The sequence below is a fragment of the Ranitomeya imitator genome, chromosome 4, assembly GCF_032444005.1.
Source record: "Ranitomeya imitator isolate aRanImi1 chromosome 4, aRanImi1.pri, whole genome shotgun sequence".
In the NCBI taxonomy this organism is placed as follows: Eukaryota; Metazoa; Chordata; class Amphibia; order Anura; family Dendrobatidae; genus Ranitomeya; species Ranitomeya imitator.
In genome coordinates, this window is record NC_091285.1 from 366472827 (window position 1) to 366544915 (window position 72089).

Below are 72089 nucleotides of genomic sequence, written 5' to 3' on the forward strand. Positions count from 1 at the left end.
GCATTTTTCCTGCTATTATATGCATTTGGAAAAAACGCAAAAAAACGCATAAAAAACGCAAAAAAAATGCAAAAAAAAAAACGCATGCGGATTTCTGGCAGAAATGTCCGGTTTTTGTCAGGAAAATTTCTGCCAGAAATCGTGACGTGTGCACATACCCTTATACTTTCTTTTAGGTGTTCCATAATTTTCTGGATGTCTGTAGCTCAATAGCTTTACCCTTTTCAGGCTTCTTAGAATCAGAGAAACTTAAACTAAAGCAGATTTCCTCTCAACATCATATCTTATCTCAGGTCCTTCACAATTAGCTCACAGTGTATACTGTACTCATTACTCTCTACACAGCTCATTACTGTGTTCAGAAGGACCTGAGATGATGTCATGGCCTTATCTCTCCCTTCAAAAATCACATGACATCCTCATGTGGCATTATCCACACCCTGGCCCCTCCACCAGAATTACTGAGTGCAAATTAAGTAACTTGAGACACAAACACTACTGAGAACATGATAAAAAATACATGGGGGTCTAAAAGGCCCTCAATCCGTACAGATGTGTTTTTCACCAAAAAAGCATTGTTACACCAAAATGCCTATGAAAAAAATTACATGAACAACTGGATATTACCAACAACTACATATTTGAGGATTTCCTGGAGTTTCAAAATTCTAACTTAAGTAATTTTGCAGATAATAGCAAAAAGTAAGCATGGGGTCCTAAAAGGCCCCAAATACGCATGCTAGGGTTAATACGCTCAGCACCGAAGGAAACCAAATTAATTTAAAATAGGACATGAATCACACCATCTCTAAATAAGTCCTGTGATTCATTGCCCGATGTGCCGTCTGTCTCCAAGTCTTCCAGGGGGACATGAAACCCTCGTGACACTCACCTGTGGGAGTACTGTTTCTTTAAACCTCTGTGGGTATTCTACAACCCCACCTGTGGGAGTACTATGCTTTTAATCTTCTGTGTGTACTCTACACCCTTGCCTGTGGGAGTACTGCTCCAAAAATACTCTGTATACAATGCAGCCGTCTTTTTGCAAGTAGTGTGTCTAAAAAATAATTCAACTCTACCTCTCTGTCTGTGTGAGTAGTGTGCCAAAAAATGATTCTCTTCTGCTGTGGTTTCGGGCTCTTCCTGCTGCTGACAATCACCAGAGAAAGGATGTGACAGCAGCACCACCATACCACCTGCGTCATCGAGCATCTCCTCACCATTACAAATGAAGGGTTCGAGAGAGAGAGAGAAAGAGAGAGAGGGAGAGGAGATATCCCTCTACCCACCCACGAGCCATGCTTATGAATGACAGTATTACTAAATTACTGGCCTTTAAAATGCTGCCTTTCCAGCTGATGTGATGAACAGCTTTAAAAACTGATGGTGGTGGCTGTCCCGCAGTATGTTGTTCCAAGTCAACAGTAATTTTCCAGGCTTGCCATTCCTGTTCTGCACAAACATGATGCAGACCAAATCAGGTGTGCACTATGCAACGCCATCAGTAGCAAGAATCACATAACCACTGATATGTAGACCAGTAAGCATGGCCACGTACGTTACATCTTCCTATCTGGCCACTGGGTAAATGTAGTGGTGGCTCAGATACAGGCAGAAGGCATTCTAGCCAATGCCACACCACCATTGAAGAATGTTGGATGTTAATCTATCCATTTTGCCTCCTCCTCCTACTCTGCTTCCTCCACCACCTGCTCATCTGGTCACAATATTACCTACACCACCAACTTCAGCACAGTCAGAGAGAGACAACAGCAAAACCTATCTGTTTTGGGGACAGTTACCACAATGCATAGGAGCCACAGCTGTGGACAGGGATCAAACAGCGGACAGATCAGTAGTTAGTGCTGTTGAGCCTGAAGTCTGGACTGGTGGTGTGTGATAACAGCAGTTCTCAGCCTCGTCAGTTTGACGCACATCCCTTGCCTGGTGCATATGCTGAACTTAGTGGTGCGATCAGCCTGTGGCACTAATGAGGTGTTATGGATCCCTGGTTGCTTTGATAGAAGCCTTCTGCTCATCTGCATTGTTGGGTCTGGTGTCTCTCATCTTCCTCTTGACAATACTCCAAAGATTCTCTATGAGGTTAAGGTCAGGTGAGTTTGCTGGCCAATCAAGCACAGTGATACTGTATTACGACCTGAGACTACGGAGCCCCCAAAGGCGAGCGGACCAGATGGAGCCACCCCCTATACAGTGTTAGGGTTGGCGGAACGCACCAAATATATATATTTATTAGGAGAAGTTGGTGCGTTCGCAACCCGGGATCCATCGTGCAGGAAAGCACCTGCAGCTAGATATGGCGGTACAATATAATGGTATAAACAGCTCACAGAGGAACACAGCTACTTAGTAGAGCAGATGGTGGTCATGCAATCAAATGCAAACATAAAACTCCTCGCAGGAGGTGCCAGCATTCTAGAGGCTTATTTCAGCCGGGTCCCTGAATACACACACACCAAACTCCTCGCCGGAGGTGCCAGCATTCTAGGGGCTTATTTCAGCCGGGTCCCTGAATACACACACAAACATGACCACACTGACGCTGAGCTCGTACACAAATTGATACTAGTGCATGGCCTTGCGGTCATGAGAACCTTTTATAGTTGTAGCACCTACAGGACCTTCCAAGAAGAACCAATGGAAGTTGCTGCAGTACCTGAGCATGTGACCCTAGATCTCCATTGAGAGATCTTGCCCTGGGCATGCTCAGTGTGTGCAAAGCAGGATTTAGTCCTTGCACCTACAGGACCTTCCAAGAAGGACCAATGGAAGTTGCTGCAGTACCTGAGCATGTGACCCTAGATCTCCATTGAGAGATCTTGCCCTGGGCATGCCCAGTGTGTGCAAAGCAGGACTTAGTCCCAGAAAAGCCTGCTCGCTGCAGAACAGTGCAGGGTACAATAGTAAAGCCTGGAGAGGCAGCAGTAAAGGTACCGTCACACTAAGCGACGCTGCAGCGATACCGACAACGATCCGGATCGCTGCAGCATCGCTGTTTGGTTGCTGGAGAGCTGTCACACAGACAGCTCTCCAGCGACCAACGATGCCGGTAACCCGGGTAAACATCGGGTTACTAAGCGCAGGGCCGCGCTTAGTAACCCGATGTTTACCCTGGTTACCATCGTTAAAGTAAAAAAAACAACCACTACATACTTACCTACCGCTGTCTGTCCTCGGCGCTGTGCTTCTCTGCACTGACTGTGAGCACAGCGGCCGGAAAGCAGAGCGGTGACGTCACCGCTCTGCTTTCCGGCTGCCCGGCGCTCACAGCCAGAGCAGAGAAGCACAGCGCCGGGGACAGACAGCGGTGTGTAAGTATGTAGTGGTTGTTTTTTTACTTTAATGATGGTAACCAGGGTAAACATCGGGATACTAAGCGCGGCCCTGCGCTTAGTAACCCGATGTTTACGCTGGTTACCAGCGAAGACATCGCTGAATCGGCATCACACACGCCGATTCAGCGATGTCAGCGGGAGAGCCAGCGACGAAATAAAGTCCTGGCCTTTCTGCCCCGACCAGCGATATCACAGCAGGGGCATGATCGCTGCTGCATGTCACACTGGACAATATCGCTAGCCAGGACGCTGCAACGTCACGGATCGCTAGCGATATTGTCCAGTGTGACGGTACCTTAACCCTTCGCACAGTATCAGATCCAGTGAGACGCTGGGACCGACGTCTCCGCTGAGCAGGCTCCACTGCGGCAGGAGAAGAATGGGAGACCGCAGCGGAGATGGCTCGAGATTCCCCCTGTGCAGAGGCGGTAACTCGACCCCTAACATTACCTCCTTGGACCTCGCCACGCTCGAAGGCAGCAATGAGCTGCGGAGCCTGAATATTCTCAGCAGGCTCCCAGGACCTGTCCTCAGGACCATAACCCTTCCAGTCCACCAAATAAAAATTTTTGCCACGTACCACCTTGTACCCGAAAATAGCATTCACCTCATAATCATCCGTAGACGAACCCGATGTCCCAGCAGATGACTCGGAAAACCGGGACATGTATACGGGCTTCAAGAGGGACACATGAAAGGTGTCGGTGATACCCAGACGTGGCAGAAGGGCCAGACAGTAGACCACTGGGTTAACCTGTTCGAGGACCTTGAAAGGACCCAAGCAGCGAGGAGCAAACTTAGTGGACTCAACTCGCAGCCTGATGTTACGGGCAGAGAGCCACACTAAGTCCCCAGGAGCAAAGGTCGGAGCGGGGCGTCGATGTGCATTGGCGGAGGACCTCATTCTCTCTTTGGAGGCCCAAATGGCATCCTGAGTGTGGTCCCAAATGTCCCGCGCCTCCACAGCCCAGTCTGCCACCCTGGAGTCAGCGGAAGACACGGGCATAGGCACAGGTACCCACGGATGCTGACCATAGTTTAGGAGGAATGGGGTCTGTCCGGTGGAGTTGGCTACAGCGTTATTCAGTGCAAACTCCGCCCATGGTAGCAAGGATGCCCAGTCATCCTGCCTGGCTGAGACAAAATGTCGAAGATATGTGACCAAGGTCTGGTTGGCCCTCTTTACCAACCCATTCGTCTCGGGATGAAAAGCTGAAGAGAGATTCAACTCAATGCTAAGTAGGCAACAAACCTCTCCCCAGAACCAAGACGCAAACTGGGGACCCCGGTCACTGACAATTTTGTCCGGCATACCATGTAGGCGAAATACAGTTAGGGCCAGAAATATTTGGACAGTGACACAATTTTCGCGAGTTGGGCTCTGCATGCCACCACATTGGATTTGAAATGAAACCTCTACAACAGAATTCAAGTGCAGATTGTAACGTTTAATTTGAAGGGTTGAACAAAAATATCTGATAGAAAATGTAGGAATTGTACACATTTCTTTACAAACACTCCACATTTTAGGAGGTCAAAAGTAATTGGACAAATAAACATAACCCAAACAAAATATTTTTATTTTCAATATTTTGTTGCAAATCCTTTGGAGGCAATCACTGCCTTAAGTCTGGAACCCATGGACATCACCAAACGCTGGGTTTCCTCCTTCTTAATGCTTTGCCAGGCCTTTACAGCCGCAGCCTTCAGGTCTTGCTTGTTTGTGGGTCTTTCCGTCTTAAGTCTGGATTTGAGCAAGTGAAATGCATGCTCAATTGGGTTTAGATCTGGAGATTGACTTGGCCATTGCAGAATGTTCCACTTTTTGGCACTCATGAACTCCTGGGTAGCTTTGGCTGTATGCTTGGGGTCATTGTCCATCTGTACTATGAAGCGCCGTCCAATCAACTTTGCAGCATTTGGCTGAATCTGGGCTGAAAGTATATCCCGGTACACTTCAGAATTCATCCGGCTACTCTTGTCTGCTCTTATGTCATCAATAAACACAAGTGACCCAGTGCCATTGAAAGCCATGCATGCCCATGCCATCACGTTGCCTCCACCATGTTTTACAGAGGATGTGGTGTGCCTTGGATCATGTGCCGTTCCCTTTCTTCTCCAAACTTTTTTCTTCCCATCATTCTCGTACAGGTTGATCTTTGTCTCATCTGTCCATAGAATACTTTTCCAGAACTGAGCTGGCTTCTTGAGGTGTTTTTCTGCAAATTTAACTCTGGCCTGTCTATTTTTGGTATTGATGAATGGTTTGCATCTAGATGTGAACCCTTTGTATTTACTGTCATGGAGTCTTCTCTTTACTGTTGACTTAGAGACAGATACACCTACTTCACTGAGAGTGTTCTGGACTTCAGTTGATGTTGTGAACGGATTCTTCTTCACCAAATTAAGTATGCGGCGATCATCCACCACTGTTGTCATCCGTGGACGCCCAGGCCTTTTTGAGTTCCCAAGCTCACCAGTCAATTCCATTTTTCTCAGAATGTACCCAACTGTTGATTTTGCTACTCCAAGCATGTCTGCTATCTCTCTGATGGATTTTTTCTTTTTTTTCAGCCTCAGGATGTTCTGCTTCACCTCAATTGAGAGTTCCTTTGACCGCATGTTGTCTGCTCACAGCAACAGCTTCCAAATGCAAAACCACACACCTGGAATCCACCCCTGACCTTTTAACTACTTCATTGATTACAGGTTAACGAGGGAGACACCTTCAGAGTTAATTGTAGCCCTTAGAGTCCATTGTCCAATTACTTTTGGTCCCTTGAAAAAGAGGACGCTATGCATTACAGAGCTATGATTCCTAAACCCTTTCTCCGATTTGGATGTGGAAACTATCATATTGCAGCTGGGAGTGTGCACTTACAATTATATATATAATATGGGCTGAATTTCTGAACATGTTTTTGTAAACAGCTAAAATAACAAAACTTGTGTCACTGTCCAAATATTTCTGGCCTTAACTGTATGTGTTTGATAAATAACACCACCAGAGCCCATGCAGAAGGTAGCCGTGGAAGAGGCACCAAGTGCACCATTTTGGAAAAATGGTCGGTGGTAACCCAAATAATGGTGCAGCTACGAGACTTGGGTAAGCCCACCACAAAATCCATCCCGACCATCTCCCAGGGTCTGTCTGCCACCAGCAGGGGATGAAGCAACCCAGCTGGCTGTTGATGAGGAGACTTGTTCCTGGCGCTGGAGACACATGTCCAAACATAGTCTGCGACATTACGGGCCATATGCGGCCACCAATATGTCCACGCCAGGAGCTCAGATTTCCTTTTGGTCCCAAAATGTCCACCCACCCTAGACGAGTGAGCCCAAGAGAGAACCTCCGAATGCAATCTGGATGGTACAAAAGTCTTGCCCGGAGGCACAGACTCTAGTGAAACCGGGGCCATGGTTCTCAGGCTCTCGGAAGGGACAATAAGCCGAGGCTCCTCTTCCTCCTCCTCAGATGATACAACGGAGCGAGAGAGAGCGTCGGCACGAATGTTCTTCTCCCCGGAAAGAAAATGGAGGGTGAAATGGAACCAAGAGAAGAACAAGGACCATCTGGCCTGGCGAGAATTTAGCCGCTGGGCGGTCTGTAAATAAACCAAATTCTTGTGGTCTGTGTATACTTGAAAGGGAAAACGAGCCCCTTCCAGGAGATGTCTCCACTCTGAAAAGGCTAACTTCATTGCTAGCAACTCCCTGTCCCCGATGGAATGATTCCTCTCTGCTGGTGTGAAGGTGTTGGAAGAGGACTGCTCCAGCACCAACAGAAGAGGCATCCACCTCCATAATAAACGGCTTATCTACATCAGGGCGATGTAGAATGGGAGCGCTAGCAAAATGAGATTTAATAGAAGTGAAAGCCTTGGAGACCTCCACAGACCACAATTTGGGATTTGCTCCCTTCTTGGTGAGGGCTACCAAGGGAGCTACCAAAGTTGAGAAATGAGGAATGAACTGGCGATAATATTTAATAAACCCCATAAAGCGCTGCACCGCTTTAAGTGAATGGGGTTCCTGCCAGTCCATCACAGCCTGTAGTTTGGCAGGATCCATAGCCAATCCTTGGGCGGAGATGATATAGCCCAGGAAATGTAAAGACTCCTGCTCAAACACACATTTCTCCAACTTGGCGTAGAGGGAGTTAGTTCGTAAGAGGTCGAAGACTCTGCAAACATCTCTCCGATGGGAGTCAATATCTGGAGAGTAGATGAGAATATCATCCAGATAGACTACGACCGAGGTGGAGAGCATATCCCGGAAGATATCGTTTACAAAGTCTTGGAAAACGGCTGGGGCATTACAGAACCCAAAGGGCATCACAAGATACTCATAGTGCCCATCCCTGGTGTTAAAAGCCGTCTTCCATTCGTCCCCCTCACGGATGCGAATCAGGTTCAAGCACCCCGTAGATCTAGTTTAGTAAACACCCTTGCTCCCTGAAGCCTATCAAAAAGCTCAGATATCAGGGGCAGAGGATATTTATTCTTAACGGTGATGGCATTAAGACCCCTGTAGTCTATGCATGGACGTAGTTCTCCACTCTTCTTCTGCACGAAGTAGAACCCAGCCCCTGCAGGTGACACTGACTTTCTAATGAATCCTCTTTCCTGGATGTACTGAGACATTGCCTCCATCTCCAAAAGAGATAACGGATAGACTCGACCCCGGGAAGGCTCAGCACCATGCAAGAGGTCAATAGGACAGTCATAGGGGCGGTGAGGCGGAAGGGTCTCCGCAGCCCTTTTGGAGAACACGTCAGCATAGGACCAATACTGCTTGGGCAGAGAGGAAAGATCTGCGGGTACCTCTGTTGTAGCAACCTGAACGCTCTCCCTCTGACATCTACCCCCACAAGATTCACCCCATCCCAAAATTCTGCCTGTGGACCACTCGATATGAGGAGAGTGGTACCGTAGCCAAGGCATCCCTAACAGGACCTCATCAATTCCTTCTGGAATGACGAGCAGAGATATAATCTCCTGATAAGACGGCGACAAGAACAGAGAGAAAGGGATGGTCTGGTGTGTAATCTGTGAGGGCAGTGTCGACCCATTTACCACACGTACGGTTACTGGTTGAGCTAACATCACCAGGAGAATTGTGTGACGTTGGGCGAAGGCAGAAGACATAAAATTGCCCTCTGCCCCAGAATCCACGCAGAGCTCTACCGACTGGGTAAATGAGCCTATAGTAATTGTCCGCTTAAAGGACAATTTGGAGGCAAACGTCGCCATGTCTAGTGTACCTCCACCTACTACCACTAGACGCTGATGTTCCCTCGACCGCTGAGAACATCTGGTGGCAAGATGTCCTGACTGCTGGCAAACATGACAAGCCTGGAGTACACGTGGTCAGCCAGCCCCCTCCAAAATATCGGAATAAGGGCTTTATCCGCCCACTCCAGCTCAGATGCTAGGGTGTGAAAGTGGACGGCAAAATGGCTGACCAACGACGAGCCCTGAGTCAATGCCAACAGCTGGAGCGCAGTATCATGAGTGACACAAGGTCCTAAAAAGACCTGTTTCAGAATGCTCAGGAACAACGGAGCACTCTGCACCACATGATCGCCACGCTCCCACAGCGGCGTAGCCCACTCCAACTCCCTGTCCAACAGGAGAGACACAATAAATCCCACCTTAGCCCGCTCTGTGGGTAAACGTGCAGCCAGAAGCTCGAGATGTATAGAGCACTGGCTCACGAAACCCCTACAAGATTTACTATCACCAGAAAAATTTTCTGGCAGCGGCAGGCGAGAAAGAGTCAGAACAGGAGTAGCAGTGGACAGAGTTGCTGCAGCCACGCTAGCAGCCTGAACAGCAACTGCGGTTACGTCCACAGCTGAGGTTGTGCGCTCGAGAGCCGCCAACCTACCCTCCAGCTGCTGGATGTATCGCAAGGATTGCTGTATGTCCGCCATAACTAGCCAGATCCTGGCGCTAGTATACTGTTAGGGTTGGCGGAACGCACCAAATATATATATTTATTAGGAGAAGTTGGTGCGTTCACAACCCAGGATCCACCGTGCAGGAAAGCACCAGCAGCTAAATATGGCGGTACAATATAATAGTATAAACAGCTCACAGAGGAACACAGCTACTTAGTAGAGCAGATGGTGGTCATGCAATCAAATGCAAATGTGGCACCCCTAGGGGTATTTGCCACAAAAATAGTTACTGACAGTAAGTACAAATACTAAAATAGCAAGACTGCACTACCACCTCCGGCCAGAAGGGGGAGCTCCAGAGACTCCCCTTGATCCATTCTGGTCTGAGAGAAGAAATGGCAGTTGGGCCAAGGAGCTGATAGTGAGAGGTCATACAGTTGAATCTCTTACAGCCCTGTGACTGTTACCAGGCCTAAATCACCGGCCTGAGGAGAAGAGGGATAGAGAAAAAGGACATTGTGAGAACCGGGTAGCATTAATCACTACCCAGAACAGGCGCAAAGACGGATACCGGATCCGTGGCTGTATTCATTATATATAATACAGCAACCGGAAAAACGTGAGGTGATATCAGCTTCACTAGGGTCGGATGCATCAACAGACACAGAGTTCAGCGGTACTCCCAGAGGGGGTAAACCGATAAAAGGACTCGGGTTGCCCGTCGAACCAGGACCCGGAGGGGACAGATTGGGCCGGCAGCCAGTTCACATACAGCAGCAGGGCCACACAGAAATTGCGCACAATAAGAGGCGAAGACCCCGGCAGGGTCAAAGTAACTCAGAGTTCCCATACAGACTCCGGTGACAGGACTGGTTGTAAATCCTTTTATGTTAAAGTAAACTGGTTAAACGTTTCAGTGCCTCAGTCTTTCATTTGGACAATAGCCATCTATCCAGGATCGAGATCGTCACCGCTGGGAGAACCTGCTGCTGATCAAGTAAGTGCCTGTCCCCTCACGATACCCCTTACACTGTGCATTGCCTGAGGCCACAGCACCGGGTCAAGCCACCCGTGACATCCCCCTCAAGAGACAGACTCCATTGGTCCGGTGCTGGGTATCCCGGTCTCCTGGGCGTCACAATTGGCGTCACGAACAGGATCTAGCCAGCCCGTATACCGGGTATTGTGTGCCGTGATTGGAGCCCAAAACTGTGAAAACTGGGATGAAAAATCTTGAAAATTGACTTTATTAAAGAAAAATCCATTCCCCATTGAAAACTATTGAAAGTGACTTTTCCCCATTGGTTATAATGGAGTAAAGATGGCCGCCATCCCCTGAGGTAATCACTTCATAACCGTTAGGCACGAGACTGTTAATTGAGCTACGCCATCACCTGAGCCCCAGTCTAACTGAAAAACTTCAGAATCCGCCATTACAGAGCGCGGTGGGTGGGAGCAGCAAGGGGCGTGTCATTGTGGGCGGCACCAAGCTGAGCGCTCTGACATCAGAGCAAGGGGAAAATCGATCCTGCTGCACAGCGGAACGAATCTACACTATCCCGACGGAAGCGGAGGACCGAAAGGGTCCGGATTAACTAAGGGGGCACAGTATGTCGCAGCACGGAGACGCCGCAGCACCCGGCGACGCTAATGCAGCTGAAAGACAGAGTGTCGATAGAGAGTCCGGTAGCGCAGCGGTGCAAGGAGTGGCGCCCATCATGCCGGTGCTGATGCCATATACCCCGGGTGGCCCATGGCTTCCAATGTATGAAGGTGAGCCTAATACCCTTGACGATTTCAGAGAAAAGATGCTGGCCCATTTTGACATGTTCCCTGTGGGTGAAGTTCAGCGTGTTAGTCTCCTGATGATGCAGTTAAGTGGCCATGCTAAGCGAGAAGTCACAGCATGGGCAGCTGATCTAAAAGGCACTGTTGAACGCATATTTGCTGGATTAAAAGCTACATTTGAAACCACGGCCAGCAGCAAAGCTAAAATACGATTCTTTAGTTGCAAACAAAAAGCTAATGAGGGCGTGAGAGACTTTGCCTTAAACCTGCAGGAAGCCCTTAAATCACTTACACTGGCTGAACCCATTTTTAACACCGGAGCGGATAAACTGCTAAGAGATCAATTTATTGAGGGACTCTACACCCCTTCTCACCGGGGGCATGTGAGCATGCTTGTTTTTAAGAACCCTGAATTGACATTTGCCCAATTAAAGGAGAGCGCTATACGTCTCCAGCTGGCAGAGGCACCTCGGGATCAGGATCCTGCGCAACCCATGGCAGAGGCACCTCAACAACAGGGAGTGCCAGTGACATCAGCTATGTCTGGGGCCATTGCTAAGCCCCTGGGGCCCAGTACTAATGAGGCTCTTCAACAAAAGCTTGACTCTTTAGCTGATGTTGTTGCTTCAATGGCTAAAACCATGCAGGAGATGAGAGGACACAAAATGGAGTTGGCAAACTGTAGAGAGGATGTTCCATGGATGAGACCCCGGAGATACCCGACATGGAGAGGATGACCCCGCAACCGCTACCAACCGGATGGACAGCCCATTTGCCGCCGTTGCCAGCAGCCGGGCCACTTTGCACGAGATTGTGATTTAAACGGGAATCCCCTGGGAATGCGGGCCGCTTCGCAGGAATGAACTTTCAAGGCCCAACACCCTGGCACGACAGGTACATCGGAGGACGACCCATTATCCCTATCGTGCTGGACGGAATTCCCCTCAACGCTTTGCTGGACACAGGTTCCCAGATTTCATCTATACCGCATATCCTTTATAAGAGGTACTGGGCTGATGCAGATATTGATAAAGGGCCCTCTGATGTTGAACTAGATATATGGGCCAGTAATGGTAAGTTGGTACCGAAACTAGGATTCAGGGAGATGACCATAAAGATTGGTAAAGTAGAACTGAAGAAACAGGGTATAATTGTTGTTGATGTTGACCGGTGGAACTGTGAACCAACTGTATTGATAGGAATGAATGTGTTAGAGAACTGCTTTTCCGAAGTCATTTCTGTCTTACAGCAAATTGCTGAAACTGCCCAATCCTGCCAGCAGAGAGTTCTCCGGAGGGAAATAAAAGTATTGATGTTAAGGCAACAGGTAGAAGTTGCAGGTGGAGAAATCGGCAGTGTGAGGGTAAGTGATCCAACGTCTATTGTAATCCCACCAAAAACAGAAATGCTGGTATGGTGTAGAGCAGCCATTGGTACTAAGGGACGAGATTATCAAGCCTTAATAGAACCAGTGTACACCGACAGCAGGCCCACTATACTCACAGCACGAGGGATAGTCGAGGTACACCGGGGACGAGTGCCGGTACGACTTTTGAACTGTGGAGAGGAAGAGGTCACTTTGCCAAGGTATGCTACAATGGCAAAGCTATATACTGTTGACAACAATGCCATCACAACCATTGAGCCCTTAGAACCAACCTGTCAGGTGGAAGGCAATGGCTCAGATGGAGAAATGGAGGATTGGTGCCAACAGCTACACGTGGGCATAAATTCAACACCTACCCATCAAAAACAAGGGGTGTATAGGCTAGTGACGGAATATGAACAAGTCTTCAGTAAACACCCATTGGACTTCGGACGGATAGAAGGGGTAGAACACACAATCCCCACAGGTGACCATCCCCCAATAAAAGAAAGATATAGACCCATACCGCCCGCTCACTATCAATGTGCAAAAGATATGCTGAGGGAAATGAAACAAGCCGGGGTAATAAGAGACAGCTGTAGCCCCTGGGCGGCCCCTCTAGTGATTGTCAAAAAAAAGGACGGAACCATGAGAATGTGCGTAGACTACCGGAAGATTAATAACATCACCCATAAAGACGCCTACCCCTTGCCTAGGATAGAAGAGTCCTTAACTGCTTTGAAATCTGCTAATTATTTTTCCACCTTAGACTTAACAAGCGGGTATTGGCAAGTCCCTGTGGCTGAGAGAGATAAGGAAAAGACGGCATTCACCACACCAATGGGTCTATGTGAATTTAATCGCATGCCGTTCGGACTCTGCAACGCATCCGGTACCTTCCAGCGGCTGATGGAATGCTGCCTCGGACACAAGAACTTCGAGACCGTCCTCCTGTACCTAGATGATGTGATCGTCTACTCAAAGACTTACGAACAACACTTAATAGACCTGGCAGAAGTGTTCGAAGCCTTATCCAGGTATGGCATGAAAGTCAAGCCATCCAAATGTCACCTTCTCAAGCCAAAGGTACAGTACCTGGGACACATCGTGAGTTCGGAGGGAGTAGCACCAGATCCCGAGAAAATAAGCGCCATAAGGGATTGGCCAAGACCTACCAGCGCAAAAGAAGTGAGACAATTCCTGGGATTGGTGGGTTACTATCGCAGATTTATAAAAGGATTTACCAAGTTGGCAGCACCCTTGCAAGACACCTTGGTAGGGCAGACGAAGAAACCTTCAAACCGAAACCCTCCTTTTCAGTGGAACGACGAAAGGGAAGACTCCTTTGAACAACTAAAGAAGGCACTAACCGGAGAAGAGGTTCTGGCGTACCCAGATTACCATAATCCTTTCATCCTCTACACCGATGCCAGTAATGTGGGACTAGGAGCGGTGCTGTCACAAAAGCAAGAAGGTCGGGAGAAAGTCATCGCCTATGCAAGTAGAAAGCTCCGGCCTACTGAAAGAAATTCAGAAAATTACAGCTCCTTCAAATTGGAACTACTAGCAGTAGTTTGGGCTGTGACGGAGCGTTTCAAACACTATCTGGCCGCTGCAGAATTTATTGTCTATACTGACAACAATCCGTTGACCCACCTGGACACAGCCAAATTAGGTGCGTTAGAACAGCGATGGATAGCCCGGTTATCTAATTACAACTTCATAATCAAGTATCGAGCAGGTCGCAAGAATGGAAATGCCGATGCCCTATCCCGGATGCCACACTTGAGAGATGTAGAAGAGGAAACGGGGGAGCTTGAAGAAATTGAACTACCAGCCTTCCATCGTCCCAAGGCAAAACATTATCAGTCAAGTACCTATCAGAAACAACAAGAGGTGAATTTTAATCCGTTAGCACACCATAGATGGGCTGACACCCAAGACAGCAATCCGGCTGTGAAGTTGGTGAAGGAACTGTTGACTGAGCAAAGTGCATATCCCTATGAGGATGCCCCAGAAGAGACGCATCAACTCTGGAAAGAGAGAGGCAAAATGTTCCTGTATCAAGGGAAGCTCTGTAGAAGATACACCAATCCGAAAACACATGAATTGGTTTGGCAGATTATTGTGCCTAAACAAGATGTGAAGATGGTCCTCGAAGCTTACCATAATGGTGCTGGTCACTTCGGTTGGAAAAAGTTAGAAGTACTTCTAAGAGAAAGATTTTATTGGGTCGGGATGAGAAAATCAATCGAACAGTGGTGCAGAAATTGTGGCCCGTGTAACCTCAGAAGAAACGATCAAAAGAACCAAAGAGCACCACTGCAGCCCATAATCACCAAACAACCACTTGAACTTGTAGCCATGGACCACGTGAAGTTGACACCAAGCCGGTCCGGCTATGTCTATGCCTTGACCATCGTGGACCATTATTCACGTTTCTTGGTAGTAGTACCCGTAAAAGATCTGACAGCAAAAACAGCAGCCAAAGCGTTCCAAACGTACTTTTGTAGACCCCATGGATATCCGGAACAGGTTCTCACCGACCAAGGTACAGCCTTTGAATCAGAGATCTTCAGAGAATTCTGTAATATGTATGGTTGCAAAAAGATCCGGACGACGGCCTATCATCCACAAACAAACGGCTTATGCGAGAAGATGAACCATATTGTAATAGACCTACTAAAGACTTTACCTGAGACAGAAAGGAATCAATGGCCAGAGAAATTGCCTGACTTGGTGGATCTGTATAATCATGTCCCGGTGAGCTCCACCAACTGCACCCCAGCTTACCTTATGCGTGCAAGACCCGGCCAATTACCAATCGATCTAGAAATGGGAATTCTGAAACCAGACGCAGAAGTTCAAGACTCCAATTGGGATATCATACGGCAAAAGCAGTATCGCCAAGTGCAAGAGAGTGTGGAAAGAAGCCTTCAGCAAACTAGAGAAAGACAAGAGCGAACTTTCAACCAGAATGCTCTAGCGACCCCATTAAGACCGGGTGACCAAGTGCTCAAGAGAAATCGTCGAACCAATAAACTGGACAATCAATGGGAAGCCGTACCCTACACAGTTTTACCAACAAGAGTGGATAATCCTAAAATGTGTCTCATTAGCAAAAACGGAGGCTTAACATCTGTACTAGTGTCAAGAGACAATCTTAAATTGTGTCCGGAAGCATTGAAAGAGCCAGACGTTGTCCAGCCAGAACCAGAAGTTATTCAACCCATACAGGTTCAACCAGTAAAGGAAAAAGAAGAGGAAGTGTATCACACCTGTATAGGAGACTTTCCCAAAACCCTACTAACATACCATGGTGCAGTAGTGGTTCCCATGGTGGCCTTTTACCCAACACCGAGCCCAATACCAGAAGTCCCAAGACAGGAAGAGGCTGACCCCGTACTACAGGAGGTTCCAGGCCAGGAAGAACAGATTCCTGGTCAGAGTAATCCCATTCACGGTGGACTTGCCAACTCCATAGTCGTGGAATTATCTTTAGCAGAGCGGGCAGATACTACATCCGCAGTAGACAGTAGTACACCACATGAAGAGACACCGCTATTACGTAGATCACAGCGTAGTACCCAGGGTCAATTACCGGCCAGGTATGCAGATTACCAACTATAAAGCTCATAATGTGAATTGTATATATGTTATGCCGTATATAGTTAAACAGAAAATGTAGTATAGTCATTGCTATCAGTCTGCAACGTTTAAGCCCAGTGCCTACAGAGACTTGTCTGTATGAACTTATTGCATATTCTTGAACTTTTTATCAGCCCGGAGGCACTAAATCAAAGCTCCGGAAAGACTGCTTTTTGAACTTTGCTTTTTGCTCTTTTTGAACTTTCTTTAGACTTTATATTGATAACTCCGTTGGATAAATGGAACTAAATTCCTGGACACTAAGTACAGTGCCGTTCCTAATACCTTCAAGGATAGACCTGTATTAATGGACGCTATTTGAAGTGACTTTTTACAGAACTCTATTTTTGTTTCCTTGAGTGGTTTTTGTAACTTTTCATTTTTAAGACTCTGTACATATTAATTGTTATTTCAAAATGTTATTGTCCCACAGTCCCGGAGTACTGTTCTTAACTAAGGGGGAATGTGGCACCCCTAGGGGTATTTGCCACAAAAATAGTTACTGACAGTAAGTACAAATACTAAAATAGCAAGACTGCACTACCACCTCCGGCCAGAAGGGGGAGCTCCAGAGACTCCCCTTGATCCATTCTGGTCTGAGAGAAGAAATGGCAGTTGGGCCAAGGAGCTGATAGTGAGAGGTCATACAGTTGAATCTCTTACAGCCCTGTGACTGTTACCAGGCCTAAATCACCGGCCTGAGGAGAAGAGGGATAGAGAAAAAGGACATTGTGAGAACCGGGTAGCATTAATCACTACCCAGAACAGGCGCAAAGACGGATACCGGATCCGTGGCTGTATTCATTATATATAATACAGCAACCGGAAAAACGTGAGGTGATATCAGCTTCACTAGGGTCAGATGCAGCAACAGACACAGAGTTCAGCGGTACTCCCAGAGGGGGTAAACCGATAAAAGGACTCGGGTTGCCCGTCGAACCAGGACCCGGAGGGGACAGATTGGGCCGGCAGCCAGTTCACATACAGCAGCAGGGCCACACAGAAATTGCGCACAATAAGAGGCGAAGACCCCGGCAGGGTCAAAGTAACTCAGAGTTCCCATACAGACTCCGGTGACAGGACTGGTTGTAAATCCTTTTATGTTAAAGTAAACTGGTTAAACGTTTCAGTGCCTCAGTCTTTCATTTGGACAATAGCCATCTATCCAGGATCGAGATCGTCACCGCTGGGAGAACCTGCTGCTGATCAAGTAAGTGCCTGTCCCCTCACGATACCCCTTACACTGTGCATTGCCTGAGGCCACAGCACCGGGTCAAGCCACCCGTGACATCCCCCTCAAGAGACAGACTCCATTGGTCCGGTGCTGGGTATCCCGGTCTCCTGGGCGTCACACAAACATAAAACTCCTCGCAGGAGGTGCCAGCATTCTAGGGGCTTATTTCAGCCGGGTCCCTGAATACACACACACCAAAGTCCTCGCCGGAGGTGCCAGCATTCTAGGGGCTTATTTCAGCCGGGTCCCTGAATACACACACAAACATGACCACACTGGCGCTGAGCTCGTACACAAATTGATACTAGCGCATGGCCGTGCGGTCATGAGAACGTTTTATAGTTGTAGCACCTACAGGATCTTCCAAGAAGAACCAATGGAAGTTGCTACAGTACCTGAGCATGTGACCCTAGATCTCCACTGAGAGATCTTGCCCTGGGCATGCTCAGTGTGTGCAAAGCAGGACTTAGTCCCAGAAAAGCCTGCTCACCGCAGAACAGTGCAGGGTACAATAGTAAAGCCTGGAGAGGCAGTAGTAACCCTTCGCACAGTATCAGATCCAGTGAGATGCTGGGACCAACGTCTCCGCTGAGCAGGCTCCACTGCGGCAGGAGAAGAATGGGAGACCGCAGCGGAGATGGCTTGAGATTCCCCCTGTGCAGAGGCGGGAACTCGACCCCTAACATACAGGGAGTGTTTGGGACAGGCCCAAGGAGGGTGAAGCCGCAACTGCCAGAGCCAAAGGGACGACTGAAGTAAGAACCAGAGATGGGTCAGAGGATAAGAGAGAGGTGGTGTCACAGATCAGAAGAGTCACAGGATGGGCAGAGTCTGCAGAGAAAATGTACTGACCGATATGAAGGAGACACACGATAAGTGGGGAACGTCAGGAACACAGGACCGGCAGGGATGGCTGGAGCACAGGACTGGCAAGACGGCAGGAACACAGGACTGGCAAGATGGCAGGAACACAGGACTGGCAAGACGGCAGGAACACAGGACTGGCAAGACGGCAGGAACACAGGACTGGCAAGGAAGGCGACAATGAGACAGAAACCAAGACAGAGTAAATGCTAGTGGAGCCAAGGAAGCTAAAGGGATGCCGGCTAGAAGCTGACAAACACGATAGACGCAAAGGCGTCTAACCAGGACAAATTCAGGAGTGAAATACCCGATGGGCGCCGACATATTGGGGGCAGAGCCAACGGGTCACGACCTCCCAGAAGCCCATCTGCGCATGCGCAGACCGGCAAAGGGACGAGCACCCAGGAAAGCAGAGGCAGAGGAGCGAGGAGGAACGTCGGGAGCACGCCGGCCTGAAAGGTAAGTATAAGATGGCGTAACATACTGTTGTTTTTAAACAAGGTATTGGTACTTTTGGCAGTGTGGACAGGTGCCAAGTCCTGTTGGAGAATGAAATTTCCATCTCCAAAAAGCTTGTCAGCCGAGGCAAGCATAAAGTGCTCTAAAATTGCCTGGTAGATGGCTGCGCTGACTTTGGTGTTGATAACACACAGTGGACCTGGACCTACCCCAGCAGATGACATGGCTCCCCAAACCATCATTGATTGTGGAAACTTCACACTTCACACTCCATTTTTCTTCCAGGCTCTGGGACTTTGATTTCCAAATTAAATGCAAAATTTACTTTCATCTGAAAACAACACCACAGACCACAGAGCAGCAGTCCAGTTCTATTTCTCCTTGGCCCACGTAAGACGCTTCTGACGTTGTTTATTGGTCATGAATGGCTTGACACAAGGAATGTGACACTTGTAGCCCATGTCCTGGATACGTCTGTGTGTGTGTGTGTGTGGGGTGGATCTTGAAGCAATGACTCCAGCAGCAGTGCACTCCTTGTGAATCTCCCACAAATTTTCGAATGGCTTTTTCATAACAATCCTTTCAAGGCTGCGGTTATCCCGGTTGCTTGTGCATCTTTTTCTACCACACTTTTTCCTTCCTCTGAACTTTCTATTAATATGCTTGGATACAACTCTCTGTGAACAGCCAGCTTCTTTAACAATGACCTTTTGTGGTTTACCCTCCTTGTGGAGTTTGTCAATGACTGCCTTTGGACATCTATAAAGTCAGCAGTCTTCCTCATGATTGTGGAGACTACTGAAACAGACTAAGGGACCTTTTTTAAATGCTTTGCAGCTGATTTTTGTTAATTATTCTAATTTACTAAGTTAATGACTTTTGGGTTTTCATTGGCTGTAAGCCATAATCATCAACTTTAACAGAAATAAACACTCGAAATAGATCACTCTGTTTGTAATAGCTCCATATAATATATGAATTTCATTTGTTGTTTTGAAGAACGTAAATTAACATTTGATGGTATTCTAATTTTGTGAGAAGCACCTGTACATGAGCAAACCAATTGAGTTCTTTGATTCTTTGAAGTTTTTTTCATTTTACGCTTCTGTGCTGAAAAATTTGTTTTGTAAAGAAAAGTGTCCTCAAGACTTGCTCTTGCAGATATTCCAGAGATCATAACAGTAAATCATGGCCTTTGGTCTCAGCGAAGAGAACTAGAAAACTCTTAATATTTCACACTTGCATTTTGCAATTTCAAGCTGTTTTCATGGAGATTAAAAAGCTTGCTTGTTCTTTTGTGGATAAAATTAGATGGATAAATACCAGACTGCAGGGGTGATTTGATAAGTTGCAGATTGTGGAAAAGAATGGGTTTTAGAGCGAAAGAGGCTTCTAAGCAAAAGGTAGCACATGTTAAAAATGTAAAAAAAAAGTACAGAAAGAAAAGAAAAAGAAGAAATAATCGAAAAGGGAGTGAAAAAGTAAATGAAACTATGTATTTAAAGGGAATCTGTCACCACATTTGACCTATCTAAACTATTAATATGAGCATACAGGTTATAGACTGCTGGGGTGAATACCTTTGTGTCTTTTCCTCTGATTGTTTCACTCCAAGTTTTAGCTTACAAATAGTGAGGTAAAAATACTGACCAAATAACATGTGAACGAGGTCTAATACAGGAGGAGATGACACACAGGTATATACTATATACAGAAGGAGATGACACACAGGTATATACTATATACAGTGGAGATGACATACAGTTACATTCAGGACCGGTTTTAGACAATTTGGAGCACTAGGCAAAATTCAAAGTGGGGCCCCCATATCCATATAAAACACGTACATGTTTGTTGTGAATTCTGTTGTCGAACTCCCTCCTGTGGTCGTGAATGGTACTTCGGCGAGTTCTGTCCATGGACTCCCTCTGGTGGCTGTGAGTGAAGCTGCTGCTTCTGAGGTTCCTTACACAGGTGACGTGGTTTATCCTTTGGTTGGCTGCTCTACTTAACTCCACTCAGATCGTTACTCCATGCCAGCTGTCAATGTTCCTGCATTGGTTCAGTTTCCTCTTGGATCTTTCTGGTGACCTGTCTTCTCCAGCAGAAGCTAAGTTCCTGATAGTTATTATTTGTTCATTGTTTCCTTGTCCAGCTGGTTATCATGATTTTGTCTTGCTAGCTGGAAGCTCTGGGATGCAGAGTGGCATCTCCGCACCGTTAGTCGGTGCGGAGGTCTTTTTGCACACTCTGCGTGGTCTTTTGTAGTTTTTTGTGCTGACCGCAAAGATTCCTTTCCTATCCTCTGTTTAGTAAGTCTGGCCTCCCTTTGCTGAAACCTGTTTCATTTCTGCGTTTGTGACTTTCATCTTTACTCACAGTCAATATATGTGGGGGGCTGCCTTATCCTTTGGGGAATTTCTCTGAGGCAAGGTAGGCTTTATTTTCTATCTCTAGGGCTAGCTAGCTCTTAGGCTGTGAAGAGGCGTCTAGGGAGTGTCAGGAACGCTCCACGGCTATTTCTAGTTGTTGTGATAGGATTAGGGCCTGCGGTCAGCAGAGTTCCCACATCCCAGAGCTTGTCCTGTGTGAGTTTAACTATCAGGTCGTGCCGGGTGCTCCTAACCACCAGGTCCATAACACATGTTACACCGATATCAGTGTCACCAGTGTTTTCAATCAGTGTGCCATCCATGTGCCATCCATGTTTTTCCGGTATGGATAATGGAAATGTAATTACAAAGCTTCTCATATACTTTCCATGTTAAACACGGACGGCATGTTTAAACGGACTCATAGACTTGTATTTGCCCTTGTCATCTGTGCTGCTCGGAAAACATGGACATGTATGCAGCACCGTAGGTTAAATAGGGCACATGTGGCATCCATGAAAAACATGATAGGTTGTTGTATGAAGGGGGCTGTACAGTCACATAATAGAAAACAGCAGTTTGCCATCTTTTTCTACATCCTACCTCACAAACAGCAGAAAAAAAATCAATAATAATAAACAATAATAATATATACTATATACAGTAGGTGATGACATACAGGTATATACTATATACAGGAGCAGATGACACACAGGTATGTACTATATACAGGAGGAGATGACATACAGGTAGATACTATATATAGGAGGAGATGACATACAGGTATATACTATATGCAGGAGGAGATGACATGCAGGTATATACTATAAACAGGAGGAGATGAAATACAGGTATATACTATATACAGGAGCAGATGACACACAGGTACATACCATATATGGGAGGAGATGACACACAGGTATATACTATATACAGGGAAGATGACATACAGGTATATAGTATATACAGGAGATGACACACAGGTACATACTATACACAGGAGGAGAGGACATATAGGTATATATTATATACATGAGGAGATGACATACAGATATATATATATATATATATATATATATATATATATATATATATACTATATACAGGAGCAGATGATACACAGGTACATATTATATACAGGGGGAGATGGCATGCAGGTATATACTATATACAGGAGCAGATGACACACAGGTACATACTATATACAGGAGAATATGACATACAGGTATATACTATATACAGAAGGAGATGACAAACAGGTATATACTATATACTGGAGAGATGACATACAGGTACATACTATATACAGGAGGAGATGACATACAGGTGTATGCTATATATTAATGATGACATAAAAGGTATATATTATATACAGGAGGAGAGGAAATGCAGGTATATACTATAACAGAAGCAGATGACATACAGGTACATACTATATACAGGAGGAGATGACACTCAGTTATATACTATATACAGGAGGAGATGACATACAGGTATATGATATATACAGGAGCAGATAACACACAGATACATACTATATACAGGAGAAGATGACATACAGGTACGTACTATATACAGGAGGAGATGAAATATAGGTATATACTATATACAGGGGAGATGACATTCAGGTATATACTATATACATGAGGAGATGACATACAGGTATATACTATATACAGGGAGATGACATAGGTATATACTATATAGAGGAGCAGATGACACACAGGTACATACTATATACAGGAGTAGATGACATACAGGTATATACTATATACAGGAGCAGATGACACACAGGTACATACTATATACAGGAGAAGATGACATACAGGTACATACTATATGCAGGAGGAGATGACATACAGGTATATACTATATACAGGAGGAGATGACATACATGTATATACTATATACAGGGCAGATGACATACAGGTATATACTATATACAGGGGAGATGACATACAGGATTTTTTTGCTTCAACAGACCGGTGAGTGCATTCCTATTTTTTCTTGTATTGGATATACAATATACAGGAGGAGATGACATACAGGTATACAGTATACTGAGGGGAAAATGACAAGTTTGAGGTCAAAATGATAGGCGTTGGGGGAAATGAGAGGAGTGAGGGGGAAAATGAGTGGGGTGAAGGGGAAAATGAGAGGCGTGAGGGGGAAAATGAGAGATATGAGGGGGAAGATGAGAAGTGAGGTGCTATAACTAATCACAGTTACTATGCCCGGCAACACCGGGCTCTTCAGCTAGTTACTTTATAAAAATGACTTCTTCCAAGCTCTGGGGAGGACCCTGCCTGGAAGATAACTGCATCCAGAGCTTATTTTACATGAAGGGGGAGTTACCAGTGTGAGGTGTGTTGGTTACCAGTGTGATGTTTGATGGATACCAGTGTAGTGGGCGCTCTCTGATTTCCTGTGCTCACAGCAGAGCTGTGTGTGATTTATACATGACACATCTGCAGGTTCCTCTCAGATTTAGTTTCCAGCTGGTAGGTAGACTGGCTGCAATATTGTTGCAATACAGCAAAGCTGAGAGAAGCAAAAAGATGTGTTTGCAAGGTTCTCCTGTTCTGTTTTAGCTACATATCACACTGGTAACTCCCTCTCTATGCAGTGTCCTTAAAAGCGCCTTGAAGAGGTCACTTATTTAAAGTGATAAAAGATGATTTATCAGCAACAAGGCATCTAACCTGTATGGCCATATTAATAGTTTATATAGATCAAATGTGGTGGCAGATTCCCTTTAAATGATATTTTTATATTATTCTCAGAGATGTATTTGAAGATCCAGGGAACAATGCAATGTTTTTATAACAGGATCCCTATATACCGTGTGCTATAATACTAGTGTTTTATAATTTGTCAGTATAGCCTTTTTAAGAACTTTAGTTCCCATGTGTGACTGCTAGCTTTGCACACTTGTAGTCAATATACACAAATTCTGGATGTTTTTTCATCCAGTTTTTGGAGTCAAAAGTCAAAAGTGGATTAAAGAAAAGTAAGGTTAGTCTTTATTTTACAGATTTCTTCCTTTTCTGTCTCTGACTTTAAAATTTACATCAAAACAATGACTGTAAAATGCCAGACTTACAGTTGCAAGAGGTTTAAAATGGCTATATCACTCTTATAAAAATTAAGAATTAATAAATGATGACACCTTTACCGCAGTGCTGTTTTGAACTGTCCAGGTTTGAGATTCATTGTTGCTTGTGATGAGTTATCTTAGACCCTGTTGGTGTGCAGATAAACAATAGACATTTCACAAATACAAAATTAACGAGTAGGCACAAGACATAATTGGTCTGGGCGTGCTATGATGAAGACATAGTGTTATCTGACAGGTAGTGTAAGATATTTACTAAAAAATGGCAAATTCCAGGAAACTTGTTCCTTTACTATTAATACTATTAAAAGGAGAAAAGAGTCTCTTCCAAGAGATTATTGACTCATCAAAGCCATTTCACCAGAATTCTGGAATAAATTACTGTATATACACGTGTATAAGCTGAGTTTTTCAGCACTTTTTTGTGATGAAAATGCCCCCCTCGGCTTATACATGAATCACTGTCAAGAAAGCCGGCGGGGGAGGGGAGCAGCACACATCATACTCACCTATCTGTGTGCACTCAGTGCTGGCACTGCATCTCGCTTCGGCCGCCAGCAGCTCTACCTGCCGAGCGATCACGTGGCCCCGCTCATTAAGGTGATGAATATGCACAGGAAGAGCTTCAGGCAGGCGCCAGCAGCTGGAACGACATGCAGTGCCAGCACCGAGGGCACGCAGGTAGGTGAGTAGGTTGTTTTTTGTTTTTTTTTCAATAGGAAACATGCACACAGTGATAAGGAGGCATGCAAACAGGGACGGAACAGGGGAAGCATTCATACCAGAAAGAGGGTAGGGGGAGGCATGCATACAGTGATGGGAAGGCATACATACAATGACAGGGACAGGGGAAGCATGCAGACAGGGACAGGGATGGGGAGGCTTGCATGCAGTGATGGGGAGGCATGCATACAGTGATGGGGAGGCATGCATACAATGACAGGGAAGAGGGAGGCATTCATACAAGGACAGGGATGGGGAGGCCTGCATATAAGGACAGGGATGGGGGAGCCATGCATACAATGACAGGGACATGGGAGCCATGCATACCAGGACAGGGATGAGGGGACAGTGCATACCCGGCTTTTACTAGAGTCAATAAGTTTACCCAGTTATCTGTGGCAAAAGTAGGTGCCTCGGCTTATGCTGGATCGGCTTATACTCGAGTATATAAGGGTACTTTGAAAAGTAGCAAAATTTGGGATTGCACAAAGATGTTGCAACTTTTGGCATTTTCACACCAGCTTCTCTGAACTCTGCCAAAATAGATGGAGTTGAATGGAGCCTGGCGTTCCTTATGCAAGAAATCTTCTACCAGTCTGGGACTGCAGTAAGATTTCTAGCATAGCACATGCGACTGGTTAGATGCTCCTGGTTTAATAAGAGGTGTGTGCCTCTTAATCAATCAGGAGCACCTTACTCCTCAAGACCGGTGAGAATATCCATAAGCTATGCTATAAATGTCTGATTTATCTGGATTTCATGTTCAGCATATGAGTTTCTTAATGGAACTCTTCAAAGAGAGGCTGAACAAACATCTGTCTGAGATGGTTTAGTGAATCCTGCCATGAGAAGGGGGTTGGACACGATGACCGTGGAGGTCCCTTCCAACTCTAGCAGACTATGATTCTATGCACACAGTTTGCTTTCTGGTGTCTATGCTCAACTGTGTTCATAACTTCCTTAGAAGTGAATGAATAGGACTTCACACGTATACCTCTCCTCCTCTCCATTCATGCCTCACCTAAGGCCGGCGTGACACTACCGTAGAATACAGACGAGTGGTATGCGAGATAACATCGCATAACACTCGGACCAGTGTTAGTGTTAATCTATGGGGCAGCTCACATCACCGTATTTTTTCTCAGGCATTTTCGATGTGCGTGTAAAATCGCAGCATGCTGTGATTGTATGCGTATATCTTCCGAGACTTGCCAATGCAAGCCTATGGGTGTGAGAAAAACTCGGACACCACACTAATTTTCCTAATTTCAGCCCATTGAGCCATTCAATTCAATGGGGAATAGCAGTGAGAAATGTAAAGCCATACACATGTCATACAGATGCCATACAGATGTCATACGGATGCATAGGTGCAAGGAAATCGCATAATCACATTGCAGACGCATTACATGTGGATGACCATATGGAGACACTTAGGCTATGTGCACACGTTGCGGAATGGGGTGCAGAATTTTCTGCACAAAATCCACATCTCCTGGCAGAATACGCAGGTGCAGATTTGCCGCGGATTTTATGCGGATTTTGTGCAATTTTTATGCGGAATTGATGCGGATTTTGTGCGGATTTTCTGCGGTTTTTACCCCTGTGGATTTCTAAAATGGAAAGGTGCAGAAACACTGCAGATCCGCACAAAAGAAGTGACATGCACTTCTTTTAAATCCGCAGCGTTTCTGCGTGGATTTTTCCGCACCATTTGCACAGCTTTTTTTTCACATTGATTTACTTTGTACTGTAAATCACAGTGCGGATCTGCAGCGTTTCTGCATGGAAAAATCCGCTGCGGATCCGCACTAAATCCGAATTGTGTGCACAAAGCCTTATACGACTCTCGGCAGGGGGACTCACAATGATTTTCCAAAAGTTTACTGTGACCCTGGCCTAAATGTAAAAGCTGGCAACCTCATCATTAGACAAGATGGCTATTGGTAAACTACCAGTTATATAAGTGCAGTTCCCAGATATGAGACTCACATCTAGCAGACATTTAATATTCACATATTTTGTAGATTAGCCATGAGTGTTTGAGTTGAGAATGCCCCTTTAACTCCTTTATGACCTTGGATGATATTGATTGCAACATTTAGCAGGCATGCAGAGGGAGGGAGCCCCCTTCTTCTCCGCAATCGGCGCCCCATGATGTCATCGCATGGGGACGATCGTTTCCATGGTGACCCAATGTTTTCATGGGTCACCAGAGCTAGCAAACTTGCCACACCATGTTCAGAGCATGCATGGTGGCAATTTTGTCTGTCAGTGCAGCACTGACAGTTTGTAAAGTATAGCATAGCTTCTTCTTTACTATGCTTTACAAGTTATCAGACAGCAAAAAGTGAAAAGCCCATAGTAGGACAAATTAAGATAAACTGAAAAAAAGTGAAAACAAATTGAAAAAGTGGTGTGACGGATTGCACAGGGAAAGTGGTGTGTCGACTTCACTCACCTCTGGGGAGGGGAGAGGAGGACCCAGCAGGGATCGACTCTCTGGTGCCACTACTTGCCCCAGGTCAGTCAGGGAACTGCACCGAGGGTAAATAGTCGCCGGCAAAAGCTTCCCTTACAGGTACAAGTTATTGAGGTGCTCCCAGTGAGGGGGGATATGCATCACCAGACCAGGCTGAGGACATATATGTAAATCTCCCGGCCATCACTATCAGAGTTCTTCACTAACACAGTTTGGTAAGCTGCCACCAGTTCCTCGTTCAATATAAGCCCTGTCTGACAGCAGGCTTATATTGGGTCAGAAACTCACCCAGGTGGCGTATAATAACCAACTGAGAGTGCGGATGTGGGGATTCGTGAATCGAGATAAAAGAGCAGCCCAAGATTAATTTTATATTTAACCCATGACCCCTGAAGACTTTTTTCAACTTCCTGACCAGGCCATTTTTTTCAATTCTGACCACTGTCAATTTATAAGGTCATAACTCAGAATCACCAGGATCCATTGAAGCATTTCAGAGAATGTTTTCTCATGACATATTGTACTCTATGACAGTGGTAAATTTTATTCGATTTTACTTGCGTTTATTTGTGAAAAAAATGGAAATTTGGCAAAAATTTAGAAAATTTTGCAATTTTTAAATTTTTAGTTTTTATGCCCTTAAATTAGAGAGTCATATAATACAAAATAGTTAAAAAATAACATTACCCACATGTCTGCTTTACATTAGCACAATTTTGGAAGCATCATTTTTTTGTTAGGAAGTTATAAGGGTTAAAAATTGACCAGCGATTTCTCATTTTTACAACAAAATTTGCAAAACCATTTTTTTAGGGACCCCCTCACACTTGAAGTGACTTTGAGGGGTCAATATGACAGAAAATGCCCAAAAGTGACACCATTCTAAAAACGGCACTCCTCAAGGTACTCAAAATCACATTCAAAAAGTTTATTAACCCTTCAGGTGCTTGACAGGAATTTTTGGAATGTTTAAAAAAAATTGAACATTTAACTTTTTTTCACAAAATTTTTACTTCAGATCCAATTTGTTTTATTTTTCCAAAGGTAACAGGAAAATTGGACCACAAAAGTTGTTGTACAATTTGTCCTGAGTACGCTAATACCCCATATGTGGGGGTACACCACTGTTTGGGCGAATGGCAGAGCTCGGAAGGGAAGGAGTGTCATTTGGTTTTTCAATGTAAAATTTGCTGGAATTGAGATCGGACACCATGTCGCGTTTGGAAAGCCTCTGATGTGCCTAACAGTGGAAACCCCCCACAAGTGACACCATTTTGGAAAGTAAACCTCCTAAGGAACTAATCTAGATGTGTGGTAAGCACTTTGAACCTCCAAGTGCTTCACAGAAGTTTATAATGTAGAGCAGTAAAAAAATCATATTTTTTTCACAAAAAATCTTTTTTTTCGCCCTTAATTTTTTATTTTCCCAAGGGTAACAGGACAAATTGGACCCCAAAAGTTGTTGTGCAATTTGTCCTGAGTACGCTGATACCCCGTGTGGGGGGGTAAACCACTGTTTGGGTGCATGACAGAGCTCGGAAGGGAAGAAGCGCTGTTTGACTTTTCAATGCAAAATTGGCTGGAATTGAGATCGGACACTATGTCGCATTTGGAGAGCCCCTGATGTGCCTAAACAGTGGAAACCTCCAACAAGTGATACCATTTTGGAAAGTAGACCCCCTAGGAAACTAATCCAGATGTGTGGTGAGCACCTTGAACCCACAAGTACTTCACAGAAGTTTATAATGTAGAGCCGTAAAAAAACAACATTTTTTTCACAAAAAATGATTTTTTCACCCCAAATTTTTTATTTTCCCAAGATTAACAGGACAAACTGGACCCCAAAAGTTGTTGTTCAATTTGTCCTCAGTACGCTGATACCCCATATATGGGGGTTAACCACTGTTTGACCGCATGGCAGAGCTCGAAAGGGAAGGGGCGCCGTTTGACTTTTCAATGCAAAATTGGCTGGAATTGAGATCAGAACCCATGTCGCGTTTGGGGAGCCCCTGATGTGCCTAAACAGTTGAAACAGCCCACAAGTGACCACATTTTGGAAAGAACACCCCCTTAAGGAACTTATCTAGATGTGTGGTGAGAACTTTTATCCCCCAATTGTTTCACTAAAGTTTAGAATGTAGAGCTGTAAAAATAAAAAAAATCATTTTTTCTTTCTACAAAATGAACTTTTAGCCCGCAATTTTTTTCCCCAAGGGTAACAGGAGAAATTGGACCCCAAATGTTGTTGTCCAGTTTGTCCTGAGTACACTGATACCCCATATGTGGGGGGGAACCACCGTTTGTGCGCACGGCAGAGCTCAGAAAGGAAGGAGCACCGTTTGGAATGCAGACTTAGATGGATTGGTCTGCAGTCGTCACATTGCATTTGCAGAGCCCCGGATGTACCTAAACAGTAGAAACCCCCCACAAGTGACCCTATATTGGATACTGAACCCCCCAAGGAACTTATCTAGATGTGTTGTGAGAACTTTGAATGCCCAAGTGTTTCACTACAGTTTATAACACAGTTGTGAAAATAAAAACTTTTTTTTCCTCTAAAATAATTTTTTAGCCTCCGGTTTTGTATTTTCCCAAGGATAACAGGAGAAATTGAACCCCAAAATTTGTTGTCCAACTTGTCCTGAGTACGCTGATACTCCATATGTTGGGGTAAACCCCTGTTTGGGCGCACGGGAGAGCTTGGAAAGGAAGGAGCACTGTTTTAGTTTTTCAACGCAGAATTGGCTGGAATTAAGATCGGACGCAATGTCGCGTTTGGAGAGCTCCTGATGTGCCTAAACAGTGGAAACCTGTTATGATGCGGTGGTTTAGGACCAACATGGAATGAGCTCTGAAGGAAGTGGTAACTGTACTGACCGCAGTCCCTAAGCTCAACACAACACTAGAAGTAGCCGTGGAATGCTCCTAACTCTCCCTAGGCATCTCGTCACAGCCTAAGAGCTAACTACCCCTAAAGATAGAAGCAGGAAAACTATCTTGCCTCAGAGAAAATCCCCAAAGGATATATTAGCCCCCCACAAATAATGACTGTGAGTGGAGAGGGAAAAGACATACACAGAATGAAACCAGGATGAGCACAGGAGGCCAGTGTAGCTTGATAGATAGGACAGGATGGAATACTGTGCGGTCAGTATAAAACGCTACAAAAATCCACGCAGAGTTTACAAAAAATCTCCACACCTGACTAAAGGTGTGGAGGGTAAATCTGCTTCCCAGAGCTTCCAGCAAGACAGAATTAATTCATACTGATAAGCTGGACAAACATAGAAAGCACTGAACGGATAAGTCCACAATCTGTGAACAGAACAGAGCAAGCAACAACTTAGCTTTGCTGAACTGGTCAGGAAAACAGGGAAATCCAAAGAGATGTGAATCCAACCAGAAACCATTTACAAGTGGCACTGGCTGAAGAAAGAGCCAGACCTAAATAGCCGAGAGAAGAGACGATAAGTGGAGGCAGCTGATGACAGCTAACTCCAAGGAGCAGCCATACCACTAGAAACCACAAGAGGGAGCCCAAGAGCAGAACTCACAAAAGTGCCACTTACAACCACCGGAGGGAGCCCAAGAGCGGAATTCACAACAGTACCCCCCCCTTGAGGAGGGGTCACCGAACCCTCACCAGAGCCCCCAGGCCGATCAGGACGAGCCAAGTGAAAAGCACGAACCAAATCGGTGGCATGGACATCGGAGGCAACAACCCAAGAATTATCCTCCTGACCATAACCCTTCCACTTGACAAGATACTGAAGCCTCCGCCTCGAAAAACGAGAATCCAAAATCTTCTCAACCTCATATTCCAACTCTCCCTCAACCAACACCGGGGCAGGAGGGTCAACCGAGGGAACAACGGGCACCACATATCTCCGCAACAAAGATCTATGGAAAACATTATGAATGGCAAAAGAGGCAGGAAGAGCCAAACGAAAAGACACCGGATTAATAATTTCAGAAATTTTATGAGGGCCAATAAACCGAGGCTTAAACTTAGGAGAAGAAACCTTCATAGGAACATGACGAGAAGACAACCAAACCAAATCCCCCACACGAAGCCGGGGACCAACACACCGACGGTGGTTAGCAAAACGTTGAGCCCTTTCCTGAGACAAGGTCAAATTGTCCACCATATGAGTCCAAATCTGCTGCAGCCTGTCCACCACAGAATCAACACCAGGACAATCAGAAGGCTCAACCTGCCCAGAAGAAAAACGAGGATGAAAACCAAAATTACAAAAGAAAGGTGAAACCAAAGTAGCCGAACTAGCCTGATTATTAAGGGCAAACTCGGCCAATGGCAAGAAAGACGCCCAATCATCCTGATCAGCAGACACAAAGCATCTCAAATAGGTCTCCAAGGTCTGATTAGTTCGCTCAGTTTGGCCATTAGTCTCAGGATGAAACGCCGAAGAAAAAGACAAATCAATGCCCATCCTAGCACAAAAGGCCCGCCAAAATCTAGAGACAAACTGAGAACCTCTGTCACACACAATATTCTCCGGAATGCCATGCAAACGAACCACATGCTGAAAAAACAATGGAACCAAATCTGAGGAGGAAGGCAACTTAGGCAAAGGTACCAGATGGACCATTTTAGAGAACCGGTCACAAACAACCCAGATAACAGACATCTTCTGGGAAGCAGGAAGATCCGAAATAAAATCCATGGAAATATACGTCCAGGGCCTCTCAGGGACCGGCAAAGGCAAAAACAACCCACTAGCGCGGGAACAGCAAGGCTTGGCTCGGGCGCAAGTCCCACAGGATTGCACAAAAGCACGGACATCGCGCGACAAGGACGGCCACCAAAAGGACCTAGCAACCAAATCTCTGGTACCAAAAATCCCAGGATGACCAGCCAACACTGAACAATGAACCTCAGAAATCACCTTACTTGTCCATCTATCAGGAACAAACAGCTTCACCACAGGACAGCGGTCAGGCCTATCAGCCTGAAATTCCTGAAGCACCCGCCGCAAATCAGGAGAGATGGCAGAAAGAATCACCCCTTCCTTCAGAATGCCAACCAGCTCAAGGACTCCAGGGGAATCAGGCGAAAAACTCCTAGAGAGGGCATCAGCCTTAACATTCTTAGATCCCGGAAGATACGAGACCACAAAACCAAAACGGGAGAAAAACAGGGACCATCGAGCCTGTCTAGGATTAAGCCGCTTGGCCGACTCGAGGTAAATCAGATTCTTATGATCGGTCAGGACCACAACGCGGTGCTTAGCTCCCTCAAGCCAATGTCGCCACTCCTCAAACGCCCACTTCATAGCCAACAACTCCCGATTGCCGACATCATAATTGCGTTCCGCAGGCGAAAACTTTCTGGAAAAAAAAGCACACGGTTTCATCAAAGAACCATCAGACTCCCTCTGAGACAAAACGGCCTCTGTCCCAATCTCAGAAGCGTCGACCTCAACCTGAAAAGGAAGAGAAACATCCGGCTGACGCAACACAGGGGCAGAAGTAAATTGGCATTTAAGTTCCTGAAAGGCCTCAACAGCCGCAGGGGACCAATTCGTCACATCCGTGCCTTTCTTCGTCAAATCAGTAAGGGGCTTAACCACACTGGAAAAGTTGGCAATGAAATAGATAGAAATTAGCAAAGCCCAAAAATTTTTGAAGGCCCTTCACAAATGTGGGTTGAATCCAGTCATGAATAGCTTGGACCTTAACAGGATCCATTTCTATAGACGAGGGAGAAAAAATAAAACCCAAAAAAGAGACCTTCTGAACTCCGAATAGGCACTTAGACCCCTTCACAAACAAAGAATTATCACGAAGGATCTGGAACACCATCCTGACCTGCTTCACATGAGACTCCCAATCATCGGAAAAAATCAAAATATCATCTAAATATACGACCATGAATTTATCAAGATAATTGCGGAAAATATCATGCATGAAAGACTGGAACACAGATGGAGCATTAGAGAGCCCAAATGGCATCACAAGGTATTCAAAATGGCCTTCGGGCGTATTAAATGCAGTTTTCCATTCGTCACCCTGTTTAATACAAACAAGATTATATGCCCCTCGGAGGTCAATCTTAGTAAACCAACTAGCCCCCTTAATCTGAGCAAACAAATCAGTAAGCAAAGGCAAGGGGTATTGGAATTTGACCGTGATCTTATTAAGAAGACGATAATCAATACAGGGTCTCAAGGAGCCATCCTTCTTAGCAACAAAAAAGAAACCCGCTCCCAATGGTGACAAAGAGGGCCGAATATGCCCCTTCTCCAAAGACTCCTTAACATAACTCCTCTTGGCGGCATGCTCTCGTACAGACAGATTGAAAAGTCGGCCCTAAGGGAACTTGCAACCAGGAATCAAGTTAATAGCACAATCACAGTCCCGGTGCGGTGGAAGGGAACTGGACTTGGGCTCATCAAATACATCCTGGGAATCCGACAAAAACTCAGGGACCTCAGAAGAGGGGGAAGAGGAAATTGACATCAAAGGAACGTCACTATGTACCCCTTGACAACCCCAACTAATCACAGACATAGTTTTCCAATCCAGCACTGGATTATGTTCCTGTAACCATGGAAAACCCAGTACAACAACATCATGCAGGTTATGCAACACCAGAAAACGGTAATCTTCCTGATGTGCTGGAGCCATGTACATAGTCATCTGCGTCCAGTACTGAGGTTTATCCTTGGCCAAGGGTGTAGCATCAATACCCCTCAAAAGAATAGGGCTCTGCAAAGGCTGCAAGGAAAAACCACAGCGCCTGGCGAATTCTAAGTCCATTAAGTTCAGGGCAGCGCCTGAATCCACAAATGCCATGACAGAAAAGGACGACAATGAGCAAATCAGGGTCACAGATAAGAGAAATTTAGGCTGTATAGTACTAATGGTAACAGACCTAGCGACTCTCTTAGTACGCTTAGGGCAATCAGAGATAACATGAGCCGAATCACCACAGTAAAAACACAGCCTATTCTGACGTCTGAATTCCTGCCGTTCTGTTCTAGTCAAAATCCTATCACATTGCATAGGTTCAGGACTTTGCTCAGAGGACACTGCCATATGGTGCACAGCTTTGCACTCGCGCAGACGCCGATCAATCTGAATGGCTAGAGACATAGATTCGCTCAAACCGGCAGGCGTAGGAAAGCCCACCATAACATCTTTAAGGGCTTCAGAAAGACCTTTACTGAAAATAGCAGCCAGAGCCTCCTCATTCCATTTAGTGAGCACAGACCATTTTCTAAATTTCTGGCAGTATAATTCTGACGCTTCCTGACCTTGACACAAGGCCAACAGGGTTTTTTCTGCATGATCCACAGAATTAGGTTCGTCATACAATAATCCGTGCGCTTGAAAAAATGTGTCTACATTCAATAATGCTGGATCCCTTGTTTCAAGAGAAAAAGCCCAGTCTTGAGGGTCACCACGCAGCAAGGATATGATGATTTTTACTTGCTGAATGGGATCACCAGAAGAATGGGGTTTCAAAGCAAAAAACAATTTGCAGTTATTTTTAAAGTTCAAAAACTTGGATCTGTCCCCAAAAAACAAATCACGAGTAGGAATTCTAGGCTCTAAAGCCAGAGTCTGGACAACATAATCTTGGATATTCTGTACTCTTGCAGCAAGTTGATCCACACGAGAAAACAAACCCTGAACATCCATGCCAGAGCATATATCCTGAACCACCCAGATATCAAGAGGAAAAAAGAGACAAACTAGAGCACAGAAAAAAAATGGTTCAGAACTTTCTTTTCCTTCTTTTGAGCTGCATTTAATTCATTTTTGGCCACTTGTACTGTTATGATGCGGTGGTTTAGGAGCAACATGGAACGAGCTCTGAAGGAAGTGGTAACTGTACTGACCGCAGTCCCTAAGCTCAACACAACACTAGAAGTAGCCGTGGAATGCTCCTAACTCTCCCTAGGCATCTCGTCACAGCCTAAGAGCTAACTACCCCTAAAGATAGAAGCAGAAAAGCTATCTTGCCTCAGAGAAAATCCCCAAAGGATAGATTAGCCCCCCACAAATAATGACTGTGAGTGGAGAGGGAAAAGACATACACAGAATGAAACCAGGATGAGCACAGGAGGCCAGTCTAGCTTGATAGATAGGACAGGATGGAATACTGTGCGGTCAGTATAAAACACTACAAAAATCCACGCAGAGTTTACAAAAAATCTCCACACCTGACTAAAGGTGTGGAGGGTAAATCTGCTTCCCAGAGCTTCCAGCAAGACAGAATTAATTCATACTGATAAGCTGGACAAACATAGAAAGCACTGAACGGATAAGTCCACAATCTGTGAACAGAACAGAGCAAGCAACAACTTAGCTTTGCTGAACTGGTCAGGAAAACAGGGAAATCCAAAGAGATGTGAATCCAACCAGAAACCATTTACAAGTGGCACTGGCTGAAGAAAGAGCCAGACCTAAATAGCCGAGAGAAGAGACGATAAGTGGAGGCAGCTGATGACAGCTAACTCCAAGGAGCAGCCATACCACTAGAAACCACAAGAGGGAGCCCAAGAGCAGAACTCACAAAAGTGCCACTTACAACCACCGGAGGGAGCCCAAGAGCGGAATTCACAACAGAAATCCCCCACAAGTGACCCTATTTTGGAAAGAAGACCCCATTAAGGAACTTATCTAGATGTGTGGGGAGCACTTTTATCCCCCAATTGTTTCACTAAAGTTTAGAATGTAGAGCAGTGAAAATTAAAAAATCATTTTTCTTTCCACAAAATGAACTTTTAGCCCGCAATTTTTTCCCCCAAGGGTAACAGGAGAAATTGGACCCCAAATGTTGTTGTCCAATTTGTCCTGAGTACACTGATATCCCATATGTGGGGGGAACCACCGTTTGTGCGCACGGCAGAGCTCGGAAGGGAAGGAGCGCCGTTTGGAATGCAGACTTAGATGGATTGGTCTGCAGTCGTCACGTTGCATTTGCAGAGCCCCGGATGTACCTAAACAGTAGAAACCCCCCACAAGTGACCCCATATTGGAAACTAGACCCCCCCAAGGAACTTACCTAGATGTGTTTTGAGAACTTTGAACCCCCAAGTGTTGCGCTAAAGTTTATAATGCAGAGCCACGAAAATAAAAATATATATTTTACCACAAAAATGAGATTTTAGCCCCCAAATATTTATTTTCCCAAGGGTAACAGGACAGATAGGACCCTGAAAGTTGTTGTCCAATTTGTGCTGAGTACGCTGATACCCCATATGTGGGGGGAACCACTGTTTGGGCGCACGGCAGAGCTCGGAAGGGAAGGAGCGCCGTTTGGAATGCAAACTTAGATGGATTGTTCTGCAGGCGTCATGTTGCATTTGCAGAGCCCCTGATGTACCTAAACAGTAGAGTCCCCCACAAGTGACCCCATATTGGAAACTGAACCCCCCAAGGAACTTATCTAGATGTATTGTGAGAACTTTGAACGCCCAAGTGTTTCACTACAGTTTAGAATGCAGAGCCGTGAAAATAAAAACTTTTTTTTCCTCTAAAATAATTTTTAGCCCCCGGTATTGTATTTTCCTAAGGGTAACAGGAGAAATTGAACCCCAAAATTTGTTGTCCAATTTGTCCTGTGTACACTGATACTCCATATGTTGGGGTAAACCCCTGTTTGGGCGCATGGGAGAGCTTGAAAAGGAAGGAGCACTGTTTTAGTTTTTCAACGCAGAATTGGCTGGAATTGAGATCAGATGCAATGTCGCGTTTGGAGAGCCTCTGATGTGCATAAACAGTGGAAACCCCCCAATTGTAACTGAAACCCAACCATAACCCTAACCACACCCCTAACCCTAATCCCAACCCTAATCACAACCGTAAATGTAATCCAAACCCTAACTTTAGCCCCAACCCTAAACCTAACCCCAACCCTAAACCCAACCCTAACTTTAGCCCCAACCCTAAACCCATCCCTAACCCCAACCCTAACCCCAACCCTAACCCCAACCCTAATCCTAACCCCAACCCTAACCCCAACCCTAATCCTAACCCCAACCCTAACTTTAGCCCCAACCCTAACCCTAACCCCATCCTTAACCCCAACCATTTCCCTAACCCCAACCGTTACTTTAGCCCCAACCCTAACCCTAATCCTAACCCTAATGGGAAAATGGAAATAACTACATTTTTTTAAATTTTATTATTTTTCCCTAAGGGGGTGATGAAGGGGGGTTTAATTTACTTTTATAGCATTTTTTTGGGCGGATTTTTATGATTGGCAGCCGTCACACACTAAAAGACGCTTTTTATTGCAAAAAATAGTTTTTGCATCACCACATTTTTAGAGCTATAATTTATCCATATCTTGGCCCACCAAGCCAAGCGAGATCTTGTTTTTTGCGGGACGGGTTGACGTTTTTATTGGTACCATTTTCGGGCACATGACATTTTTTTATCGCTTTTTATTCCGATTTTTGGGAGGCAAAATGAACAAAAAACAGCAATTCCTGAATTTCTTTTAGGGGGGCATTTATACCGTTCCATGTGTGGTAAAATTGATAAAGCAGCTTTATTCTTCAGGTCAGTACGATTACAGCGATACCTCATTCATATAATTTTTTTATGCTTTGGTGCTTTTGCACATAAAAACTATTTAATATAAAAATAATTGTTTTTGCATCGCTTTATTCTGAGAGCTATAACTTTTTTATTTTTCTGCTGATGATGCTGTATGGCAGCTTTTTTTTGCAGGACAAGATGACATTTTCAGCGGTACCATGTTGATTTATATCTGTCTTTTTGATCGCATGTTATTTCACTTTTTGTTTGCCGGTATGATAATAAAACGTTGTTTTTGCCTAGTTTTTTTTTTTTTGCGGTGTTCACTGAAGGGGTTAACTAGTGGGATAGTTTTATAGAACGGGTCATTTCGGACACGGCGATACCAAATATGTGTACTTTTATTGTTTTTTTGTTTTTTATTTACATAAATAAATGGATTTATTGGGAATTTTTTTTCTTTATTTGGGGATTTTTTTTTACTTTCTAACATTGTTTTAGGGTGGGACATCACTATATTAGATCAGATCGCTGATCTGACACTTTGCATAGCACTGTGTCAGATCAGCGATCTGACAGGCAGTGCAGGAGGCTTTCCGGCACCTGCTCTTTCAGGTTTACTGAAGACTTCTGGCAGTCACATTCCAGGATACCAGATCACAGGGCAGGCAGGTTCCGGCCAGCTTGGAAGCGAATCCAGAGTCCTCTTTACCAGGTAGAGTTAAAAGCCATCCTCTAGCGCAGTGGTGTTGTAGTCCCTTACTGCCTATGGCTTCAGAAAAGGTCCTCACAGTTCTTCTCTCTACCCCCCATATAGGATAGGATAATACCTGCATGACAGGTAACTCAAGCCTTTTTCCAGGGACTTTATCATGCCCCAGGCTCTATGTTTTACTGTGTCTCAGGTGTGTGTGGCGGACAGGTAACTTGCAGTTTAGCTGTCCTGCCTGTCTCTGCTGTAAATCTTGGAGTCCTTTACAACCTCGGTGGTCAGGCTACTGGTTATCTGTGCTTCAGAGGGCGCAGGAAACCTACATTCTGCATGATTCAGGTATATTATGGTATGGCCATTACCATTTTGGATGGATCCTTTCTGTCTTGACAGAGACAGACAGAGACTACATGTTTGTAAACCTGTGAGTATCTCTGTATCTAAGTATCTCAGTGACACAAGTTATAGCCAAAGTAGTCAAAGTAAGGACATTCCATAAATGTCCTTACTGTAGCACCAATTGCCAAAAAAAGTTAAAAGACAGAGTACATTACAGTATGATGTATGGAACTGCATGGCTGCAGAATGCACAAATGCTTTACCCTGTCCCTGTCAAAGAGCACTAAGAATGGGTACATGAGCATCACAACTGGACCATGGAACATTTTCTATGATAAAAGAGCATCTGTCAGGACAAATTGCAGCAGAACAGAGGCAGCCATTAGTACACTAAAGTTCAAATGTGTTAGTGTTCTTGATCAACTCTTGATGTGGCCATTGTGGCCATTAGCCTCTGTGCTCTGCTGTAGTGAATGGTTTTGCATGCCCCCACTGTCTGCAGAAAAAGCTAAAGCAAACCAGGCCTCATCAGTGAGGGAGGCAGGGATGATAAACCATTGCGTGGAATGGTGCTTTGAGCATCTTGAACATGCCCCGAACATCCTAAATAGCATATTTCATTATGCTCAGTTTCAGCACAATAGAGGCAGAAATTAGAACACAAACGTTGTGATATTTATAGCTATAAACACAAGACTATGTGCTTACTTTTTATTTTCAGCTTGGACAGACAGACACCATTAAAGAATGCCCCAGCCTAAGACTATTTATGAAATAAAGGTCTTTTTTCATACAGTCGTCTAGGCATTGGAGTTTCTTTTACTTCAAGTTTCTTACTCTCTGAACATTGCTGTGTGAAAAAACACACAGCATCCTTGTGGCCTTTTGTGAAGAACATTCCTAACTCCAACGATACCCTGATGAACCCTGAGACTAACGGAGAAACGCATTGGGAGGAGGGAGTGATACATGCAAACCATCATGGCTTCTAAGTATCATTATCTTGAATCCATTTCCAATTGATGATTGTTTGATATATGCTCCTGATTGTGGGACATGACTAACTGTATAGATCTACATATCATACTTACAAAAGGTGTATAAAATGTTATGCTCATTTCTGGATATGATGCCCAAGTTTAGCATTTAGATTTTGAATTTATTCCACACTGATGGGTTCAACTGATATATGCTCCTTATTGTGGGACATGACTAACTGTAAATGTCCAGTGTGATATATAATTAGCTGCATATATGGCTGCATATATATCTATATATTGAATTTGTAAGGGGCTAAGTGGTGTATATACTGATTGATGTGTATGAGGCATAGGTTTTGTATGTAGATAAGTGGTAATTAGCAAATATTTGCCTTTGTCATTTAAAATTGGGCATATTATGGCATGATATCTAAGCCAGTGGCTGGAGGAAGATTCTATCTCATCATATTAAGATATTCATACATGTGTATAACCCAGAACTGACTAATAATAGGTCTATATACATATATTTACATAAGGAAGGGAGATTACCCCTAAAACTTATTCCCTTATTCCCTTTTCAATGGGAAGAGGGTCATGTGACACATCAAACTTATTGAGAATTTCACAAGAAAAATAATGGTGTGCTTGGTTTTAACATAACTTTGTTCTTTCATGAGTTAGTTACAAGTTTATCTTTGTTTACAGCGATTGACATGTCGCAGAGGTTAACACGTGAGGAGAGGATAGAAATTACCGTATATACTCGAGTATAAGCCGACCCGAGTATAAGCCGACCCCCCTAATTTTGCCACAAAAAACTGGGAAAACTTATTGACTCGAGTATAAGCCTAGGGTGGAAATGCAGCATTTACCGGTGAATTTCAAAAATAAAAATAGATCATTATTTCCCCATAGCTGTGCCATACAGTGCTCTGCACCGTTCATATTTCCCCATAGCTGTGCCATATAGTGCTCTGCACCGTTCATTGTGCCCCATAGATGTGCCATATACGGTGCTCTGCACCGTTCACTGTGCCCCATAGATGTGCCATATACGGTGCTCTGCACCGTTCACTGTGCCCCATAGATGTGCCATATACGGTGCTCTGCACCGTTCACTGTGCCCCATAGATGTGCCATATACGGTGCTCCGCACCGTTCACTGTGCCCCATAGCTGTGCCATATACGGTGCTCCGCACCGTTCATTGTGCCCCATAGATGTGCCATATACGGTGCTCCGCACCGTTCACTGTGCCCCATAGATGTGCCATATACGGTGTTCTGCACCGTTCACTGTGCCCCATAGATGTGCCATATACGGTGCTCTGCACCGTTCATTGTGCCCCATAGATGTGCCATATACGATGCTCTGCACCGTTCACTGTGCCCCAGAGATGTGCCATATACGGTGCTCTGCACCGTTCACTGTGCCCCATAGATGTGCCATATACGGTGCTCTGCACCGTTCACTGTGCCCCATAGATGTGCCATATACGGTGCTCTGCACCGTTCACTGTGCCCCATAGATGTGCCATATACGGTGCTCTGCACCGTTCACTGTGCCCCATAGATGTGCCATATACGGTGCTCTGCACCATTCATTGTGCCCCATAGATGTGCCATATACGGTGCTCTGCACCGTTCATTGTGCCCCATAGCTGTGCCATATACGGTGCTCTGCACCGTTCACTGTGCCCCATAGATGTGCCATATACGGTGCTCTGCACCGTTCACTGTGCCCCATAGATGTGCCATATACGGTGCTCTGCACCGTTCATTGTGTCCCATAGATGTGCCATATACGGTGCTCTGCACCGTTCATTGTGCCCCATAGATGTGCCATATACGGTGCTCTGCACCGTTCACTGTGCCCCATAGATGTGCCATATACGGTGCTCTGCACCGTTCACTGTGCCCCATAGATGTGCCATATACGGTGCTCTGCACCGTTCATTGTGCCCCATAGCTGTGCCATATACGGTGCTCTGCACCGTTCACTGTGCCCCATAGATGTGCCATATACGGTGCTCTGCACCGTTCATTGTGCCCCATAGCTGTGCCATATACGGTGCTCTGCACCGTTCACTGTGCCCCATAGATGCTCCACATAAATCTCTGCCGCCGCCGCCGCCGCTGCTGCAATAAAAAAAAAAAAACACATACTCACCTCCCTTGATTGCAGCTCCCGGCGTCTCGTTCCGGCGCCTCCATCTTCCCAGCGTCTCTGCTCTGACTGATCAGGCAGAGGGCGCCGCGCACACTATATGCGTCATCGCGCCCTCTGCCTGAACAGTCAGAGCGCAGACGCCGGGAAGATGGAGGCGCCGGCCGGGAAGATGGAGCGACGCTCGGCGGCTGGAACGAGGACAGGTGAATATGCTATACTTACCTAGTCCTGGCGGTCCTCGCGCTGTCCCTCTGCCTGGTCTTCGGTGCCGCAGCTTCTTTCTCTATCAGCGGTCACCGGCACCGCTGATTAGAGGAATGAATAGGCGGCTCCACCCCTAGGGGAGGTGGAGCCGCTTATTCATTTCTGTAATGAGCGGTCCCACGTGACTGCTGAAGAGGGGAAGAAGCTGCAGCACAGAAGACCGTGGGACGGCAGGGACAGCGCGAGGATCGCTGGGACTAGGTAAGTATGCCTCAGCGCCCTCACCCCCTCACCCGCCGACCCTGCCACCCACCTTGACTCGAGTATAAGCCGAGAGGGGCACTTTCAGCCCAAAATTTTGGGCTGAAAATCTCGGCTTATACTCGAGTATATACGGTATGTTGATGTCTGGTGAACGCAGTACCCGGGTCAGTACAGCAGATTTCAATGCATGACACCCTATGAGACCACCCATCTCTCATGCTACAGTTAGCAAACTGCTTGCTAAACTTCGTGAAACAGGTTCAGTGTTGGATTTGCCAAAATGTGAATGCAAGAAAACTGTTACTAATGAAGAAACATCAGTGGCTGAAGATTCACTGAAGATGGCACTATCCCTGAAGATGGCACGTTCCCTGAGTTTTTCCAGCAAGATGGTGCACCACCACATTATGGGTATCTGGTCCGAGCACTCCTACATGAATAGTTTATTGGAAAGTGGATTGGTAGTCGTGAGCCAATTAAATGGCCATGAAAGCCTCCCGATCTGACCCCTTTAGACTTTTATCTTTGGGGTCATCTGAAGGCAATTGTCTATGCTGTGAAAATGCGAGATGTGCAGCATCTGAAACAACAGATACTGGAAGCCTGTGCTAGCATTCCTTCTGCGGTGTTGCTATCAGGGTGTCAAAAATGGGAGAAGAGGGTTGCATTGACAGTCTAACACAATGGGCAGCACTTTGAACACATTGTATAAGTGGTCATAAACTTGTATAGAACTCATGAAAGAATAAAAGTTACATTAAAACCAAGCACACCATTGTTTTTCTTGTGAAAGTCTCAATAAGTTTGAAGTATCACATGACCCTCTTCCCATTGAAATGGCCGACTTCAAAATGACCACCATGGTCACCATCTTGAAAGTTTTCCCCCTTCCTTATACTAATGTGCCACAAACAGGAAGTTGATATCACCAACAATTCCCATTTTATTTAGGTGTATCCATATAAATGGCCCACCCTGTATTTTCAAGTAGAATAATAAAAGTTAAATTTTAGGGGTCTATTCTTCTTTTTGGTTTTCATGTCATTTTGGTCCTGTGGTCAATTTATTTTATTTTTTATTTATTTATTTTTTATTTAAACAGCCAGCTAATGACCTCCATCAACATAGTCAAGCATTGGAAGAAGGTGTCCCAATCCGATTACATTTTTTTATTCAATATCAAAAGCCAGATTGCATGCATGCTGCTTACCTGGAAAAGAGATGGTACGAAGATGCACGATAGGAATAAAAAAGAATGCAGAAATGTTCTACTGAAAAACTAAGTTGACACGTACCACCTTCCTAAAACATTGTTGCTGACTTGATGGAGTATACCCTTTAATCTCAATGGTGTTACCTAAAGGATGTGGCCTTTTTCAGCAAAGCAAGGGGCATTGCTCAAGAATGGTTTGATGAACGTGAAAAAAGTTCAATGTGTTAAGTTATACTCCAAAATTCCCAAATATCAATCTGATAGAACATGCTAAAAGCAAATCCCATCTTAAAACCTAAAAGACTACTACTAACCACAAGTTATGAAAGTATTTTAAATGCACTGTTAGCAATTTCTACAAAATCTATTTGTATGTGTTGTGGTGCAGTAAAAGGTGTAGTGTTGGACGGAAGATATATTTCTCCCAGCAGGATAAGTTTTGGCCTGTTATTTTACTAAGGTTGAGGACCTGCAGTGATGTCACGATCATGTGATCAGCCCATGTGATGGATACCTCACCTGTGGGTGTGGCAATAGACTATGTAATGGAGTTTCTTTTTGTTTGGCACATGTTAGTCTGGGTTTGGAGCTGGGCTGGAAGAAGCCTGAACTGTTCGCTCTGCCATACATGTCACAAAGGATGGTGACATAACGGTTAGCAACCCTGGGAATGGCACCTGGCGGAAGCCGCTGACTTGGCAGCCGCTTAGTTAAGCCCGTCCCGTGTAGGGGTAAGTCTGAGACCAGTGGTTCTCCAAGCTGGAGTATGTTTGTTTTTTTCTTAGTTTCTGTCACGGACTGTTTAAAGTGAAAATAAACCACTGAAGTTTGGACTGGAAGCCTGTGTGTTGCCTCATTACTGCGGCCCTACCATTTCCCCCCCTAGCCAATCCCCACATCTTGGTGTTCGAATGCGGGCAGACGCAGTGAGGCCAGGCTATTTTTGTTTTTTTTTTACTTTTTTACTCTGAACTCCGGCTTATGTCGTGGGTGAAAGGAGTGGCGCAGACCCAGTCGGGGAACTCTGCAGAAATGGAGGCCACAATAAAAGTGCTTGTGGATGCTATGCGACAACAGCAGCAGGCTACACAGCAGCAGCAGGAAACCAACCAGCTGTTGATACAGCATATCACGGCATCGCAGACAAGAGGAGTTTCACAGGGAATCCATGATGTCCGCAAAGCAGTTCGTACAGCGATCCCCAAAATGGAGAAATCTGATGATGTCGAGACATACTTGGAGATGTTTGAGGGAGTAGCTGAGCGGGAGAAACTACCCCGGGACCAGTGGGCAGAAGTCATTGCTCCATTTCTGGCTCCAGGACCTATGAAAGCCTATCAAGATCTATCCCCTGAGCAGAGGGAGGACTACGCAATCATCAAGGGTGAGATACTGGTACGTCTTGGGGTAAATGTGTTGGTCCGGGCCCAGCGGGTACATCAGTGGGAGTTTAACCCTTCGAAGCCAGCTCACTCCCCGTATTATGACCTGTTGCACTTATTTCAGAAATGGTTACAGCCTGAGGTTCTGTCCCCCGTGGCCATGCTGGACCGCCTAGTGACTGATAAATTTTGGAGGGGTTTGCGCCACTCCCTCCAATCATGGGTCGGGCAAGCATCCCCTACTAATGCGCTCCAGATGATGGACCTGATAGAACGATATGGGGCAACCAAAGAGCTCCAGGGAGGGACTCCCCAGAAGGTGTCTGGAAGGTTCCCTAAATCTCCGCCCCTGGCATGGCGAGCAGAGCCCAGGAAGGCCACTCAAGACTTATCTGGAAGAGAAAGAGGCCCCATAGTCTGCTGGCGGTGCCATATGAGCCATATGAGAGCTGATTGCCCCCACCTGGCTGACCCTATGGAGACAAACTTTGGGTATCACCAATCCCATTATGCCGAACTGATTTGCACTACTGGTATCCAGGAAGGATCCAATATGGGACATTTGTGTAAGGTGGATGTAAAGGGTACCTGTTGTGAATTCTGTGGCTGAATTCACTCCTGTGGTCACAAGTGGTACTGCAGCTTCTGAGCTTCCTCCCTCAGGTGTTCTGGTGAGCTCGTTAACTGCTTCATTACTTAACTCCGCCTGATGCTGCTATCCTTGCTCCTTGTCAATGTTTCAGTGTTGGATCTGAGCTCCTCCTGATTGTTCCTGTGACCTGCTGCTCTGTATAGCTAAGTGCTTTTTGCTTTTTTGTTGCTTTTTTTCTGTCCAGCTTGTCTTTTGTTTTGCTGGAAGCTCTGAGACGCAAAGGGTGTACCGCCGTGCCGTTAGTTCGGCACGGTGGGTTTTTTTTTTGCCCCCTTTGCGTGGTTTTGCTTTAGGATTTTTTGTAGACTGCAAAGTTCGCTTTACTGTCCTCGCTCTGTCCTAGAATATCGGGCCCCACTTTGCTGAATCTATTTCATCCCTACGTTTTGTCTTTTCATCTTACTCACAGTCATTATATGTGGTGGGGCTGCCTTTTCCTTTGGGGAATTTCTCTGGGGCAAGTCAGGCCTCTTTTTCTATCTTCAGGCTAGCTAGTTTCTTAGGCTGTGCCGAGTTGCCTAGGTAGTTGTTAGGCGCAATCCACAGCCGCTTTTAGTTGTGTTTAGGATAGGATCAGGTGTGCAGTCTACAGAGTTTCCACGTCTCAGAGCTTGTTCTTGTATTTTTGGGTATTTGTCAGATCACTGTGTGCGCTCTGATCGCTAAGCACACTGTGTTTCTGGATTGCCTTCATAACACCTGTCATTAGCAAACAAAACAGTACAAGGAGCCCAAACTAATGATTCTCAATAGAGGGAAAGAAAAAGTTCTGACATCATTTTTTTTTTTTTTTTTTCTCTGCTCTGTGTTCACTTTTTTTTTTTTTTCCCCTAGACATTTGGGTGATTCTGGACACAGGTGCATGGCTTCAATGGATAATCTCGTTATAAATGTACAAAAAATTCAAGATACTATTGATCAGAAATCTATGTTAGAACCAAGAATTCCTATTCCTGATTTGTTTTTTGGAGATAGAACTAAGTTTCTAAGTTTCAAAAATAATTGTAAGCTATTTCTGGCCTTGAAACCTCATTCTTCTGGTAATCCTATTCAACAGGTTTTGATTATTATTTCTTTTTTGCGCGGCGACCCTCAAGACTGGGCATTTTCTCTTGCGCCAGGAGACCCTGCATTGAGTAGTGTCGATGCGTTTTTCCTGGCGCTCGGATTGCTGTACGATGAGCCTAATTCAGTGGATCAGGCTGAGAAAAATTTGCTGGCTTTGTGCCAGGGTCAGGATGATATAGAAGTATATTGTCAGAAATTTAGGAAATGGTCAGTACTCACTCAGTGGAATGAATCTGCGCTGGCAGCTTTGTTCAGAAAGGGTCTCTCTGAGGCTCTTAAGGATGTCATGGTGGGATTTCCTATGCCTGCTGGTTTGAATGAGTCTTTGTCTTGGGCCATTCAGATCGGTCGACGCTTGCGCGAGCGTAAATCTGTGCACCATTTGGCGGTACTGCCTGAGGTTAAACCTGAGCCTATGCAGTGCGATAGGACTATGACTAGAGTTGAACGGCAGGAATACAGACGTCTGAATGGTCTGTGCTTCTACTGTGGTGATTCCACTCATGCTATTTCTGATTGTCCTAAGCGCACTAAGCGGTCCGCTAGGTCTGCCGTCATTGGTACTGTACAGTCCAAATTCCTTCTGTCCATTACCTTTGATATGCTCTTTGTCGTCGTTTTCTGTCATGGCGTTTGTGGATTCGGGCGCTGCCCTGAATCTGATGGATTTGGATTATGCTAAACGTTGTGGGTTTTTCTTGGAGCCTTTGCGGTGTCCTATTCCATTGAGAGGAATTGATGCTACACCTTTGGCCAAGAATAAACCTCAATACTGGGCCCAGCTGACCATGTGCATGGCTCCTGCACATCAGGAAGTTATTCGCTTTCTGGTGTTGCATAATCTGCATGATGTAGTCGTGTTGGGGTTGCCATGGCTACAAACCCATAATCCAGTATTAGATTGGAATTCCATGTCGGTATCCAGCTGGGGTTGTCAGGGGGTACATGGTGATGTTCCATTTTTGTCGATTTCGTCATCCACCCCTTCTGATGTCCCAGAGTTCTTGTCTGATTATCAGGATGTATTTGAAGAGCCCAAGTCCGATGCTCTACCTCCGCATAGGGATTGTGATTGTGCTATCAATTTGATTCCTGGTAGTAAATTCCCTAAAGGTCGATTATTTAATTTATCCGTGCCCGAACACGCCGCTATGCGCAGTTATGTGAAGGAATCCCTGGAGAAGGGACATATTCGCCCATCGTCATCACCACTGGGAGCAGGGTTCTTCTTTGTAGCCAAGAAGGATGGTTCGCTGAGACCGTGTATTGATTACCGCCTTCTTAATAAGATCACTGTAAATTTCAGTATCCCTTGCCATTGTTATCTGACTTGTTTGCTCGGATTAAGGGGGCTAGTTGGTTCACTAAGATAGATCTTCGTGGTGCGTATAATCTGGTGAGAATCAGGCAAGGAGATGAATGGAAAACTGCATTCAATACGCCCGAGGGTCATTTTGAGTATCTAGTGATGCCGTTCGGACTTGCCAATGCTCCATCTGTGTTTCAGTCTTTTATGCATGACATCTTCCGTGAGTATCTGGATAAATTCCTGATTGTTTACTTGGATGACATTTTGATCTTCTCAGATGATTGGGAGTCTCATGTGAAGCAGGTCAGAATGGTTTTTCAGGTCCTGCGTGCTAACTCTTTGTTTGTGAAGGGATCAAAGTGTCTCTTCGGTGTGCAGAAAGTTTCATTTTTGGGGTTCATCTTTACCCCTTCTACTATCGAGATGGATCCAGTTAAGGTCCAAGCCATCCAGGATTGGATTCAGCCGACATCTCTGAAAAGTCTGCAAAAGTTCCTGGGCTTTGCTAATTTTTATCGTCGCTTCATCTGTAATTTTTCTAGCATTGCCAAACCATTGACCGATTTGACCAAGAAGGGTGCTGATTTGGTTAATTGGTCTTCTGCTGCTGTGGAAGCTTTTCAGGAGTTGAAGCGTCGTTTTTGTTCTGCCCCTGTGTTGTGTCAGCCAGATGTTTCTCTTCCGTTCCAGGTCGAGGTTGATGCTTCTGAGATTGGAGCAGGGGCGGTTTTGTCACAGAGAGGTTCTGATTGCTCAGTGATGAAACCATGTGCTTTCTTTTCCAGGAAGTTTTCGCCCGCTGAGCGTAATTATGATGTGGGCAATCGAGAGTTGCTGGCCATGAAGTGGGCATTCGAGGAGTGGCGTCATTGGCTTGAAGGAGCTAAGCATCGCGTGGTGGTATTGACTGATCATAAGAACTTGACTTATCTCGAGTCTGCCATGCGCTTGAATCCTAGACAGGCCCGTTGGTCGTTATTTTTTGCCCGCTTCGACTTTGTGATTTCGTACCTTCCGGGCTCTAAAAATGTGAAGGCGGATGCTCTGTCTAGGAGTTTTGTGCCCGACTCTCCGGGTTTATCTGAGCCAGCGGGTATCCTCAAGGAAGGAGTCATTGTGTCTGCCATCTCCCCTGATTTGCGGCGGGTGCTGCAAAAATTTCAGGCGAATAAACCTGATCGTTGTCCAGCAGAGAAACTGTTCGTCCCTGATAGGTGGACTAATAAACTTATCTCTGAACTTCATTGTTCGGTGTTGGCTGGTCATCCTGGAATCTTTGGTACCAGAGAGTTAGTGGCTAGATCCTTCTGGTGGCCATCTCTGTCACGGGATGTACGTACTTTTGTGCAGTCCTGTGGGATTTGTGCTAGGGCTAAGCCCTGCTGTTCTCGTGCCAGTGGGTTGCTTTTGCCCTTGCCGGTCCCAAAGAGGCCTTGGACACATATTTCGATGGATTTCATTTCTGACCTTCCCGTTTCTCAAAAGATGTCAGTCATTTGGGTGGTCTGTGATCGCTTTTCTAAAATGGTCCATCTGGTGCCCTTGGCTAAATTGCCTTCCTCCTCTGATTTGGTACCTTTGTTCTTTCAGCATGTGGTTCGGTTGCATGGCATTCCTGAGAATATTGTTTCTGACAGAGGTTCCCAGTTTGTTTCAAGGTTTTGGCGAGCCTTTTGTGGTAGGATGGGCATTGACCTATCCTTTTCCTCGGCTTTCCATCCTCAGACTAATGGCCAGACCGAACGAACCAATCAGACCGTGGAAACATATCTGAGATGTTTTGTTTCTGCAGACCAGGATGATTGGGTGTCCTTTTTGCCGTTGGCTGAGTTCGCCCTTAATAATCGGGCCAGCTCGGCTACCTTGGTTTCTCCATTTTTTTGCAATTCTGGGTTCCATCCTCGTTTCTCTTCAGGACAGGTTGAGTCTTCGGACTGTCCTGGTGTGGATTCTGTGGTGGATAGGTTGCAGCAGATCTGGACTCAGGTAGTGGACAATTTGATCTTGTCCCAGGAGAAAGCTCAACTTTTCGCTAATCGCAGACGCCGTGTGGGTCCCCGACTTCGTGTTGGGGATCTGGTTTGGTTATCTTCTCGTCATATTCCTATGAAGGTTTCCTCTCCTAAATTTAAACCTCGTTTTATTGGTCCGTATAGGATTTCTGAGGTTCTCAATCCTGTGTCTTTTCGTTTGACCCTCCCAGACTCCTTTTCCATACATAATGTAATAATGTATTCCATAGGTCGTTGTTGCGGAGATACGTGGCACCTATGGTTCCATCTGTTGAGCCTCCTGCCCCGGTTTTGGTGGAGGGGGAATTGGAGTATATTGTGGAGAAGATTTTGGATTCTCGTGTTTCTAGACGGAAACTCCAGTATCTGGTTAAATGGAAGGGTTATGCTCAGGAAGATAATTCCTGGGTTTTTGCCTCTGATGTTCATGCTTCCGATCTTGTTCGTGCCTTTCATGCGGCTCATCCTGGTCGGCCTGGGGGCTCTGGTGAGGGTTCGGTGACCCCTCCTCAAGGGGGGGGTACTGTTGTGAATTCTGTGGCTGAATTCACTCCTGTGGTCACAAGTGGTACTGCAGCTTCTGAGCTTCCTCCCTCAGGTGTTCTGGTGAGCTCGTTAACTGCTTCATTACTTAACTCCGCCTGATGCTGCTATCCTTGCTCCTTGTCAATGTTTCAGTGTTGGATCTGAGCTTCTCCTGATTGTTCCTGTGACCTGCTGCTCTGTATAGCTAAGTGCTTTTTGCTTTTTTGTTGCTTTTTTTCTGTCCAGCTTGTCTTTTGTTTTGCTGGAAGCTCTGAGACGCAAAGGGTGTACCGCCGTGCCGTTAATTCGGCACGGTGGGTTTTTTTTTGCCCCCTTTGCGTGGTTTTGCTCTAGGGTTTTTTGTAGACTGCAAAGTTCGCTTTACTGTCCTCGCTCTGTCCTAGAATATCGGGCCCCACTTTGCTGAATCTATTTCATCCCTACGTTTTGTCTTTTCATCTTACTCACAGTCATTATATGTGGGGGGCTGCCTTTTCCTTTGGGGAATTTCTCTGGGGCAAGTCAGGCCTATTTTTCTATCTTCAGGCTAGCTAGTTTCTTAGGCTGTGCCGAGTTGCCTAGGTAGTTGTTAGGCGCAATCCACAGCCGCTTTTAGTTGTGTTTAGGATAGGATCAGGTGTGCAGTCTACAGAGTTTCCACGTCTCAGAGCTCGTTCTTGTATTTTTGGGTATTTGTCAGATCACTGTGTGCGCTCTGATCGCTAAGCACACTGTGTTTCTGGATTGCCTTCATAACACCTGTCATTAGCAAACATAACAGGTACCCCAGCCGTGGCCCTACTGGACTCAGGGAGTCTCATGACCCTGGTACGAGCCAGTCTGGTTCAGTCCAGCGAGTACACTGGTCGGAACGTTGGGGTGTTATGTATACATGGGGACTTAAAAGACTATCCTACCGCCCTAGTGGTGATAAACACACCAGTGGGGAGGCGGTGCAACGAGGTGGGGGTTGTGGTTAACTTACAATATGAGTTGCTAGTAACATAGTAACATAGTTAGTAAGGCCGAAAAAAGACATTTGTCCATCCAGTTCAGCCTATATTCCATCATAATAAATCCCCAGATCTACGTCCTTCTACAGAACCTAATAATTGTATGTTACAATATTGTTCTGCTCCAGGAAGACATCCAGGCCTCTCTTGAACCCCTCGACTGAGTTCGCGACTGAGATACTTGGTAGAGATTTTCCTTTATTTTCAGTACTTTGGCCCACAGTTGTCTCACCCAGTGGACAACTGCCGACACCGGTGACAACCAGATTACATTCTCCAGAAGTGGGGCATGAACCTGGTAACCCAGAGGAAGAAGAACTGGCGGTAGGGGTGGTCTCCCCTTTGGCGGAGGAGGGGGAAAATTCTCCCATAGAAGTGTTGGCCGGGGATGTGGAAGATTTGCCGCCAGGACCTGAATTGTTAGACTTAAATGTATCGAGCGATAATTTTGGTACAGCGCAACTCCGAGACCCAACTTTGACTCGGGCCAGGGAAAATGTACTGTTTATTAACGGGGAACCCCAACAACCTGGGGCGGCCACCGAGTTGCCACGCATTGAGCTAAACCGAGACCTGTTGTATCGAGTTGATAAAGTACGGGGGGAAATGGTAGAACAGTTATTGGTACCTCAGGCCTATCATAGGCCGGTAATGGACCTAGCGCATGTGCATGTACTCGGGGGGCATTTGGGCCAAAAGAAAACCCTAGACCGAATTTTGCAGCGGTTTTACTGGCTAGGGGTTCATGAAGAAGTTAAACGGTATTGTAATTCCTGTCCTGTGTGCCAGGTAACCAGTCCCCAGCCACACTTTCGGAGTCCTTTAGTGCCTTTACCTATTATAGAGGTACCTTTCGAAAGAGTGGCAATGGATCTGGTCGGTCCTGTCAATAAGTCAGCAAGGGGGCACCAACACATCCTAGTAGTTCTAGATTATGCCACCCGGTATCCTGAGGCTGTTCCGCTGCGCCACACGTCGGCTAAGCTCATAGCAAAAGAACTCATGGGAATGTTTTCTAGGGTGGGGATTCCGCAAGAGATTTTAACAGACCAAGGAACGCCCTTTATGTCAAAAATTATGAAAGAGCTCTGCCGCTTGTTAAATGTCAAACAGTTGCGCACCTCAGTTTATCACCCCCAAACAGATAAGCTGGTAGAAAGATTCAATAAGACGCTAAAGAGCATGCTAAAAAAAAACATTTCTAAAGATGGGAAGGATTGGGATCTTTTACTCCCATATTTGTTGTTTGCAGTACGGAAGGTGCCGCAGGCATCTACGGGGTTCTCGCCTTTTGAATTATTGTATGGCCGACATCCCCGGGGCTTACTGGATATAGCCAAGGAGGCTTGGAAGAACCAATAAACCCCCCACAAGAGTGTAATAGAGCATGTTGCAAAAATGCAGGAAAGGATGAAGACAGTCCTACCATTGGTCCGGGAACATATGGAAGCAGCACAACAGTCTCAGAATCGGGTCTATAACTGGGAGGCTCGGGTAAGAACTTTTAGTCCTGGGGATTGCGTGTTGGTACTTGTGCCCACAGTGGATAGCAAATTTCTGGCAAGGTGGCAGGGGCCCTATGAGATTATGGAGAAGGTGGGACCGGTAGACTATAAGGTACACCAACCAGGCCGAAGGAAGCCTGAGCAGGTTTATCATATTAATTTGCTTAAACTGTGGAAAGACAGAGACCACCTTGGTGGGGATAGTCCGCTGCCGGCATTCCCTGTAGAGAAAACTGACTCCATTACCTCTGGGTGAGTCAGGAGAAGCCTTGTGTGTAGTCAAAATACCAGATATGTTATCTCCTAAACAGGTTCAGGAGGTCCGGGAGTTTGTTAGCCGAAATACGGACGTTTTTTCTGAACTCCCTGGACGTACCTCCATAGTCCAACATGACATTGTTACGGAGCCACAGGCCAAAGTCCGATTAAAGCCATATCGGGTGCCTGAGGCTCGGCGACAAGCCATATCCCGGGAGGTGGAAAATATGTTACAATTAGGGGTCATAGAAGAGTCGCAAAGTGACTGGGCCAGTCCAATAGTCCTAATATCTAAGCCTGATGGGACCCTTAGATTCTGTAATGACTTCAGAAAACTTAATGAAGTTTCAAAATTTGATACTTACCTCATGCCCCGGGTGGATGAATTGATAGAGCTGTTTGGGCAGGCACGGTATGTTTCAACCCTTGACCTTACAAAAGGGTACTGGCAGGTGCCCCTAACAAAGGCAGCTAAGGAAAAAACGGCCTTTGTAATGCCCGAAGGGCTGTTTCAGTATAAGGTGTTACCTTTTGGTTTGCATGGTGCGCCGGCGACGTTCCAACGGTTAATGGATATTGTTCTCCGTCCCCATCGCCGTTATGCCTCAGCCTATCTGGATGATATTGTTGTGTACAGTGCAGACTGGGAAAGTCACTTACCCAAGGTACAGGCGGTGGTTGATTCCCTCCGGCAAGCAGGGCTAACAGCCAATCCAAAGAAGTGTTCCATAGGGATGGAGGCAGCTCGGTACTTGGGTTACGTCATTGGGAGAGGGGTCCTTAAGCCACAAATAAACAAAGTGGAGGCAATACAGAACTGGCCCCGTCCCCTCACAACAGAGCAGGTAAAAGCCTTTTTAGGCTTAGTGGGATATTACAGGTGATTTGTTCCCAACTTTGCAACGTTGTCCGCGCCTTTAACAGACTGCTTGAAAGGGAGGAAGTCTGTGATGGTCCAATGGAATGATTAGTTAGAAGAGGCCTTTGCAAAGTTAAAATCAGTACTGTGTGGTACACCCGTTCTGATTACACCTGATTTCAAAAGAGAGTTCATTGTGCAAACCGATGCCTCTGAGATAGGTCTTGGTGCCGTGTTGTCTCAAGAAATTAACGGAGAAGAGCATCCCGTTAGTTTCCTGAGCCGGAAGCTTACCCCAGCCGAAAGCAGGTACAGTATTGTGGAGAGAGAGTGCCTGGCCATTAAATGTGCACTTGAGTCTCTTCGCTATTATTTGCTGGGGAGAAAATTTCGTTTGGTGACAGATCACTCCCCTCTTACATGGATGAGTCAAGCTAAGGAGAGAAATGCACAAGTCACCAGATGGTTTCTGTCCCTGCAAAATTTTAAATTTTCAGTGGAACATCGGGCAGGCAGACTACAGGGGAATGCAGATGCCCTGTCCAGAGTCCACTGTATGTCATGTGTCTACCTCAATAGGGTTGAACAAAGGGGGGAGGTATGTGGTGCAGTAAAAGGTGTAGTGTTGGACGGAAGATATATTTCTCCCAGCAGGATAAGTTTTGGCCTGTTATTTTACTAAGGTTGAGGACCTGCAGTGATGTCACGATCATGTGATCAGCCCATGTGATGGATACCTCACCTGTGGGTGTGGCTATAGACTATGTAATGGAGTTTCTTTTTGTTTGGCACATGTTAGTCTGGGTTTGGAGCTGGGCTGGAAGAAGCCTGAACTGTTCGCTCTGCCATACATGTCACAAAGGATGGTGACATAACGGTTAGCAACCCTGGGAATGGCACCTGGCGGAAGCCGCTGACCTGGCAACCGCTTAGTTAAGCCCGTCCCGTGTAAGGGTAAGTCTGAGACCAGTGGTTCTCCAAGCTGGAGTATGTTTGTTTTTTTCTTAGTTTCTGTCATGGACTGTTTAAAGTGAAAATAAACCACTGAAGTTTGGACTGGAAGCCTGTGTGTTGCCTCATTACTGCGGCCCTACCATTGCTCACCTGAGCCAATCCCCACAGTGTATAACCTGCAAAAGATAGAAATGTTAAAGACATTGTCAGTTTTAGTATCTGAAAGATTTAGAGATTTGCAGCATCATAATTTAGTAATTTTAACATACAAAAGGACATCTTACAAAGGTTATATGCTTCTAAAATGTGATGCGCTCAGAAGACGGATGATAATGCACGAAAAAGTCATTAGGATGTTACAATCTGGATGAGATTGATGCTAAATTGAAATAACTCATCTGAAATCAAACTGAGACAAAGAAAAATAAATATTTCAAATCATAATTCTTCCATTTTATTGTATTTACTGAATCACATTGTGCCTAAGGAATTGTATTACTTTGCAGCATTAGAGATAGTTAGGTACAGTATGTCTGTGTATTGTGAAAGCGATGGTAGTATCTATGAGAAAATGCATGACAGCATACTAATGAACAGGATAACTAATATTTTACCAATGGAAAGAAAACATGAAAAGACAGGTACACAGAAAAAACTTGTCAGTCATCTGCTACTACTTCGATTTGTAGTTATTGAATATACTATATGTACAACTACAGGCTGATTGACAAGTAAAATTTCACAAATTTTATGTACACAGTTACGAAATGGATATCCAAAATTCTATCACGAATGGGTGACATATCTGTTTGCATCACACAGATGAGTCCAAGACTATCTAAAATGTTCAAAACCAAATTTTTGAAAGGTAATACATTAAAGCCAAGGATATGGCTGCACACATGGATTTTTCATATTCATAAAATGTAGCTAAATGCAAAAATGTACTCAAAACAGCATTGATATTCTATAAAAAAACATCTACTGTATGCAATCTTCTTTACTTACAATTTCAATAACAGTTTGATATTTTGTATATTAGCATATACAGATGAAATGTCATTGATCCTTGTTTGCCAATTGTAACATTTTCTTTCAGCACAACAGCCTTCAATATAAGGTCTAGACTCCAAGATATGTAGTGGACATAGAAGCAGCCAGCTCCAAATGCACTTGGACTTACTAAGTCTCAGGGGAATGCCCCTTTTCTTAAGCGTGAGAGGCGTTCCCCCGAAACATAGCTCAAGTCAGTGCAATTTGAACTGGCTGCTTCTATGTTTGGTATATGCCTTGGAGTCTGGATCTTATATTGGAGGCTGTTGTGCTAAAAGAAAATGTACACAATGGCAAAATAAGGATCAAGAACATTTTATCTGTATAAGGTAATATATGAAATTGTTATTGAAATTGTAGCTAAAAGAAATGTAATACATTATAAGGGTTTTTTTTATAGCATATCAATGCGGCTTTGAGTACATGTTTTCATTTTTCATTTTACAAAGACGATCTATTTTACAGTCCTAAGATGATTTTGCCATTCTCCTTTACATAGAGCTAAAATCTTCCTGCTTCATCAAAATGTTTATGCCTTAAATCTGGTGTAAAACATTTTGAAAAGTTGTTAGATTAATGGGCAACATGAGGTAGCTCCAAAATTCTGTGACTTTTGGTGTTTTCATGCCAATGTTTGTCAGATCCACCACACTGGATGGTGCTTGGGCAGGACAAGGAGAGGCCATGCCTGCTTATCTAATTCATGATGGCTTATGATCTATCTTATACCACAAATCTTGCTCTGGTTTCTACTAGCACACAGAGGCACTAGCAACTTGTGAAACTGATTCATTCAGAGTTGTGCAACTCTGACTCCACCACACTGCCTCATGAAGACTGGCATGAACAATGTTGGTATGTTGGTCTTGATGAACTGGTGCCAAATTATTGTTTTTAAAACAGAAATTATACCAATGCCAATGTCAGCACTTGAGCAAATGCTAGGGCTCTCTGACAGTGGAATGCTTCACTGTTACTGTTTTCGGTAGCATTGTATAGCCCCAGTCACAATGTCTGATAGCAACATGTTACCTGATTGTAAGTTGTGTAACTACTTCGCGACCATCGATGGTAGATAAACGTCATTGCTTGCTGGGCTTTGTCCAACTCAGATGTTTGTCTACTGTTGGTGGCTTTGTACATGGATGCCCATGTACCTCTAGACACCAGCATTTTGGTGCACAATGCAGGCTGTGACCCCTGACCTCATCGAGACCTGATTGGTTCAGGCCCTTATAACATCATTGTCATGCCAGCCAATGACAGCAATCACTGGAAAAGATGGTTGTAGTAACCAATTTTCCTGGGTGATTTGACTAAAACACTGTTTCTCCTCTGATCTTCTGTCAGTGTGCAATCAGGGAGAAACAGTGTGACAAGTGCTTCTACCAAGAAGATACCACTAATCGATCTTGTCAAATTGTAAAAAAAAACAGATTGCTCCCTTTCCCAGTTAGTTCCATCAATGTATTAGTATGTAGGGTTAGATAGGGTAGGTGTTTAATAGAGTACAAGGTGACTAGATAAATTAGATTATTATTAATATATCTATATTCTTAAAATTAAAATACATTGTTACAGTTAGGCTTAGCATTGATCTCAATTATTTTACTGATCACCTATTAGTAGCTTCATCAAGTATTTGATCAATCAGTTACATTAATCAATTAGTGACGTTAATCATTTAGTTGGATTAATTCATTTGTTCAGTTTTGTACTAATATACAAATACTATACATACATAATTTGATATGAATGTATTGTATACTAAATTAAAACTAATACTGTAGTTCCTAGAATAATCCAATGGATGACCCATCTTCGGATTGGTGAAACTGCACGAAGTCAAACTGTCTCCAACCCCTTTTTAATTCAATGGTTCAAGTTCCGGTGCAATAAAATAAGCATCCTGAATGGTCTGAAAGTTCCCACTGATTGGATGATAAATTAGTTCTCAACCAGTACTAATATGATAACCTCTGATATAGGCCAAATTAAAGATTTGAAGTCATCTTGAAGTCACCTGCTCTCAAAGACATCCAGGTATACACAGACACAGGAGGTAATCGCTCCTACAGTGTATAACACTGAGCTGTGGTGAGAAAGTTCACCTGAGTTCATCCGCTGATCAGCTCTGGTGATCTCCCTTACAGCAGATCAGTGCTATGCTCTGTGGGAGTGATGGTGCTCCTGTCAGTGCATCACCGTTGGCCGATTAGAGCAGTCACATCTGTTCTACCTATAAGATCGCAGTGGGACACGAGATTATGTGGACTACTGCGGACAGGGGAGCATATGATGGTTTATTGTTTTTGATTATTTATAGGAGAAAAGGGCATAGGTGATTGGGTGTTAGGTGAGTATAATGTGTTTCTTATTTTTATTTGAATATGTATTTATTATTTACATGTTTTTTAAGTTTGAGCACTGGGGCCAACTGACGAGACATTAATTCTCCCATCAGCAGTTTTATCAGTGACAGCAGACGTAGATTGATGGGAGGAGTAGTCTCTCATCAGCCAGCGCCTGCTGATTTGCGGTAAGCTTTTTATCGTGGGTCACAGTATCTCTGCAGGGTGACAGTGACATCTGACAGCATGACCCCGAAGCACTCTGACGACGATAACGTTTTTTTTTACTTTGTTTTGCCATATTCACTGATTTAATTGTAGATTTCATTGCCAAATTTAGATTCAATAACGGACTGTGTTGTAATGCTCGCGCCGAGACTGGTTGGCGCAGGCGTCTGGGGGTGTGGCCCCACTGGACCACAGACCAAACTTCCTTGGATGGGGTGTAACTAAGTAGCTTTCTAGGTGTTCGCTGGAGCCTGTGATGCTGAGGTCAGACTTGTGCAAAAGGAAGCTACCAGGTACCACTCCAGGGTGGAGTCTGACTGTAGATGCTCATCCCACCGGGGACAAGACACAGGCAGGCAGGCACGGCTCTGACACTGGCTGACAGATGGGTACGGCAGAGGCCCTGATAGGCAGACAGGCTTGATGGAGATACATGCAGGCAGACGGGCATGGCTGGCACTCTGGCAGACAGGGCTGATAATCTGGTAGGAACTGGTATACAAGCGGGTGCATGGAAATAGATAAGATCCTGTTTAGACTGGAGAACATAAAGAAACAGGTAGAGACCTGTACGGCAAGTTGCTGAACAGAGGTAGAGCAAGAGCAGATGCAAAGCAAAATCACAGGAGGCGGAGTAAGAGCAGGAGTTGGAGCTAAGAGCAGAGAAGGAGAAGGCAGAGATAAGAGCCATAACCGCAGAAAGCAATGCCAAGAGTCAGAAGGCAGGGAACCACAGGTAGTGGTGAGCAAAGCAGAGAAGTATAGAACCACAGTGTAGTGGCAAACAGAGCAGAGAGAAGCAGAGCCACAGACAGTGGTGAACAGAGCAGAAAGATAAGGCAGAGGTACACACAGCAGAGTGGGAAATGACAAATGACAAAGAAGGAACAGGAACGGACATAGACCAGAGTTCACACAGGAACGGACACGGATACACAAACAGAACACAGATGAAGGCCTGCGTATTGCAGCTCTCAGAGACAGAGACAGACACGACCTGGCAGCTCAGTAGCAAATGCTAACTGAGGGAAATAGCTTGCTCAGGCATCCTCCAATGGGTGAGGATGCCTTAAGTATCAGAGGCCTCTAGGCTATTGGCCAGGGACAACTTAGCAAGGTGCACACAGTCTCAATAAGAATTCGGAGTTGCTGGCGCCCCCCTATGCACACAGCCAGGAAGTGTACACAGCGCAAGCGGCCATGGAGCACATGGCATGGAGTCGGCAGCAGACAGATCTCACAGCATGGCACTGGGTGAGTGAGTTGATGTAACAGGCAGGTGGGGAATGGAAGGCCATGCAGTGATGCCGGCAGGGTTGTTACATGTGTCATTATTTCAATTAAAGGACTTTATTCTGTGTGTGTGTGGTTTTTTATAATATCACTATGGGGTTAGTAATGGGAGCGCCCTCTAGATGCCTCTCCATTACTAATGTGTGGGCTTAATTTCACCGGACAATACAAAGGTGACATCAACCCCCTCAACCATTACCCCACTTTCCACGTTACACGATAATTGGGGGAGAGTGACATTAAGAGCCAAATTTGGTACATCTTTTCTGGGGCACAGAGAGCTGATGTTTTTAGTCTGGGAGGTCACCAGTATCCATGGCCCCTACCTAGGCCATTAATATCAGCCCTGCAGCTGTCTGCTTAGTCTTTGCTAGTTAGATTTTATAGGGGGGCCCTGTGACAATTTTTTTCTGGGCTCCCCCTGTAAAAGGCTAAGCAAACAGCTGTGAGCTGATATTAATAGCCTGGGAAATTTTATGAATTTTATGAATATTAACCCCTTCATGACCTTGGGATTTTTCGTTTTTCCGTGTTCGTTTTTCACTCCCCTCCTTCCCAGAGCGATAACTTTTTTATTTTTCCGTCAATTTGGCCATGTGAGGGCTTATTTTTTGCGGGACGAGTTGTACTTTTGAACGACATCATTGGTTTTAGCATGTCATGTACTAGAAAACGGGAAAAAAATGTGCGGTGAAATTGCAAAAAAAGTGCAATCCCACACTTGTTTTTTGTTTGGCTTTTTTGCTAGGTTCACCAAATGCTAAAACTGACATTATGATTCTCCAGGTCAGTTCGAGTTCATAGACACCTAACATGACTAGGTTATTTTTTTATCTAAGTGGTGAAAAAAAATTCCAAACTTTGCTAAAAAAAAAAAAAAATTGCACCATTTTCCGATACCCGTAGCGTCTCCATTTTTCGTGATCTGGGGTCGTGTGAGGGCTTATTTTTTGCGTGCCGAGATGACGTTTTTAATGATAGCATTTCGGTGCAGATACGTTCTTTTGACCGCCCGTTATTGCATTTTAATGCAATGTCGCGGCGACCAAAAAAACGTAATTCTGGCGTTTTGAATTTTTTTCCTGCTACGCCGTTTAGCGATCAGGTTAATGCTTTTTTTTAGCTGATAGATCGGGCGATTCTGAGCGCTGCGATACCAAATATGCGTAGATTTTATATTTTTTTTATTGATTTATTTTGATTGGGGCGATTTTTTTAACATTTTTTTCAACTTTTTTTTTTTTACTTTTGCCATGCTTCAATAGCCTCCATGGGAGGCTAGAAGCAGGCACAACGCGATCGGCTCTGCTACATAGCAGCGATCTGCTGATCGCTGCTATGTAGCAGAAATGCAGGTGTGCTGTGAGCGCCGACCACAGGGTGGCGCTCACAGCCACCGGTCATCAGTAACCATAGAGGTCTCAAGGACCTCTATGGTTACAATGGAGATGCATCGCCGACCCCCGATCATGTGACGGGGGTCGGCGATGACGTCATTTCCGGCCGCCCGGCTGGATGCGGTAGTTAAATGCCGCTGTCTGCGTTTGACAGCGGCATTTAACTAGTTAATAGGTGCGGGCAGATCGCGATTCTGCCCGCGCCTATTACGGGCACATGTCAGCTGTTCAAAACAGCTGACATGTCCCGGCTTTGGTACGGGCTCACCGCGGAGCCCTGCATCAAAGCAGGGGATCTGACCTCGGACGTACTATCCCATCCGAGGTCAGATAGGGGTTAACATCAGCCCTCAGCTGTTTGCTTTCCCTCTGCTTGTTATGAAGATTACGCGGGAGCCCAAGCAATTTTTTTTTCAATTTTTTGGTAAAAAATAACAGTTGCTGTTTGGTTCATTCTGTTAACGCTCCTACATAGTCTGGTTGCAATGTGTGCGTGTGTGCATTTACTTTACCGGTTTAGTAATAAGGGAGTCTGGCTGATACTTTTGCTAAAACTACTATATGGCTGATACTTTTGCTAAAAAATTACTAAACCTGGGGCTTTGTGTCAATAAGAGCTGCTGACACGATGTCCTAATCCCATTACTCTGATGCTATTGCATCAGAATGAAAAAGTAGGTGTTGAACAAAGAAATTACATCACAAAACTTTTTTTTAAATATATTTAGTTAAAAAAATCCTTCACTGCTGTACAAAAATGCATGCAAAAATCGCATGCATAAACGCATGCAAAACCGCATCGACGAGGCACCAAAAAACGGGGCAAAATGCACATTTTTGACGCAGTGTTTTTGCTGCCAAGAGATGCAGCAACCTTGCAGGAATTTCTGCAAGCAAATACTCACATGCGCACACACACCAATGCTGGAATCATACTAGCGATTGTAAAAATCGGTCCAATGTTGTTCCAGCAAAATTGGACGAGTGTAATGCAAGTGTCATGCGTTTTTAATGTGAGTACAATCTAATTTTTAACAGCTTACATCCGATTTACATCCTAATGCAGTGCAATTGCTAATCAATTGCAATGCAATTTTAACATGAGTTGTTACATAGAGCAATTCTCTGTCATTTACACATCGTTTTCAAAAGAAATATTCTTCAAAACATGCACATATATATACAGCTCTGGCAAAAATTAAGAGACCACCACATCAGAACCCTGTCATGGGCATCAAAATCTCCAGATCTGAACCCCATTGAAAATCTCTGGAATTGAATCAAGAGGATTATGGATAGTCCCAAGCCATCAAACAAAAAAAAACTGCTTAAATTTTTGCACCAGAAGCAGTGTGAAAGACTGGTGGAAAGCATGCCAAGACGCATGAAAGCTGTGACTAAAAATCATGGTTATTCCACAAAATATTGATTTCTGAAATTCCCCTGCAGAAGAACAAAATTGCCAAACTGCTTCATGTGAGTGCTTTGACAGTTGTAAGAATACGAAATGAAGTAAATCTATCTATTCAAAAGTCAATATGTGGACGTCCAGTCAAAAATTTGGAGTCAGCAAGTAGGTTCATCAGAAGGTATTTCAGTTCTGGCAGGACAAACACGGCAGTGGAGGTGGCTCGTTTGCTTTGTAATAGTGAGATCACGGATGTCGGTTCAAGCACCGACTGATGCACATTACACTAGTCTAGAATTGTGGCTTGAAAAAAGGTGAAGAAGTCTGAACCTCAATTTCATCATGAGAAGCTTTCGCTTGAGTTTGTAAAAAAAAGTACGAAAAGTGGGCAATAGAAGATTGGAAATCGGTGATTTGGAAAGATAAGATGAAAATCAATAGACTAGGCTCTTATGAGTGTAAGTGGGTCTAGAATAAACCAGGCAAAAAAGGCGCTAATGAATCGAGAAATTGAAGGAATTGTCAAATTCGGTTGAGGAGAACCCATCGGACCCGGACCGCAGCGGGACCGCCCCTGGGTGGGTATCTTTCAGGATACATGGGGGCTTATCTACAGCATTACAGAATGCCGGTGGGCTTAGCTCATCTTCGATTTTGGGGGTGACAGGATCCCTTTAAATGTTTCAATATCAAATTCTTTGAATTCCATAAAAGATCATTTGGGTTTGGGAGTTGATTTTGAATCCATCTTCATCATGAAAAGGTCCAGCTAGCTAATCTTTACTTTATAATTCCAGCCCATAATAGTACTTTACCTCCACCTTGCACATGTCTGAGTCGAAGAGAAGGCGTGTGCTCATTACTGATCTAGCCACAGGTCCATCCATCTAGTCCGTCCGGCAGAGTTTACAAAAGAGACAAAATACGAATAAGTACAAACAGTTATAAAATAAAAGGGATAAAAGTACGAAACTTACTATATCCCAGTCACAGGTATGACATGTCGATAAAGGGGAGGAGAGTTCCCAAAGAAATGATTCAGCAATCAGCACCCCAGCATGGTGTCTCACTGCTGTCTCTCTGGCTCTGAATGCCTCCCATTCCTGTTTTATGGTTCGGGCCATAAACTTAGGGTCTCCCGCTAAGGCTAACCTCACATGTGGGCTGTTTCCTGGAAGACACATCTATTTTGGAAAGTTATCAAAACCTCCTTTTTTCCATATCTTTGGCCCGGAAGCTCGCAGGCCATTGATATTGGCATTATTTTTACCCCTGTGATTTTACCATTGTTAAGAGTCCAAACACGGTAAGTCTGTGATTTACTGGTGGGCAGAAATTCATTTCCCAAGTTTCCGATGGCCATAAATGATGCAAAATGCTGCCATGCGTAGCCCTAATTGCCCAGATCCTGGAAATCTACTTTTCATGTTTCTAGGATTAATGTGTGTTATTGAACTTTGACTTTAAGTGTTATGCCTAGCAGACAAAGGGATTTTGGCGGAAAAACACATTCTGATCTCTGCTAGCTGGCAGAGCCATAAACTCACTTTCCAGAATTACCATTTGGTGGAAGAGAGGGGGGAGTGGAAATTCACAGACAGGGTGGAAGGGGCTGCAAGAAGGATTTTGGTTTTACAGAAACTATTGGTGGGAGGGGTAGCAGGCAGCCCTGGCTGTGTAACGTAAACAATGGAAAATAATTCATATTTTCCTGACCCCTTTACCCCCAAGGGTGGTTTGTACGTTAATAACCAGGCCAATTTTTACAATTCTGACCACTGTCCCTTTGTGAGGTTATAACTCTGGAACACTTCAATGGATCCTGGTGATTCTGACAATGTTTTCTCGTGACATATTGTACTTCATGATAGTGGTAAAATTTCTTTGATATTACCTGTGTTTATTTGTGAAAAAATGGAAATTTGGCAATTTTCGAACTTTGAATTTTTATGCAATTAAATCACAGATATATGTCACACAAAATACTTAATAAGTAACAATTCCCACATGTCTACTTTACATCAGCACAATTTTCGAACCAACATTTTTTTGTTAGGGAGTTATAAGGGTTAAAAGTTGACCAGCAATTTCTCATTTTTATAACACCATTTTTTTTAGGGACCACATCTCATTTGAAGTCATTTTGAGGAGTCTATATGATAGAAAATAACCAAGTGTGACACGATTCTAAAAACTGCACCCCATAAGGTGCTCAAAACCACATTAAAGAAGTTTATTAACCCTTCAGGTGTTTCACAGGAAATTTTGGAATGTTTAAATAAAAATGAATATTTAACTTTTTTTCACAAAAAATTTAATTCAGCTCCAATTTGTTTTATTTTACCAAGGGTAACAGGAAAAAATGGACCCCAAAATTTGTTGTACAATTTGTCCTGAGTACGCCGATACCCCATATGTGGGGGGTAAACCACTGTTTGGGCGCATGGCAGAGCTCGGAAGGAAAGGAGCGCCATTTGACTTTTCAATGCAAAATTGACTGGAATTGAGATGGGACGCCATGTTGCGTTTGGAGAGCCCCTGATGTGCCTAAACATTGAAACCCCCCACAAGTGACACCATTTTGGAAAGTAGACCCCCTAAGGAACTTATCTAGATGTGTGGTGAGCACTTTGACCCATTAAGTGATTCACAGAAGTTTATAATGCAGAGCCATAAAAATAAAAAATCACATTTTTTCACAAAAATGATCTTTTCACCCCCAATTTTTTAGTTTCTCAAGGCTAAGAGAAGAAATTGGACCCCAAAAGTTGTTGCACAATTTGTCCTGAGTATGCCGATACCCCATATGTGGGGTAAACCACTGTTTGGGCGCATGGGAGAGCTCAGAAGGGAAGGAGCGCCGTTTGACTTTTCAGTGCAAAATTGACAGGAATTGAGATGGGACGCCATGTTACGTTTGGGGAGCCACTGATGTGCCTAAACATTGAAACCCCCCACAAGTGCAATTTTCAATTTTACAACAGCAACAATAACAACAGTAGTAGCACCAATTACTACAGCTCTGGCAAAAATTAAGAGACCACTGCAAAATGTTCAGATTGTCTGATTTTTCTCTTTAGAGGTATATTTTTGAGTAAAATGTAAATTGTCCATTTATTCTATAAGCTTCTGACATGTCCCGGATTTTAAAGCAATAAATTTTGTATTTTTTTTCTGAAAAGGAGAAATTGTCAAAATAAAAAAACAGTGCTTTTAGACCTCAAATAATGCAAAGAAAGCAAGTTAATGATCATTTAGAAACAACAATACTAATGTTTTAGCTCAGGAAGAGTTCAGAAATCAATATTTTGTAGAATAACCATGATTTTTAATCTCAGCTTTCAAGCTTTTTGCATGCTTGCCACCAGTCTTTCACACTGCTTCTGGTGCAAAAATTTAAGCAGTTCTTCTTTGTTTGATGGCTTGTGACTATCCATCATCCTCTTGATTACATTCCAGAGGTTTTCAATGGAGTTCAGGTCTGGAGATTGGGCTGCCCAGGACAGGGTTTTGATGTGGTGGTCTCTTAATTTTTTGCCAGAGCTGTATGTGACATGATGGTCCAGATGGTTTATCACTGATACAAATCAACAGAGTTAGACCATCTGAACAACCAGATTCAGTACTATCTAGATCAATGGTCTCAAGTTTGTTGCCCATGAGCTGCATATGGCCACAGAGGCTGCTTCATGCAGCCTGCATGTACTGTAGATACCTTGATGATCTCAGCCCAGTCAAGGGATCTACCAATGGCAGCATTTTAATTCAGTTGACTGTGCGTATGACATCATTGCCATGCGCCAGTATGCCAATGCCACCTGTTGGCCTCTGATTATCTGGTGGCTGGCATTGATATTTCTACTGCACTTGTGCTGTCGCCATTTTGCAACAGCCACATTTTTTTTCTCTAGGAAAATGACGCTGGTGGCATATGCGCAATAGCATCTGTTGCATTCTGATAGATTCTACTGGGCAAGCGCCGCCTCCGGCGTCTTTTTAATGGAGCCATTTTTTGCTCCAGCAAAATGGTGCTGGCTGTGGCGCTAGTGCAATAGCATCTATCAGAGTATGATAGATGCTACTGCGCAGGTGCCGCCGCCTCCACCATTTTGATGGAGCCAATTTTTTTGTTTTTGCCCCACAATATTAAAAGCATAAAGAATATATGCATGTATAGGCATAAAGCATAAAGGCATATAGGCATGTATCATGCTACAGCGCTGGCACTATCTCCGGGCCATTTTGATACGTTACATTAAATTTTTTTTTTCTAACCTTACTTTAGTATATGCAGTATGTAAAATAAGGGCAGGTCACTGAAGGATCAATGACCTGTCATAAGCTAATACAGATGAATATCTAGGCAGAGTACCACATAAAGACCCCCCTCAGGCCTACCCCCCCCCCCCCCCCCCGAAGCATGAGAATCTCATTAACTGAAAACCACAAATACAAATTAAACAACAACAAGATTTCACCAACCAAGGTGTCATTTGAATGCGTATAATGGCACCAACCTGACAGTGTATTTAGCTTGCTGATCAAAATCCTGCTGACACTATCACTTTAAATACATTGTCATGCAGCAGTAAAATCATAGCTTCAGCTTCATAGCAATGATAGACTGTCATAGGTGCCATAGCTGTGATTTATTATCTTCCCTGTTTGAGTTTTGGCACCATTGTGATAATAAAATGCTCCTCAGTACAAATTGAAACAATCATCTAACTTATCCATTGTCTAATTAATGCACATTATAGCCTAGATGGAAGCTGAAAGGTACACTTCATTTGGAAGGTCAAGTTTGTCATTTAACCCCTTACCGGCATCGGACATACTATACCGTCCGATGCCGGCTCCCCTGCTTTGATGCAGGGCTCCGCGGTGAGCCCGCACCAAAGCCGGGACATGTCAGCTGTTTTGAACAGCTGACATGTGCCCGTAATAGGCGCGGGCAGAATCGCGATCTGCCCGCACCTATTAACTAGTCAAATGCCGCTGTCAAACGCAGACAGCGGCATTTAACTACCGCTTCCGGCCGGGCGGCCGGAAATGACGTCATCGCCGACCCCCGTCACATGATCGGGGGTCGGCGATGCTTGTGAATGGTAACCATAGAGGTCCTTGAGACCTCTATGGTTACTGATTGCCCGTCGCTGTGAGCGCCACCCTGTGGTCGGCGCTCACAGCACACGTGCAATTCTGCTACATAGCAGCGATCAGCAGATCGCTGCTATGTAGCAGAGCCGATCGTGCTATGCCTGCTTCTAGCCTCTCATGGAGGCTATTGAAGCATGGCAAAAGTTAAAAAAAAAAGTTTAAAAAAATGTGAAAAAAATAAAAAAAACATAAAAGTTTAAATCACCCCCCTTTCGCCCCAATCAAAATAAATCAATAAAAAAAATATCAAATCTACGCATGTTTGGTATCGCCGCGCTCAGAATCGCCTGATCTATCAATTAAAAAAAAGTATTAACCTGATCGCTAAACAGCGTAGCGGGAAAAAAATTCGAAACGCCAGAATTACGTTTTTTTGGTCGCCGCGACATTGCATTAAAATGCAATAACGGGCGATCAAAAGAACGTATCTGCACCGAAATGCTATCATTAAAAACGTCATCTCGGCACGCAAAAAATAAGCCCTCAACCGACCCCAGATGATGAAAAATGGAGACGCTACGAGTATCGGAAAATGGCGCAATTTTTTTTTTTTTTTTTAGCAAAGTTTGGAATTTTTTTTCACCACTTAGATAAAAAATAACCTAGTCATGTTTGGTGTCTATGAACTCGTAATGACCTGGAGAATCATAATGGCAGGTCATTTTTAGCATTTAGTGAACCTAGCAAAAAAGCCAAACAAAAAACCAATGTGGGATTGCACTTTTTTTGCAATTTCACCGCACTTGGAATTTTTTTCCCGTTTTCTAGTACACGACATGCTAAAACCAATGATGTTGTTCAAAAGTACAACTTGTCCCGCAAAAAATAAGCCCTCACATGGCCAAATTGACAGAAAAATAAAAAAGTTATCGCTCTGGGAAGGAGGGAAGCGAAAAACGAACACGGAAAAACCCCCGGTCATGAAGGGGTTAAATTACTTTTTTGTTAAAGAGTGAATTTCTAAGTGTTTTTACCCTTTAAGATTTTCTGGACAATATGTGTGTATATGGACTATCATTAATAATCTGTACAAAATTAAAAAACATTTTTAAGAACTGTTGCACTAGTCATTAAGGATAAAAACAAAGACATTTGCTGGTGTAACTTCAACCCAGGATCAGAATGCAGAGTCAGCTGCCTATGGGATTTGTAAAAATTTCATTCAACTTTACGGATGTCCGACAAGGATCCATTCTGATCAGGGAGCCTGTTTCTTGAGAAAAGTGATGGAAGAGTTACATCGTATGTACCGGATTGACAAATCCCGCACCAGACCAAATCATCTTTAGGGAGACGGCACCTGTGAGCTGCTCAATAGAACGCTAATTCAGATGTTGAGAACCCTGGAGGAAGATCGGGAGGCTCCGTGGTCTGAGTATGTGTCAGATTTGGTATGGACATACATTAATCGAGTGCACTGAACCATGGGTTATACCCCCTATTCTCTCCTTTTCGGTTGGACTGGAAAGTGAATTACCGAGTTGGAATTGGATCCAGAAGAGGACTACCCATGGACGGGGGTGTCATCGTGGGTTCGAGAACATCATCGCCTGCAGACTTTGTATCGGTTGGTACAGACCAGGCTTTGGGAGTCAGAGCATGCTGAAAGTCAGCCCCGAGGAGCTTGTGTATGAGTTTCAGCCTGAAGGAGAATAGAGCTCTCCCACTCGGATAGTTAATAAAAACATGCTTCGGCCTTGTTTATCTAAAGACCCAGTGTCACATCTCCCGCATTCCCCTCTGGCTCTTCTCATACTTACCTGTCCCGGCGCATCACTGCCGCTGCTTCTCCTGGGTCTTCTTCCAGCTCCCGTTCATCTCTGCGCGCTCCCTGGTTGTCTGCGCGCCGCCTGGTCTCCTCTCTTCTTCCTTCCTCGCTGGACCCTGGTTTTCGGCGCCGGCGCGTGTGCACTTCTTCTTGCTCTGTCGGCGCACGGGCACTCCCCCAGGCTGGTCTCCGCTCTCTCTGCTCCTCCCCTTCCTGATCCTGGAGGGATCCTGACCCGGAAGTGCTGTGCTACTCCTGCTATATCAGGTAGCCTCTCCTCCTACTCATTGCCTGATTGTCATTTGTCCTCATTTGACCCAGGTCCCGCTATACCTTGCTCTGTTCTGTGCGTCCGCCATACCTTGCACTGTCCTGTGCATCCGCCATACCCAGCGCTGTCCTGTTTGTCCGCCATACCTTGCTCTGTCCTGTGCGTCCACCAAACCTTGCTCAGTCTTATGTGTCTATCTTACCCTGCCTGTTCTGTGTCACCGCCATACCCTGTCTGCCCGGTGTCTTCGTTTTAGCCAGTTCAGCTTCTTCTCCACTCCTACTTTCTGTCCCCGAGTATCAGCTTCCGCGGCAATAGTCTCCCTCGGGCCTGCCCCTAACGCTCCCTGTATTGGGGGTGGTCCACCTGGTTAGCTCACCCTTGGGAGGTTTGTTGTCGCGGTCCTGTGGGTTCACTCTAGGAGGTTCGGAAGATCTGACACCCAGTACCAGCAGAAGAGATCCCAGAGACTCCTGAGCCAGTTCCCCTGATAGTAGAGGAAGAAGAGGATAAAGAAATTGAGGAACCAAGATCTGGGAACCTGAAGAATCTGATTCCAGGAATACAGAGGTACCATTGCTCCCTTCGGTACAGCCTGATTCTACCACTCATAGGACTCCACTACTCCTTCCAATTTACTATGGTCTGAACGAACAACAGCAGGCAAACCCTCAATCATTTTGATCAGGAGCATTTCATTTGGCAGCAAGATGTACTAAAGAAAGGAAGATGGCAATGTGATTTTCAAGAACCCTCACCCACGGAATGGTGAGTTAAAGGAGTGGGCGAATGTAGGAAGATGGTGCAGAACAGTGGTCTCTCTTGCGTGTTCGGGCAGGAACTGTCAGGACTGTCACCATTGTTGCCGGGGGAAGCACTTTCTGACCAGAGCAGACCTTTGCATCTGACTGTTGGGGGCGAGTGTGATATAAAAGAGGAACAGGGCTTTTGCTGGGGACCCAGCGTGTGCTACGGGAGAAGGTTGACTCCCTCTCTGCTGACCGACGCCAATTAACAGGCCTGTTTTCAGTGTGCCATCCCCCGCGCATACAGACTGTGCCTATATTGAGACTGACCCACCATTATTCTCCAACCCTAGCATCACTAACCGGTCGGTTGCTCTAACATCTGCGGTCTCTCTTGGTAGTGCTGATCCAGCATTGCACGCGGCTCGCATCGATGAGACTGCAGCCTCCAGTCCGGGACTTTGTACATCCTCAGCCATAGAGCAGACCTTTCACAGTTCAGCACCCCATACCAGGATCACAAGGCCATGTGAAAGAAGTCCAGGATATTTCATCACCGTACAAAGACAGAGCTACGCTTTTCTTCAGAACCGGCTCAGGGACTTCTCACGCCACCTACGGCGCCATCGTGGGGTTTTCCAGCCACCATTGTCCAGGAACCAGAGACTGATAAGTTAACCTGTTATTTCACCCGTTATAGTTACTTTACTGTTATGTACACATTGTGGGCTTGTATATTTACTACCCCTACTCCCTGCGTGGAGTATTGACTGTTGAGATAATCATATATATAAGATCCATTAACTTGAGATTTCATTGTACCCTGCACAGATTCTAGACACTCTGCCAGATGTAGCAAAAAACAGCCCCAGAATATAAATGTTTCATAGGACATTCTTCCAGAAGCTTTGTGACTTGTCAACATGTAGTTTGGCAAATTCCTGTCTGGCTTTATGATTTTTTTTCAACAATGATGTCCTCCTTAGTCATCTCCCATGAATTGTTTTGTAAAGAGGAATGGTCAAAAATACCTTCATCCAGGATCCAGGAACTCATTCAAAGCTACAGGAAGCGACTAGAGGCTGTTATTTTTGCAAAAGGAGGATCCACTAAATATTAATGTCACTTTTCTGGTGGGGTGCCCCTTCTTATGCACCTGTCAAATTTTGT